The 72,089-nt window shown below is 41.6% G+C and overlaps 1 protein-coding gene and 1 long non-coding RNA gene across 2 annotated transcripts; one reads left to right on the top strand and one right to left on the bottom strand.

The window, feature by feature from the left end:
* Positions 1-22,794: 22,794 nt before the first annotated feature.
* LOC133932872 (uncharacterized) lies at positions 22,795-50,863 on the bottom strand. Its single transcript, XR_009911994.1, has 3 exons — positions 50,608-50,863; positions 33,677-33,780; positions 22,795-22,955 (listed from the first exon to the last, which is right to left on the bottom strand). It is a non-coding gene; the product is annotated as an uncharacterized LOC133932872 (long non-coding RNA).
* Positions 50,819-61,216, top strand: slc35b3 (solute carrier family 35 member B3). The gene is made up of 10 exons (XM_062379748.1): positions 50,819-51,068; positions 52,321-52,557; positions 52,799-52,920; positions 53,438-53,592; positions 55,146-55,253; positions 55,713-55,810; positions 55,950-56,042; positions 56,328-56,439; positions 56,927-56,996; positions 60,196-61,216. The coding sequence occupies exons 2-10, from the start codon at positions 52,342-52,344 to the stop codon at positions 60,344-60,346; spliced, it is 1,125 nt and encodes a 374-aa protein (XP_062235732.1). The 5' UTR covers positions 50,819-51,068; positions 52,321-52,341; the 3' UTR covers positions 60,347-61,216.
* The last annotated feature ends 10,873 nt before the right edge of the window (positions 61,217-72,089 follow it).

Below are 72,089 nucleotides of genomic sequence, written 5' to 3'. Positions count from 1 at the left end.
TCTCCCACTTATGGTGTCCTTGATATGAGCAAATGCTGGGAACTATATCACCATCACATTCAAGTTCGGTGGTACGACACACTGTTTTAAATCGTACCACATACAATCCTGTATGTGTGAGCAGGGCGTAGGAGAAAAAGATTGCAGACAATAAGCAAATCAAAGTCTTCAAAATGCAAAATTCAAGAATTAAAACCAAACTTTCCTACGCAGTTCATAAATGTCCATTGGAAATGCTTAATATCTATTAAAAAATGTTACAACACGACTCTCAGCCTCACTGCTGTTAATTGAGTTTTTCTCCATGCTTGCCTCGACAGAATGTGCGGCAGCAAAACAAATGAAGGCGTCCAGGAGAGGTGTTAGTGCTTATTTGAAATTTCATCAGGAGCACTCCTTCACCTGTCACTGGTTATTGATATATTCATTAGACGGCCCTATTCTCTCCCTCTCTGGTATCAGTTTCTCTTGACAGTAGCACTGTTGACAACATCAGTCAATGAATCACTTTACAATTATGATTGTTGATGGCCCATGACACAAACTTGGAGGGTATGTCATTATATGAACATTAAAGTGATACACAGGGATGCTGGGGTTGGAGGACCCGGGTGCTGCAGCCCTCCCCCCACCGCGCTGATGCCTTCATTTAGAACAAGGGCCTGTCTTGTATGGCTTTATCCCTCACAATGATGTTAATACGTTTCTTTTGGTCACAGTGCAGCACTGGATCAGACAATATTGCTCCGGCTGCATTGATTTGCGTCTGGAGTACATTTGGTAAACAGACACTCCGACTAATTATATCCGTCAAAGACCATTTTTTCAGCCACTGAAATGAGATGATTACGAGACGGCCCAAACGTCATTAGGGTGACTGAGATAATATCAAGATGCAAAAATCGTTATAAAAAAAACACAAGACTAGAATGTAGTTACAAATTAATTTTAACAATGACTATGTAAATGTGCTACACATTTCTCTGCACTCTCTCAGGATCCTGGTTAGTCTTCACACCAGCAGCAAAATAACATACTGAAAAACAGTGCCAGACTGGACCTGGGTATACGTATAAACACTGGTTATAAAAGATTGTATAACAGTCAACAGGAAAGAACATGACGGCAACAAAGCAGTTTGACATTTGGACCCAAATATGACGCCTGGGAGAGAAAAACAGAGTGTGTATGTTTGTTGGGAGAGAAACTCTGCGGCAACAAAATAACTGGAAGAAAAAAGAAACAAGCCACATAGAAATTCAGGTCATAAAACATGAAATGTTCAATAGAGTCACTTCGCTTCAAATCAAGTCAACTAATAAAGGCAGAGGTGCAAAATTATCTGTTGGCACCTCACAACAAAAGGACATTATTCCTTAGTTCATATGCTTCAATTCCTTCCAAGTACTGTCCATTGCTGCAGCACCTCTTTTCAGCCTCTGTCTGAAAATGCATGGATTTAGCCCGTGTCTCTTTGATACAATCGAGTACAATTCTACCACAAACGCCTACAAAATTACAGATTGAAATCAACAGCTTTCTGGCAGAGTCCTGGTATTTATGCAGGAATTATGCAAGTTCTTGATTGTGTTTGTGAAATCCCAGGTCCCTGGAACCTCCCTCCTGCAATTGTTTACTGTTAAAACCAAGTGTGTATTCCTCTATCTTTACCAAATTGTTGTGTGTGTGTGCATTTGTACATATATTTAAAAAATCTCCTCAATCTGTCATTATTCCAGTGGACTAACAGATTCTAAATCTATTTAGTTTTTTAAATCCTGTGCACTAAGCTTAATACTATAAGAAAAGAAGAAAGGTGTCATATCCTATCTTATCCACAAAGAAAAATATGGAAATTAGCTGGCAAAATCTGTTTCCAACTTCCAATGAAAGTACATTTAGAAAATGGTGGATTATCAAATCAGGATGAGAAATTCGGTTCATAAGGGAACTCTCCACATACACGTGTAAACATAATCAGTGCTGTTGTAATATGCACAGGATAAAAAGTTATAATCAACGTGATCTCCCAGTGGGGTCTGTTTATTTTCTCTACGCTATTGCTGCTAGTAAATGTGAACCCCTTCGAGACACACACCCTCATCTCCTTTTCACATCGCTCTCCGTCTCAGCACTGCAACTGCACAAACACACAAATACACACAAATAGCAAAACACATGTGGCGGGCCTTGTTGCCATAGCAGGCTAATGGGTTGTGGTAGCGGCAGATTTGATTGCCCGCCCGGCACTGAAGTGAAGAAGAGGAGACAGGACTAAATGAAACTCCATCCATCTTAATGAAACACAATTATTTTCCACTTATTAATCATTGAAAAATCAATATGTCTCTTCTCGTCCCAGTGTCAGCTGGATTTGTCATTTGGGGCTGAGCTGTTATGTATCATCCTCTGATGCCCGGACAGTCATGAGTTCAGTCACCTGTGTCCTTTAGGAGGGGAAGGGGGGGAGAGGAGTGCCGGAGCTAAAGGAGAGAAAGAAACATAGCAGGAGATGGTAAGAAAAGGACAGATATAGATATTGGCAGTCGGTGGAACAAGGGAGAGGGAAATAATTTGAGAGGGAAATTAAGCAGAAGAGAAAGAGAGCAGGGGAAAAAAAGAGAATAAATGAATGAAACGGAGAGAGGAAAGAGGGATGAAGGGCTGCTCGCTCTGTCTCTTGCCCACTCTCCGAGACAAATGGGAACTCATTAGTGGCTGTTGGTGACTGTGTTTTTTCAAAGATCAATTTACTAAACACATTGTTTAATGGCTCATGATTAAAGTCTACGGCTTCGTATTGAGTGGAAGGAAGAATGGAAGGGTGAAAAATAGAGCTTTTACGGTCGAGGATAATATCTTATATTAAAATCCAATTGATTTAAAGATTTTTTTTAATGTGTTACCAGCCCGGCTGGTGTTCACTTGCCAGGATATTGCATAACTTGTATTATCCAAACTGTGTAGTTGAAAAGCATGATAATATATTTTGTCAACCATATACTGAAAATACTGTTAACATCTACTCCAGTCCTGTCTCCCATTAATCACATATACAGTGGGGCCCACGAAAGTGGTGTTTCACTACTGGACCCAAATTAACTGTACATGCTACTAAAATGTATTGGTAAATACGATTTTGATGGTAACACATTCCAGCTTACGTACAAATTATAAGGAAATAAATGTGATTCAGTAATTAATGTATCAATTAATCTATCATACATATATGAACTCTGGCCTAAGATGGAGATCTGACAAATGGCAACAAAGCAAGAACCAGGTCATCTACACTAAACTGTACTTCACCTTCTCCCCAGCAACACACAACTGTTGCTGGAACCTACTGACATACTAAAGTAGATGGTTGTGCCATCTGATCATAAACATGAGCCCAACTGGACTCAACCTGGTGCTTTCTTGCCCAACCACTCCAGCATCTAACAGCATCAAGGTCACCCAACTCCTTCAATTCCTGACTTCCCCGTATGCACTATGTCCACAACTTTAGGGTTTGGTGAAACCTTTCTGGAGCCCCTTGGCTATGAGCATGGCATGCAGACACCTGATTAGGTTTCACCCAGGGCTCCTTCAATAATTGAGAAAACAAATGGGACCAAAAATCGAAAGATTGAAATCAACTGTGGCAGTGCTGTAACCACAGACTTTCCAATGGGTATGCGGTTGGGTATCTTATGCTCTGACACCATAAGCAAGTCATTATTTCCAGATTTTGAGGGTAAGGGACCATTCCTCAATTATAAGGTGTTCAAAAGGTTTTTCAATGACTGGAATGGGAACCATAAGAGTGAGCTTCATGGTCTGGGAACATTTTCCCATCATTGGGCATGTATTGTATGTTTAAGTGTGGCTAGTCAAATCCTTCTTAAGGACAAAACAAGAACCTGATATGTAGTTATACATCTTAGGGACTACCAAATTGTCCTTGCAACACCTTAAGCACCTTTGCCAGAACTTGATAGGAATGGAAACTTGAAAGACCGGCTTACTCACACAATATTCCCTGCGCAGCAACCGTTTCCTCACCAGCAGCTGATCTTGCAGGAGATAACCTTTTTCGGCATTGATATCTAAGAGCACTCTGTCAAACAGCTCACTTAGCATTAGATCAGTCTATTGCTCTGCTGCTAGGTCACTTTGGAAAACACACAAGTGAGTTATGTATAGAAACAGAGAAGGCCCCTCTCTCACTTGCGATGCTGCTCAGATTGAGGTTCTGCCATCACACAGCACATAGCTGTTGTAACCGCACGGGATGTGAAAACACCAGGGAAACACTGGTCACTTTCATCGGTTGTTCATGTAATGCAAGGAAAGGTAGTTCTCACAAATGATTCAATGTATTTCTAGACTGCATCTAAAAAACATAATTTTTAATAATGTTTTGAATTAGAATTCCAATAGTGTTTCGCCTGTATTTCAGAAATTTCTGCATTTAAAGAAAGATGTTTGCATTTAAATCATACAGCTTCCTTTCCACCTCATCTACAGAGGACAAAATTGCCCCATAACACTGTATCTGATATCTGTAGAATATGGCTCGATAAATAAAATAATAAATAAATAGTAACTACCACCACATCTACTTATACTAAAAATACTTACTGTATGTTATCACTTGTGCATGTAAATGTCTCGGGAAGGATCTCCATCAGTCACAAGTTTCTTTGTAAAGCTCGGAAACATTAAAAAAATGTGTGCATCTCTCTTGTTTTTCTCCTCGGCGGAGGAATGAAATCCATCAATCTGCCATTCATCAATTTTATCGCCCATTCTCTCCTCCTCGGCCACCCCAAAACCCCAAAAGGAAAGCTCTTGGTGCTGTTTTGAAAAATCGTCCTGAGAAAAAATGATTCCAAACAGCTCAACCCTTTGTTTTCCCTCTCAATAAAGCAAGCGACAAGGCCAGCACTTGATGTACGAGCGTTGCGGGCGCCTGGGCATGCAGCGGAGTGCATAAGCAAAGCCATGTTTCATGGCAGGCAGAGTGTTCTTTTCCCTTCTTTACCTTTACCACACCACCCGGATGAGAATATAATGTTCGACTACAACACATAACTGCTTCAGGTCAATACTTGATTTGCTCCAGCATGGTGTGCAGGCCCTGCTCTGGTAGAGTTCTGGGGATACATGAGGTGGTGGGTTGCAGTGGGCTCCTTGGCTGTGTCAGAGGGGTGTCGACTGGACGAGGTTCCCAGTAGCCCCAGATAACATATACCAGCGTGTGTCTGTATGCACGAGATGGTGAAAGCTCTGTTCAGACAAATCTTCTCATGCTGGACACGGAAACATCATTTCAAATATTCAAAGACATATTAAGATTCAAACAAATCCTACCAAACTTGTTTATATCTGCCGGTTCCCAGAGCCTCATCAAACAAGGACCTGAACCTAACTCCATCACAAACAGATACACGTCCATCTGTATGTCACCTATGAGCATATCTGCAATTTCACTATATGGACTATTATTTGGACGCTGCCTGTGTGTCACCCGGGGACAATAATCTGTGAGTGTCAGCAAGCGCCCAAATAATGGATGAGGGTGAGGCCAATCGCTGACTATCCTTAAATATTAATGTTGTTGAACTGCAGTCCATCTCAACCCTGACACAGCAGTGAAAGAAAATCACTTGGCCTTTCAATGAGATAAAACACACTGTAGACATCCACGTCCATATGCCTCTATATATAGATAGATGAATGACACCGTTCCTTGCAATGACACCGCTGCCGACTGACACCTTGCTTCTGAGGATTTACAGTTAAGTTAAAACAAAAAGCCTGGGGCGGAGAGTGGCAGGATCGGGTACATACCATGGGCTTGCAGTGCTTGGAGTCTAACTCGTGACTTTTGTTGCTTGTCATCCCTTTCGTCTTCCGTCTTTATCACTCAAACACTGTCCAGTAAAGCTGTCACGATTCCCGTCCCGGCTCTGTTTATTTTGGCCGTGCCATTCTCCGTCCGCTCACCAGAGGCCCTCAGCTGTTCCCACTGGTCCCTCTATCGTGATATCCACTTGCCCTGCGGTAAACCCGTTACCTTTCCCCATGCCTCTTTATCTTAGCTACTATTTGGCTAAGGTGTCGCTCATGCTCCCAAAGACTTGTTCTTGTTAATTTTCCTCTGACATGTTCCTTTTTACATGTTTGCCTACTTGTCTGCCGGTTTGTCTTTAAACCTTGGTCAATATTATTCCATTGCACCTTCCTGCCAAAGTGTCTCAATTTGGATCCCTGTTCCTGTGCTCCCTTAATGACACCCTGGCCCCCAATGTGCCTTTTACATTATATAATAAAAGACAAAGTATCAAAAGATGCAGTCGGTGCCATGACTGACTATTTCCACCTCAACACTCAAGTAAACAAATGAAAAAATGGATTCAACCAGTCAGGGTTGGAAGAAACCAATCCCCGGGAGATAGGGCATGAGCCATTGTCATAGATCCCAGTAACAGTCATTTAAGCTACTTTAAAGCCATTAGCCAAATAATCTCAAAGACAGACCTTTTAAATATGTAGTTTTGCGGAATAAAGGAGAGTTTGAGGGAGTAATAAGCTACTGGAGTACGACTTTAATTATCCAACGTCAACCTCGGTCCGAAATGCACTTCAATGGGACTGCCAGCCATATTTGGTTCCACTTCTTGTGCTTTCTCTATTTATTTGTTGTATCTATTTAAGGTTCAATAATAAATATATTATACAATTTAGTATTTAGTTCATAATTTGCAATAAATATTTTTTGACAAATGGGCACAAATCCTGCTATCACAATGTAATATATGTTTTAGTATAGTCCAAGAAAAGTTATTTGTTATGCAAGAGGGCATAATGTCTGATATTTGTCATTTTTTATGCGAAATTAATGAGCCTCCTCTGGAAACAAATTTGCCTTCTGGAGGAAAGTATTAATTTGTGGTGTTGGCCTGTAAAGCTGTTTCCTTTTTTTTTTTCATTTGGCTTATTAACAGAGCTCGTCTCAGTGGTCGGCTCGAAGCTTCCTAAACCAAGTGCGGGAGTCTGTTTTTATTGTGGAACAAATCCAGAGCCCCTGGGTCCCCCACACTGACCAGATGAAAGACCTTGCCCAGATGTTTACAGCCTGTGAAAGTGGCAGGGAGCTAGTGTCGGATGTTGGCGCCGCCGCCGACAAACAGAAAACATGGCAGTAAAGCCCCATGCTGTTTATGCAGAGTATAGGAAACAGGAGGGAGCAAAGTGTGTCAGGAGGATTGATGGAATTGTATGGTTTGAAGTAAATGGCTTTAAAGGTGTAAAGGTGCATGTACAGAGCCGTGCTGGGGTGTGTTTCTGCATAATATACACACTTATTATATATGCAATGCAACACTGTAAAATCCGAGCGTAAACGACTTTGATGTATAAATACAAGAGATCTACAGAGAGCGTCTGATCGACACAGTGTGAGCACAGCCTCGGTTGGTTCAGGTCACAGCTCCTGAAGGTATAAACTTGATCCCAGTTCGCCAGATGGCACTCACAGTGGCATCGCCATACTGAGCCCACTGACCTCTGCGACACTGTTGAGAATTAGTGTGTGTGTGTGTGTGTTTAAACCTGCATAAATGAGACAATGTTTGCGTTTCAACGTGAATGTGACACTGCAAAGTCTAGTCTAGTCATGCCAGTCTATGTAAAGCCCAGGCCATCTGGTGCCCTGTGTCGGAGCACTTTTAAACAACTCTCCAAAGTAAAAATAAAAAACTCAGAAGTTTTTATGTAAGAGAACCGACTTTCACTGCCAAGGTCAACTAACCCCAGTGCTGCTTCTACGATGAGGTGCATCTTTATTTATAGACCCTATACTGCATTTTAGCATTTGTGAAGGTTTCCTGGATTAATTCTAAGACAAAAAACAGAAAGGATACCAAAGCATAAACAGTCAAGGAAAAAGTTCACCACAGTATAGAGGGGCAGCTGAGGAAAGGAACAATTTACAATGTGCTTCTGATAACACAAAGTGAACAGCAAGTAGGGAGATACACAAATAAGCTGCTCATTAGCCACCAGGAGAGCTCACTGTAATTAAGGCGAAGAAATGTTTCTGCAGTTTTTTAGACAAGTCTTTTCTCTTTTTCTCTTTTTATAAGATAAGTGTTTTCACTTCATTCAGATTGTGAAGTTACTAGTTTGTATTGTACAGTATCGCTTTTGCAGCTTTCCATTCTGCATTCATATTTTTTTGAGCAACAAAGCTACAGCAGTAAAATAATATTATAAAAAGAAGAAGGACTTTGGTGCAATGAGGCTAAAACCCTGATCATCTGCATATCCGGGATTCTAATGACGCTTTTATTTGATGTTTCTAAGCAAATACTCCCAATAAGACGATAAATATATGCCCTTATTAACCGCATAGATATTGACCTGGTCTTGTGTTTCAATATTTGTGAAAGTTTGGCCTCAGGGCCCCTTTGTTTAAGTGTGAATTATGTAAATGTTACCTCACTGCTGCAAATATTTATTGTGTACACTGGGATGCTAATAAACAAATGAGTAAATATGCTAAAGCAGGGTTTCTGTGATCTGAAACAAAGTCAAATGTGCACCTCTTGCCTCCTTTCCAACAAGCCCCAATTAGGAGGCCTCTCTAAATGAATGTGCAGCGTGTTGCCGGAGCCGCGCCGTCTCGTGACTTAATCTGGATTGAGCAGAGCACCCTTTCATTAGGTTACACGCAGCTGCAATGTGTCTTGTCACTTTGCAGCGGGAGCAACCAATAAAATCCGCTGAATGGAATTAGATTGTCATTGATGCGCCAGTGAGATCGCGAGAACAACAGATCGATGGCCGAATCGCCCGTGTGATATGTAAAGATGCAGATGACGGACAAAATAAACAAAAAGGAATTCAGCATGTCTGAGGATCCGTGCCTATGGTGGATTTTCTCCAGTACACGCATATGTGGAAACACATGCGCACAAACACACACACACACACATTTACACACAAACGGTCTTCTCTCAAACTTTAGCTTGGAGCGATCTCACAACACTGAACAGCAGAGTCAGAGAGAAAGGGGAGGGAGACAGAAGCCAAACCAATTCCAATACAGCACTAATGGGCCACATCATGCCAATACAATAAATAATGGCCCTTTCAGCTCACTCAATAGTGAGTAAATGAAAATTTAACCTTTCATTAAATGTGGTCGTATTATTTCCCCAACTTGCTTCCCAGCTCGATTTCCCTGTGACATTTGTTTTCTTTTTTCGATTGTGTACAAGAACAATTCGCGAATGTTATGACAAAGAGCTGTACACCAGTACAAGTGGTGTGTTTTAATATAACGCTCAGGTTTACTGCTGTCATAGTACATAGGAGGTGTATGGATCCTTTTGTTAGCTTGCTTATTGTCTGAAATTACAGAGAGTGGAAGTGTTAATCAACAATGAGGACAGGTAGTTATAGACGTCACACAAGGGATTTAAAGATGTATTTTTTTACAAAAAGCTACAGCTACTTCCTCTTGCAGTGCAGTTACCCTCTCCTAACTTCCAGTGTATTTCTACAGGATGTGCAGATGCATTGTGGGAGACAGAGAGGAGGCAATAAGTCTCCAGGCGTCCACTGTCTGGTAGGAGCTGAAAAAGCTCTGGGCCTGCTCTCCACTGTGGCCAACCTGCCCTCTTAATTAATTAGTGCTAGCAGGAAGTTCTGGCACACGGGGGAGAGGAGGGCCCCCCAGAGGACTGGACAAGGTGATAATGTCCTAAAGGGGGACACCAAGTCCTGAATGCTTGGTTAGCATGCTTGGTTCGCGAGGGAACAGCTCAAAGGAGTAATCATTGATTGATTTTCCCTGTTCTGCACATATGCATCATGCATTTGCTCAGTAGGCCTCAACAAATCTGTAAGAGTGTCTCAGAGCAGGACTTAGCCATTGAGGACTGAGGATTTTTCATCCCAATAGCTTATTTATGCTGTCTATACCGACAAGAAGAAAGAAGATTCAGATTCAGACACAAAAATGTCCGCCATTGTTGAAATTTCTTCATCATGTCTTATTGTCGTCTTGTTTGAACAACCGGCTACACTGCCCCCACAATTTCTGGTGGTACTGCTTTGTTTTGTTTGTTACGTCTGAATTGTAAGCTTTCGGAAAATGTTAGTTTCTGTGTACGTATCCATTGTTGAGCATTAGTGAGCCTTATGTCCCACTTATGGTTTTAATCTAGACTATACAAACTATGGATCCATTAAAGGAGTGTGGTTTCAGATACAGGCTGATGAAGTATTTGGTCCTGTGCTTCTAGTCCCTTGTGAACCTTTCCTTCGTCTTTCCTGAACCATGTGCCACGAGTGCTTATAAATTATTATTTAAAAAATAAGTTTTTCTTTCCAACAGTGATTTACTGAATTGCCCAGTATCAACATCATGCAGTTTAAGGAAGAGTTTTTCAATCTGAGAGGCATCACAAAAAAAAAAACCTGTAAACTATGCTACTTTTCAGAATCATCATGACCCCCCATGTTCTTATATCGACTCCTTATAACTCCAGAATGTGAATCATAAAGTTTTTTTCAGAATCAAAATATTCCACTAACTCAAAACAAAATATTAGTGGATATTAAGAAAATGTTATTACGGTCAATAAAAAAGGAAAATATTTATAGCCGGGTTATAAGACGATTGGCTCCAGTCTCCCTAACTTCCAGGGCTACTTGGCCAATAAGCTGAAAAACCATTAAGTCCAATAACACAGCGTGATATTTCTTTTTTCCATTATCAAATATCAAAGTAATGCAACCTGATGCATTTTTAAGGTTCTCAAGTTACTCAAGAACGAGGTGAACTATGTGATGTCATTATTTTAATGTAGATAGATATGTAGTGCAGGGGTCTCAATGGAAAAGCTTGCACATGCACTGATATGATTCTGGCCAGTTAAATTAGCTTAATGTCCCTGTTAACTCGTACAACAGATCAGCAACTCTGATATTTATCTCAGTGCAAAAACAACCTGATGTGTCTTCAGTCGATTCGCATGCAAAAAGTCAAACATTCACACAATTTAAGTTATTACTGGAACTATTTACGCAAATTCTCACGACCTGTGTTCTCTAATAGCAGATATGTGGCAGTGCGATTCATTATTGTTTTGTTGGTGTGTAGGTGCGTGTGCGCTTCAATGTGTGTGTGTGCAAAAAACTTCTGTCGGTTGCTCTCTGTGTCTCCAATAATAAGCATGTGCACCTTTTCCGCCCGCGGCCTTCATACACAATTTAGCCAGAAAGCCATAGCTGATCATGATTTAGCTTGTGACACGGCTCGCCCCGAGGCAGGGGGGGACTAATACAGATATCTGACTCCCAGAGCGCGATGCGGGGAAGGAGAGAGAGAAAGTGAGAGGCCTTTTATTGACTAAATGATAAAGAGGTTGGTAATGATAAATAACAGTCATTTTATTGTGGAATTCCCAGAAAAGACACATTCTACACAATATATAAAAGGAGAAATAATAGATGAGGAAGTTGCTTGGCGGGGTCTCGACGCACTCGCTCCCTATAGAGCGGCCCATTGTTAAACTCCTATATTCTTCAGCCAGGGTGGAGGTCATAAATTGGGTTAGAGGACCTGCTGCTATGAATACTACACAGGACTGATGCAGAGTGGCAGCGTTATCCCTGTCCCTGGCACTGGGAGGAGGGCCGAGGCAAGACAGCGCCAGTCTTGCCCATGGGCATCTCCCGCTCTCCCTCTCTCTGTCAGTCTCCCTACTCTGTGAATCTCTCTCCTCTTTCTTCCTCTCCCTTGCTGTCTCTCAACGTGGTCCTCACACTGTTTTCCCAGCCAACTCTCCGGGTCCCGGCCATCACCGAGACAAGATGGCCGACCCTCTGAGGACATGTAAAATCTTGTGTGGTGCAGCATGAATGACATTACACGAAGGATACAAGCCTGTTTGGTTACGGGTTATGGCATTTTAATAAATACGATAAAAGGTGTTTCAGAAACAAGTTCTCAGACAGATGCCACTGTGGGTTGATCATCACATGAGACCGTTTCCTTCCATTTTGTTTCACTTCGTCTTTTCATATCAGAGTGAATGCATCATATTTATAGAATTAAACCAGTTGTCCACAGTCTGATCCAGCTCTGCTATATAGTAGTAAGTTTGCAGCTCTGTTGGTGTGAGCGACTGGTGGCAGCTTGTGTGTGTGTGTGGTGTGTGGTGTGTGTGTGTGTGTGTGTGTGTGTGTGTGTGTGTGTGTGTGTGTGTGTGTGTGTGTGTGTGTGTGTGTGTGTGTGTGTGTGTGTGTGTGTGTTTGCCTCAGGATACCTCCGCAGCTCTGCAGTTCTTGAATACTGAGTGGAAAGTGGCCCAGAAATGAGCAGTCAAATCCAATTAAATTACTCAAATTAAATTGTACAATGGTTATGGAATACCTGATCAAATTACTCACATTCAGGGGATTTCGACAGCAACCAATTAGTTCAAAGTATAAAGTTCACACGCTCAAATTAACACCAGGAGAGGACAGGGCCTTTATTTGAGGGAAATGATACATCATAATTACATCACGTTTGGAAAAATTGCGAATTAGAGAGCCTGCATTTAATAAGAAAAAGGAAACGGTTAATAGGTCCCGATAAAACAAATCTAGCCCCCGTCAATGGCGCAATGTGGCTTTGGTTGGCTAAATTAAAGAGGAGGAGTTATTATTGTTTCAAAGGAGCTTAAGGGCCAATTGTTGCTCGGAGGGAAACACATGGAGCTCCCAGTCAGAAACAACAGCAAAAACCAACACAATAAAAAGAGATAAATAAAAAGTGTCAGAGCACACGGTGGTTAACTCTCCTCCTCTGGTAATTGAAATATGTTGAACAGGCCGGTCCGACAGTTAACACGATTTCGGTTTGAAGTAGGTCTTTCTCATTAGATTGGCCAAAATAGACACTTTGTCATTGGCTCAATAGTGATGGGATTCTTTAGAAAAACTCTTGGCTTAATTGTGCGGGGGGACTTCCTGACCTTTTTACATTTTAAATTTAGCTTCTCAAGGTGCCTTTCCAAGGTGAAACACGTGAGTAATGAGATATAAAATCAGCCCGTTAATTGACTTTAAGCAAATTCAGCTCCACGAGACCAACGTATACATTTCCTTCGTTTAAAAGTGAACCATTTTAGCTAATAAAGTTATTAATCTTGCCCATACAGTAATTATCGCCGTAATTATGCTGTAATTGCACATACATCAAGGCCACCTCATAAAGCGGTGAAGGCCTGAGCCTATTCTGATGCTTATCTCCACATCATGTAAAGAGATTGGTCTTACTCACGAAAACTGAAGAAATCAGCATTGTTAAATGTAAAAAAATAAATGATCATAAATCCAAATTTTTGGGATTAAATATTAGAGCCATAGCTATATTTAGCCATATCAGTTCCAAAAAATAGACTTCAGAGTTAGTACACTAAGATGCACTGAGGCTTGACCTTTCCACGGATGCAGCCAGCTTGACCCCGACACCCCAGCCTGGGCCTCGTTCTGTTTTTCCTCCCTCACTGTCTTGCCGGATATGCTTGGACGGCACACGAGCCACAGACGTACCATAAACTGCGTAACATGATAATGCTGCTTTAATTACCCCTTGGTCAGCCCACTTACAAACCTATTGCCGCAGCAGTCAATATCCCCAAAGATCCATTCATGCCTCGGCTGATGGTTAACTTGGGAGCCTTTGCTGAGTGCTTTAGCCTAATTGATATCCTTATTTAGCAATGAGCCAGTGGGAGTCGGAGGGGAGTTAAATGGAGCAGTTTACCAGGCAGCGAGCAGGCTAAGCCCCATCCCTGACACCACCGCCATGGCTCCCGGCAGCCGGGACAGTGATTTATACCGGTTAATTTACCATTCCATATTGATTAATGACACTTTTTTTGTTTTCAATAATGATCGCTTTCGCCATTTGTCCTTTTCCTTTTTCCTTTTTTTTTCCAATAATCAGAAACTGTAGCAGGTTTAGTCACAGATTTATAACATATTTCTTCTCCCAGGCTATGATCACTAGGGTTAGAGAAGAGGTGGAGAATTTGGAGCAGTTAGACTTTCACAGACTACACACACAGAGACCCACATTTATATATGCAAACATGATCTGAACAAAAAGATCTCTCAATTGTCTATGATTTATTTATCACACGATAAAATACTTAAGACGTAGCTCCAAACGCTGTTAGCAGAGTTGCAGCATGTCATGCCTTCACTTTCGCCGGGGCTAAAACAACAAGCACAGCCCAAAAGATAGCCCATATGAGAACAATGCATATCTAACAGGTCAAACAAAGCTATCAGGAGCAACGGGAAAATCGGATTCTTCTTTTAAACTGGGTTTGTAGGTCTCTTCCTCGCGTCTGTCTCCCCAGATGTGTCTCCCTTAACAGCTCAAAGTAATTAGCAGCGACCACATGCCAAAGGTAGGGTGGCTTCCGTACACAGAACAGCAGACGAGCAGAAACGTTCGAGACAATGAGACGCACTGTGGGGGCTTGTGGAGAGCTGGGAGCGACGAGGTAGGCGAGAGGACTCCCCCGGCTCCCCCTGCGAAGGTTGATTCACTGAGACGAGCTAGTCTGGGGATAAGGGAAACCCACTGTAAGTGATGAGGGCTTAATTATCAATTTTAAGAAGCAATCCACTTTCTTTCACCCAAACTCAAATTTGTCTCTTTTGCGGTTGGAAATCAGCGTATTGTAATTTAGAAATATTAATTATCAGAGTATATCTGCAACGACAACCCTCTGTTGACTGATGCCTCCGAAAGTCCTCCAGGGCGACCCATTAGTCACGTTGCTGAGCACAGAGCTCAGCCACAAAATGGCCTCCGATCTCGGACGAGCGCCGTCAGCCCATTCTTTATGCTGTCAGGATGAAGAAGAGCATAAAAACGCAGAGTCAATAAAGTCATAGAAAATGGTTTATATCGAAACACGGCGCACCGGATGACGGATCGAGTGTCCAGGTCCGGTTGTGATGCACTCGCTGCTCGGCCGGGTAGAAAGGAGAGAGAGGAACCATAAAACACTGAGGCGTTGCAGGACTTGTTCTCCGGTGGCTCATGTTCCTGAGGTTTAAAGGTATCGCATTGTGTTTTGCTGTTCTACGCTGAATAAGGGCTGGTGTAATGATTATCTTTAAGGCCTTTTTAATCTTTGGTGTGATACTTGCCTGGAATGTTATTTTGTTTTGACTTGATTACAGTCATCTGTGCACAAATGACATCCAGGGAGAATGATGAAATATGGGCAAGTCCATACAGTCTTCCATCCATTACCTATAGCGCTTATACTTTGAGGCCTGTGGGAGGGGGGAGGGTTATAAATCCCAGTTAACATTGGATGAGAGGCCCATATACAGTCTTGCCATAGTTCAAACACGCCAGTAACTTGGGACTGTATTTCCTCTGTCTGCAGCACTGTCCTTTTTTTGAGCTATGTAGTCAATATCGACTCAGACAAAGATGGCGAGATGAGAAAAAGGGAATGACTGAGATTAAAAATGAAAGAGGGTGCCACTTTTTTGTCCGGATAGTTGTTTTAGCCCGCAGCACCTGACTGTGACTCTCCTCCGACTGAAACACTGCGTCAGTATTTGATCAAACTTCGAAAACCTAAGCGCACTTTTACGCTCCCGAGAGCTCTCCATGAGTTAAAAAGGTCTTCCAAATGAATGTCTGCACTGAGGTAAAAGTTGTGCTATAGCCTGAGAACATAGAGGTTTGCATACATCGGCGGGGGGGGGGGGGGGGGGGGGAATACTCTCTTACCGCAATAAAAAACGGGCATTTCTGCTGAGTCCAAACATGACAGGAATTTTTACTGCTTCTAATGAGCTTGAGAGAAATTTAATTTCCACCTCAGAAGGTTTGAAACCGGAGCTGTAATCTGTTTCGACGCTTCCACCTGATGCCGTGAACCGATAACACAGGACTGGGTTTGGCCTGTGCTGTTCCCTCACACAGCGCGTGGACAGTATTCAACCTCTCACACTAATGCATGCAAACACTCTTTGTCAGGCTGCACCTCGGATTTGACATTAACACACAGAAACATTCCTGACTTGAGTGAACCACCAACTAGACGTGAATGTTTTTTGCGCATGCAGGAGAGAGAGAGAGAGAGAGAGAGAGAGAGGAGAGACAGAGCTGCAGTTTTGGACAGACCAAGTTAAGATCAGTGCTCGGGGCTAGGCAGGTTGCTATGCACTGAAATGCTAATAAGCTTCCTGGCTCTCGGTGCAGGTCGTCTAGCCTGTGCCGACTCGTCTTGACACTTCACACACACGCTGTCTTCCACCAGTTTTAATCATTTTGATAGGCCTCCCTGGGATGCCATCCATTTAATTTGAAAGGGTTGAGCCACCCAAACATTTGCACCGTCTTTAAAACAGGGGGTCTGCCTCGACATGCCTGCATGCATTGTGACTCAACAAGGTGAACAAGCGGCGGAGAGGAACGCTGTTTGGGTTTAGGAGGATAATATAAGGCCAACGCGTGTTGTTACTCCTGGGAAAGATGAGTAAGTGATGCTGTGGTGGGTAAATAAAAGAGAAAACTTACAGAAGCATTCAGTACAGGTGTGGAGGTAAAGACAGGGAGAGAGAGAAATAAAGAACATTTACTTTTTTTGTACCAACCATCACATTTGTTGAAAACTGAGATTTATCGTATTAAACTCGTGATATAAAATATTAAAATACGAGGCAAAAATGATTCTGACATCTGCCGCAAACCAAGATGGAGCACACACAATATGGGTGAAATATAATAAAGGCAGCATAATGTACCGGTTAAGCTTCCAAATCAGTTTGTACAATCATTCTTGTTTTTGAGAAAGCGTCCGTGGCTGCGTATTCCCTGACCGAGTTTCACAACCACTGTCCCACTTTATATATCTTATAATTCTCTCTGAGAAATCTCAGAGCCCGCAGCCAACACAGTGCGGTCCGAAATGAACCCTTTGCCATGTTGTATGATTCATAGGGAGGAAATAACATATTTTATTGGAGTCTGGGAGATTTATTTACTGGCACTGCGCTGGATGTGTAAAGGACACGAATCACCGGGGGATTTCACCATCCAATTTGCCAGTGTACTCTTCTATAAACATCAGTCAGGAGAAATGGGACAAATTCTACAGAAAAAAATAATCATAAACAAACCGTTACATTGCATTTTGGTAATTGTCAGGAGACGCTCTTGAGGATGACTATCCACTTAGAGTCAAAGGCAGAAAAGCCCAAAAGGCAAGTGGGGATGTCTGTGTGTTAGATGATATTACCGTGACTCTCAAGATAAAGATATCATACATTATTGGTTTAGACTGGCAAAGAGAGAGGGAGGGAGAGACCAGCGCAAACAGAGAGCGTGGGCGAGAGACAGACACATGTAGGCAGAGGAGGGAGAATGTAGAATTATATATATTGCCTCTTAGCAAAGGAAGCATAGTTCCGAGTCTCTTGATCTAGACAGCCGGAGCTCGCCGTGAAAACCACGTTCAACGAGCCTCGTTTCCGACTGACCCGGCTCTCTCCTTGCACCCTGTCCACGGTGAACCATCATTTCATCCATTAGTAAATAAGACGCGGGATCATTCGTGATTTAAAAAAAAAAAAACACGGCTGCAATCACGGTCACGAACCGGCATGTAACCACAAGCTAGAGAAGAGGCATTGACATAATTATTAATTAGTCGACATTACTGAATGGAAAAAGTCTGTCTTTGGTTTCCTCCCTAGAGCTTAATCGAACACAGCCAAGATGAAGCTAAGCTAAACAATACCAGGCAGTTAATCTCCACTGCCATACAGTTCAAGATACTGATAATGTCCACGGGTCTTGAGTGAGCGAGCGGGGCCCATGTTTTTTAGATTTACTTGTTTGCTGTTGTTTGCAGTCTTTAAGTGGTCCTTTATTAAAGCCAGTCATCTTCCATAGAGCCCTAATGCATTTACCTATTCCGATGCTAATGATAGCAAAGGAACACATTATTCAGCATTAGTTTCATTTCCCTTTGAGCCCCAAATGGCGACAAACTGTCTTGTAACCATTAGTGCCTTAACTTGGGCAAGGCACGCCACCCGCACGCAGACCCTCGGACAATGTGGCGCAAAGGGGAAAGAAAGGAACTATTTGGACTTATCAGGAGTGAAAGTGCAACAAAAGGCATCAGATTTATCACTTAAATATAAACAGAGGAAAGAATGAGAAGACGGCAAAATGCAAGAAGTTTGAACCTGCAGCTTCTCTGCTTGTAGCTGACAAGAAAGGAAGCTTCCATGATTGTTTGCATGTGTGTATCAGAATTAATCCAAAAAGAATATGAAGTAATGCCGGCGTGTGAGCGTCAGTATGCCGCCTGTCTCGGGACATGATGTTCCCTCACGTGAATGTGATTTTTTTGTTCCTTCATATGTCGGGACGGTTTATGTGGTGCGACTGTGTGTGAATGGGGGCGGACGATTCTCCGCTTACCTGCTGTGTGGGTGAAGCCAGACAGTCAGAGTGAAACGGGCCATATTACTGTTCTTACCCTGCCATCTGCTGGCTCACATCATTCTAGACCCTGCATCCATCCCTCTGTCATATACCCCCCTCTCTCTCACTCTCTCTCTCTCACACACAGGCACCCACAGCTCTCCTTTCCCGTTTTTCTTTTTGTTTTCCTCCATCCCTCCCTCTGTTTTCCTTCCTCTGCTTTTTTTCTAAGTTTATCTTTGTCTCTTCCCTTCTCCCCTGGTTTCATTACTCTGTGCTCAGGAGCACCACCATGCCCTCCATGTACACTTCACAAAGCAGGGGGAGAGCAGAGGTGGAGGGAGCTGAAGGGGAGCGGCAGACGATTGTTATCAAAAAATAAGCGTGGAGTTTGAAAGGGATTTTAATTGAGGCATTCGTTATATTTGAAAAGGTGAAGTCCCGAGGGCACGGAGGAAGAGGAGCGGCGACCCTATTCATACCCTCAGACATTCATAAAGAATGGCATCTTTTGACTTTCCTTTTTAAAACCGTGCAACCTTAAATGGCCTAAATATAAAGGAGGGAAGGCAGATACGGTAATTCCCTGCACCTTGGGGGGTGCCACCAGAGTGCGGGACAGTGGGATATAGCTGAGGACTCCAATTAACAATGAGAGAGGGTCCAGCCACCCAAATAAGAGGGAGAAAATGTCCACTCTACAAACCCCCGGAGGGGACGTTGAACTCTCATCTTTTTTTCCACAACACCCCCCACCCCCCCATCGTCTGCCGACTTCATTTTTTAGCTTTTTTACCAGTTTTTCTTTTACACTCGCTCACTGTCACCGTCTCTCTCCCTCATTCTGTCTCCGTTGGGTAATTATATCATTAACAATGCCAGGGCCCGATGCTCGTCCCGCTAATACCAGTTGTCCAGTTTGTATTTCTCCGGCTTAACGGGGGAGGAAGTCCACAGAGTGCACATTTGTTGTTGTTTGGTAAGGTCAGCGCTTGGTGAGCCCGACTTCCACTGCAGCAGACGTCCCCTGATGTTGTCTTTTGCTATATTTTGACTGTCTGACCACTGAGTTAAACTTAGACTGTGAGTTTATTGTAAAGTTGAACAACGGCTTGCGGCAACACGCAGTGGGTTCGGAGAGTGTGTTTTTTTTTCCCTCCGTGTGTTGTCTCTCCAGATTCGTCCCGCTTGCAGATGTGTGCCCTTTGTGAGCGAGATGTTGCCCACATCTGCAGTTTCCGCGCTGACAACACTGATCCCCCTGTAGCATAGAACTTCCTCATCCTGTCATCCGATGTCTTATGCAGTTTCGCTGTGACTAAGTGACGAACCTGTGTTATTAGTGAAATGTTTTATCCTTATGCTTTGAGAAATACCTGCAGGCGCAGAACTGTGTAAGCATCCTTGATGATTTATGCAGTGCAACTGTAGCCGAGGCGGAATCCTCGATGATGAAGTTATAAAAGTTTGTTGGAAGAACCTAAAGAAGCGGTTTGTCATCAGCCTTCAATTTTTCAGTGTCAGATAATCGACGGGATCACGGAGCATCTGTGAAAACTCGTTAAATAAAAGTAAAAAGTTAGTGACAGATAATTATTGACTACATACGGTTCTTTGTTCTTTAGTCCGTTCTTGATGGGTAAATTAGGATAATAATCCAGCAGTGAGGAGAAATTGATGCCAGCTACATGAAACAGCTTGAATGCTCAATAATTGTTCGGCTTAGAAACTTATTTTTCTGCTCGCTAACCCCTCGCAATTAATGCGCGTGTGTGTGTGTGTGTGTGTGTGTGTGTGTGTGTGTGTGTGTGTGTGTGTGTGTGTGTGTTGTTGCCAGTAATCTTCTGCAAGATTGTTTAGCCTCAGAAATGTTACCTGACATTCCAGGTCGGATGCGATGGGGCATGTTTCGGCGTCATGGCTGAGGTCTGACTGGCTAAGTGGTGCAGCGTCAAACAGAAGGTGAATTAAATAATGACAGCCAGATTATAAGATCTGCAGAGGATAAGTATTGTGCACATGCATGTATGAAAAAGCAGGGCATCCAGCCGCACACACGCTACTGACAAGTTTATGTACACCCGGACAAAGACGCACACACATGCTTTTGATCTTACAAAAGCCTTGATAATAACAATGCAGATAATAATCACAGTTCAGCAGTAATAACTCATAAAAACAGCCTCAGTTATTCACTGAGCTGCATTCCAGATAAAATACAACTGCAGTCACATTTAATTTGGACTTTTAAAAAATCTGGCTGGCTAAATCTGACATGCCCAGGTACAGAAGAGGGGGATGTGGTTTAAAAATGCATTTACGGTGCGGGTTATAAATTAATGTGATTTCATTTGCTCACCCTTCACTTTGGTTTGTGTTACCTGGATGCAGAAAAAAAAAAACATTCTGTACAGTTCAATTGGAAACAACTGTGCTGTAGTCCAAAAGAACACACACTTCATGCATGTCTCACTATAATGTGTCTGTATCTAGTATCATGCATATGCACAGATTTGCAACATTTGTACAAGCAGCAAGGCACAAACAGAGTTCTGCACTATGCAGCTACAAAAAATACCAATGTCAACTTTGGTCACATTTAATTTGTACTTTCACAATGAGACAAAAAATCTAAGGCTTGCTGGCTTAATCAGACATTCACTAGTAATGAGGCGGGGGATATGGTTTAAAATGTATTCAGTGTCTAAAAAAGGTGGAGGTTATTAGTTATAATTAAATGAGATAAGTTTTATTTGATCACCGTTTAGTTTGGTTTTTGTGTCACCTGAACACAGAACAACATTCTGTAAAGTCCAACTGGAACGCAGTCGAACACAAGCACACAGACACACTTCATGCACTCTATCATCATGCGTGACCATAGATTTGTTACCTCTGTAAAAGCAGCAATGCACAAACCGATATCTGCACAATGCATTTACCCCCCCCCCAAAAAAAACATAAAAGTCATGACTGTGTGCGTGCAGAGACGTGAATGCACTCATCCAAACAGAAGTTGAGCAAACCTCAAACCTTCCAAAGCTGCAGCAGGACGACTGCAGAGTTACACTAAGCCATTCTAAAGCTTTTTTCTTATACTTATATTCTTTTTGTTACTCGTTTAAACAACAATTTGTTCCGCACGCCATTAATCAAATTAGATGTTTGTAATATTTTACACTCGTCTAAAAAGCACGCCACAGCGGCTCGCGTGGTCGCGCTCATTTGCAGCAAGAACACATTTCTAATATCTGAGAGCATGTTCTGAGCAAGTGACCAAGTTGAGGTGTGATCTGTTATTTAGACAGGTTGGATGCACTTCCTCACAGCCTGAAATTTCCCCCGGGGCCCTCTTCCATTTCTCACTGTCATGGATTTGAATCTTTCTACCACTGAACTCTTACAATTACTGAACATTCATCACCTGCCTACCTTCTCTGCTACCTAGATACTGTGTGGAGAGCAGAGATACGGGGCGGACTCGTGCAGTCGGGGAATACCAAGTATCCGCTGCCGTTAACACAGTAATGAATTCTTGGGGACGTCTTTTTTTTTTTTTTTCTTGTTTTGCCATCTTCATGCGCATGTTTTTGCACCTGATTAAAGTTTCTGAGAGATCCCATTCCTTAAAAACATACACTAATACATTTGATGATACTTTTTTTACCGTGTGCACATTGTTCACAGGCTAATGCAATACATTTGTTTTCACTCACTGATTCACGACTCCTCTCAGCGAACTGTAAATCCTCTACAATAATGCAAAATGATCTTTGGCAGTATGTATATCTCCGCGGCTCTCATCTCATGAATAACAGGCCTTCTCTGCGAGGTGAGAGGATTTGCACCCCCGCGGCTTTTCCCGGTGATACCCTCCAGTCCCTCGTGTTACTCACGCTCATTTGTAGGAGTCTCTTAACACTAACCCGGGAACATAAATATATTATAATCTCATCGCCCGTCCATATATACAGGTGTCACACCGCCTGGCAAGTTGATTTCCAGGAGGGCAGCCGTTTTTCCTGTGGCAGCGACCGAAGTCACAGGCATTATTATTATCAGACAAAATGTATTCATGATAGCAGAGGTCCGAGCTTCCCCCGGGCGTTGTTATATAACGCCAGGCCTCTTTATCAAATTCAACAGTTTATTGGAAACAACTTGTACACATGATTTAAGCATGGGGGCGATAAGGAAAGGCTCGGCGTAGCCTCCAAGCACACCTCCACACGCACACATTATGAACACCAAAAAACAAATGCCACACACTCACAACCACACTGACGCTGAAACAAACACTTTTTTTCCTTATTTTCAGTTACTATCACACATCGTCCTCTGGCTCCTGCAGCAGCTCTCCTCTCCCCATCATATCTGATGCAAACTTCTCATGGATGAGCCAGTGGTTTTTTCCGAGGAGGTCTTGTTTCTGAAGAGCGGCACAACAGGAATAAAACGCGACTTGACAAATGGACTTTGTGCCCAGCAGCCAGATTTAAGTGATAATATACCAAAGCCACCCTCTTATTTAATTTATGTGTACATCTATCCACACGAGTGGATCAGCAAGCAGAAGCGTGTTTAGCAAAATGTAACTCTTATCTATCATTTTTATTCAATTTGTAAATTTTCTAACCATGAATTATATAAAAATAGACATTAGATATAACATTTCCAATAAATTTCTATCTAAATGTTTGTTTGTTTTTATTTAAGGTTTCCTCAAATTCTTTCTTAATGCTTTATATATTTGAATTGTTTTTCATGCTTGTTTTTTATGTATATCTTCGGTAAGAGCTTTGAGCTGCCTTGTGTTAGAAAGCTTGAAAACCAACTTCCCTTATATCCACATATAAAACCTGAAAATAATCAACTACGAGAAAATACAAGGCTGAGTCACTTGTTAAATATTTACTATATTATCTGCAATTTGATATGCAGTATTTTTTATTATGATATGTATTGACATTTTGATGTAACGTTGGCACCATCTTCAATCTCCTCACATGGCACCAAATGCAGTTTTTTCATAATTTTTGTAATAAATCTAGAGCCGTGGTTAAAATATCCTCCTTTCATTTGAATTGTTCCGGTATTTGCTGTTTGACTTTCCAGCGACCAACTGAATACAACACATCAACTGCACTGTCACAATATCCTACAATAACAAATCCTCTTCCCTCTGTAAGATCTCCTGTGGGGACGGTAAATAGAAACCATCAGTTGGCCGGCTAATGATTTAAAGGGATGGTCAGAGGTCGTACGTTGGCTATTAATGATCCCTTTTAACAGAAAGCACGCACGAGATCCGGCCAATCGGAGGGAGGCAAGGAGTCACCTGGGGCCTCCAAAAGAAGATGTGTCTGGTTAAGGTTAGGCTGAGGAAGAGCAGAGGCTGAGGGAGCTGCTCTGATGTCTGTGTGTGCAAGTGTGTGCATGTGTGTGCATGTGTGTGTGCGCAAACAGGGAACAGGTCAGTCAGCTGCCTATCAAAGTATGTGAACGCGTGCAGAGGCATGTTTAAAAACTGTGTTCACAGTTCACACGTTTGATCTATTCATTTCCACATCTTAAACATGTCAATGCCTCTATTGTCTTTGCACAATAATACGTGTCTAATAGATAAATAACACAAACAATTAATGGAGTAAATCATATGGTATTAAAACAGATGAGTATGTTTACTACAGTTATATTGCACGTTATAATATTGCACAGTTTGGATAATTTTGGCTAAATTCTCTAAGGGCTCTGTATATGTATCATATTTTTTATTTTGTGTATTATAAGGATTTTCAGAATTATTTTCATATTAATAAAAAAGAGGTAGCCTCTAAATAACTTGCAGCATGTTGTGTTTTACATTCCAATATGCTGTTGTTTTTTTGAGTTATTATGAGTTATTACAGTATATGCAGCTTTTCACCTATGTATGTTTATTTAAATATGTCCTATACAAAGATGAACTAAAGCAAAATCCCCAAAAAATGTTGTGGTATTTGAGGCTGAACATTTGTTTACTTCATCTGACACTTTCGGATTTGGAAGCACTCGCCGAGTGTAAAAACGTGAAAACAAAACCAAAAACTGTGGAGCTCCAGATTTACCAATCACCATCGCCTCTGGATAAAACAGTTAACATTCTGCCCTGCTCATATTGTTGGCATAAAATGCCACGTTCAGAAAACTGGTTACAAATGTTGCCGGCGTGCCACAGCTTAAAGGTTTCTCACCATGTTCTGCACTTGCGGAGCTTTTAGAATAAACATTTATTAATCCTTTCAGCCGGTTCCGCCCTCGACAGGAACTTTCTGTGTGACGGAGGTTATCTGCACAACAAGGAATAAGCTTTAAGCATGACTGACCCGAGACCTCTTCAAAATGAAATCTTTGTCTGTACGCCCTTTGTCTGTTTTATAAACTATTTAAAAATTCTTCCACTGCTCGTATTCTATCTCTATTGCGGCTGACTGAGGCCTCCATCAGTCCTGTGGAAGTTAATTACGGGAGCCAAGCTGTTGAGGGGTTCAGGAGAAGCTTTTTTCGCCTGAATACTGGATATACACCAAGTCTGGCAACGCCACTGAGTATTGTCTGCTGTGATAAAATATGGACAGAAGTGCTGCTAGGCAAATCGTTTATCAGCCAGGTTTAGTATGCACATGTTAAAATGAAAGACTGTGCTATCTGCATAGGTTGTGGGAGCTTAGTTTAGTGAAGCCAACACCGTTTGTTGTGTGTAAATGGCGTGCTGGCTGTCGCCCCTGTGGGACGTGATCAATCACACATTGCCTGCCTCGCTCTCTCAGCTACGAGCAAATCCATTCACAATATTCACATCAACGATTCAGTCGCACCTTAACTGCCTGCTTTGTACTGCCTGTGCCTTTGTTTTGGCAACTCTGTTAGAATATTAAAAAACCTGATTTTCATCTGGTTTCTTCCAAATTTTCACTCATCTCCAAACTCTTCACAGCGCACTGTGCGAGACCACTTAGCATCTCAGCGCTGAAGGTGTGTTATGATAGTTAAATCCAACATATTCCTTCAAACGCCAGCGAGCCATTATACGAGCCGTGAGCTGGCATGTTTGCTCTGTCGCAAAGTGGCCTCTAAAATAACTCTGCTCACTCGGTTTAGTCTCCCCGCTCCCAATTTGCCCTAATGAGCCAGTTCAAGCTGTCAGCCGCCGAGAGAAAGGAGCTCTCACGACTGTCAGTCCGTGGTGAGCGGAGGAGGACGCGGGGGGGGTGAGCGGATAGATGGAAGGAGGGGAGGAACAGAGCAAGGTTTAGGGAGGTGGAGAAAGGTCAGGCACAGATTACACTGGCAGTCACCGGAGCTCCGGGCAGAAGAAAGAAGAGAAAGCATGAGAAGGAGGAGAAATCCTTCTGCTGACGGCTGGTGTTAACAAGATAATCTTCCTATGAACTATTTTGATAATCTTTTTGAATAACCTGCAAAACAAAACAATTTCAAAAAGATGTCATACATTTACCTATAAATGTAGATTTCTGTACAAATGTCAACTATTTTTAAATCTTCAAGGGGAAGCTGGGAAGGAGTTTTAAATCTACATATCACTTTAAATTCACTTTGACATATCTTAATGACTTAATCACTGACCGAAACAATGTCATTCTCATAAAAAGTAAAAATTCCCAGTGTTTTTGTCAAATTACTGGGGGGACCATTAGCACATGGCTATTAACAAGTAATCACAAGAGGTGTAATAATGAAGAATGCCCTTGCAGAGGGCAAGGTAGACACCGGTGTCCAGCCCTCGTCTTCAGAGGAAAATATGGAGGGAACTTAGGTGTTTGATGATGCGTTTAATTCACACAGGAATACATTAATATGATAGTCAGTGGAGCGGCAAAGCCCTCAAGTAAGGTTCTCTCATTAGGATGTTTCTCTATTTCTTTTTTTAATTATTCACCCAAAAAAAAACGAGGAGCCACATGACAGATGTATTGGCTGTGTCAAGACGGGATGATTTGAATTTGAATTGTGCATAAAATCGTTTAATTACGAGGCCTCATTTGTGTGTGTGAACACAATGTTTGCCTCTAATGAGAATTGGCTGTGAAGTGCGAGTCAACTCACGAGGTGTTTAATGTAATATTTATTTTTTCTCAAGGATCTGCTCCACTCAATAAACACAAGTCCTCCTGAGCACAAACAGCGTTCTGGTAATGTAATACAGTGTGTGGTGGACTAGACACAGTCCACCACACCCCTTCGGTTTCTCCCACTTCAAAAGGCATACCACTTCAAGTGTGCGATGCCCCATGTGGGCCTCAGAGCTGGTGCGAGTCATCCCCGGTTCCTCCTGATGAGCCATTATCTCACTTTGCCGTAGTCACAAATGGTCGGCGAGGCTTCTGTCACGCCAATGAGGAAAAACACCTGAACTCGCACACTGGAGTATTGTCTCCTGGTCTCCTGCTCGGACAGAACGCAGGAGCCGGCCGCGTGACGGAATTATTCATGACACCGCTACTTTAAATCTCAAGAGTCAAAGCCGATGAGAACATCTACTATGAAGCTGGTTTTGAAGACGCTTGTGATGTTTGTCTTTAAACACTGATAAATACTGAGATGTGGTACAAGCAATCAAATTAATATCATGTATCGTTTAATGTCTAAAAACAACTAGACCCAAGTTATATATATATTGTTGATTCTGTACTTGTTGATTTGGGTCGACTTTGAATTGCATCATACCTGCTTGACCCGTTGCTCTGCTATAATTTTTGGGGCTAACAACATATGATGAAGGAAAAACACTCTACTAGCTAGTTAGCCAGTTAGCAGTTCCATTCCTACCGCGGTTTGTTAGCTCCACAACTATTACTTAGCATTTGCTTCGTAACTTGAGTACAAATTCTATACGTAGCCTATATCGTGAACATGATTTCAACCTGAGTCACATCAGGTAGATTTTCATCGGCAATGGTGGTGCCCTCCCACAACTCCCATGATCCTATGTTGCTTCAGGACGACTTTTTATTATTGTTTTGATTGAGACACCCTTACCTGTGAAAAAAATGACATATTGCACATTGAAATCTCCATCTTCCCTTCTTGTTATAAGGCCTCAGTTTACTAATTACAATCAGTGCCTGTTTTTTGAGCACAGGGTCTTTTCAAGGATCCTTGTTATTGTGTCTTCATAACTTTGCTTCACACAGTTAGGGCTCCACCGCTTTGACTCTTTTTTTTCTTTTTTGAGCACCGACCTACTGGAAAAGGGCAGGCACATCATCGCCGGCAATTAATCACGCCTAAATGCGTACCCTCACAGAGTGATCTTTTAAGGAATGATGATTAATGAAACTGTCAAATACCTCTCCTTAATGTGGGACGTTGCGAAAACACCCGGTCGCTGCTGCAATCACGCTTTACACACTCGATGACGGCCTATAGATCTTGCAAGTCACCGCGTTGTGCATTTTTCGCGTGTCTGAAGGCAGCTGCAGCGTGGCGGTGGAAGGGATTCCTGAGAACCGGCGCACATCAAAATACAGGTGCAAGGTCGGGAGGATAAGTGGCGCACCTCGTGGGCATGCGGGGCGACGTACGAGATGGTTGTGTGTCAGTGATGGTTGAGTCAATTAATTTTTTGAACTTGGCAAGAGATCAATCGTTCCAGTAAGGTGATCCCATTTCCAACTGGCGGCATATTGAGACAATAACCTATGACAGTATTAATCACTAGCACAACAGCAGGCTAATTCCCACATGTAATTAGTCTACATTTTAATTCATTGAAAACTAGCACTTTTTGTAACTTGCTTAATTATGTACTAACACTTAATTATAGCCGCGTCCCCCTCCCCCGGTTTGTTTCCAGTGCCACAGATGGAAAAACATATTTATTTTGGGGAGGAAGAGATAAAATAAAAAACTCCACCTGGGAGAGGAGCGGGAGGTCTCCGCTGAGTTGGGCTGCGTCTGGTAGGAATTTACTGGATTAGCTCAGTCACAAAATGTGAGATGAACCACACTGTCAGTCACCCTCGGGGCAGAGCGCGAGAGGAAGAGCTGTCAATCAGAGCGGGTCTTCAATAGTTCCATTCACATCGCTTCATGGAATCAGTCTCCCGCTGTCTGCTCTTTGACATTTAACGCACTGGGGCCACAAGGATGGAGAGGGGGGGGGGGGGGGGGGGAAACATCCTCAGATCCTCCCTCTCTCTCTCTCTTTTCCCTTCCCTCCGTCTTTCTGTCCTCAGTCTTTCGCAGAGGCAGACAGGAGTGTTTAAAGTAATGACGCCGTTCAGTGGGAGACAGTGCCATAGTTGAGGGTGATAATTCCAGAGTTAACAAAAAAGTTGTGGCACCTCTTCACTGCGTGCAATAAAAACTAAATCGATGGGACTAACTCGTGGATAAATCGGGTTATAATATCCTGTTGCAGGGTAGTAAACATGTGACATCCCCGAGCAGCACCTCCTTTGGCCTCCTGCCTTTCTTGAGGGGCCTTAAGAAATTGACATCAAGCTGCATCAATAAAATAAAATGTACGAGCTACAACTCCATTCCCTCCATCTAAGACCAGACTCAATGAAAAGAAAAGCAAAAACTGTGAATCTGCCGAACAGATAACACCTTCCTCTGCGGGATGACAAATCCTGCTGCAGTTTTGTTGTCGTTGTGGTGGGGGTGGGGGGGGGGGGGGGGGTATGTGTTTTCTCTCTCTCCTTGTTTGTATTCCGGGGCGGCCGCCTGGCTCCGAGTGAGGTATACAGAGTCATTGCTCTTTTGGCTCCAGCCCTGACATCTCGTGCCCTCGAGTGCGGACTCCTTAGCCACGATCTGATCAGCATCTTTATAGTTTATCAGCCTTGGGGTTCAATTTTGGCTTGGATGCTTTTACAAATGAACGCAATCACTGGTGAGCCCTCGCATCCTGATTGCATTGAGAGAAGCGGGCGGAGGAAAGTTTAGTGGATTACCGTGCCACTTGAGGATGGAGCACAAACACATTGAGGCAGCCACAGAGGGGGTCGCCGGTGCCGCCCCCCCCCCTCGCCCCTCCTCCTGCCTGGGCTATTGGCACTCGCTGCTTGTACTCCGTCTTATTTTACTAAAATAATATAATTGTCTCCCATCTTATTGCTTGTAAAGCCATCTTCTGTCTCCAGGCGGTGTGTGTGATCAATGTACTATCTAACAGAATCAATTCTACCAGGAATACCTTGTGTTTGTGAAATGATCCCAGGCAGCTGCAGCGAAACGACTGGGCAGGAAGTGGGAATCCGTGCTACAAGGATTAGTTTAGTGACTTGGGCCCTCCAGTTCACACTGAATAGTACGTCCCCCCCATCCATTACTCATATTGTACAGTAAGAGTGTTTGTGTACTTGCACTTCTATCTTTGTGAGGACCAGTGAGTTAAAGACCTTGGAGGATTAGGATAGGCAGTCCTTACAAATACGAAAGGGTTGTAATAGTTAGAAATAGGTTTAACTTGGACTAGGGGTTTTGAAGACTTATTTTAGACTATATAAGATCTGTGTCAAATACGACAGAAAATTAGGGAATATCAGAGTCCCAGAACTACTAATACCTCTTTATACACTATAAGTAGGGGTACACACAGGTTTATTAAATGCAGGTTAACCCTTAAAAGGCGATTTGATCCTCTCCCATTGCCAGTAGAGGAGTTTGCTTGTTTTTACTCCACTGCGTTATGTTTGACAACACAAATTTTGCCAAATTAGCATGTTCACCCGGTGTCTCGTTTCCATCTCTGCCGTTCGAAGCAGGAGCCGGTTAAAACCTGTATCTACAGCAGAGATATTTGACGCGGGAGTGAATGGCGATTGTATCCATTCCCGTTGCAGACCAAAACCAGATGTTAGTGGGTGTGAGCGGATTTTTTGACAAGTGCTAAAGGGGCTTTACGCTTCTCCATAATGGAAGATAAGTTAAAGTAGTCTAGCGGAGAAAAAGTCTCTTTACACTATGTAATCTCACAAACTACAGGCAAGCTACAGACAAGCTGAGTGTACTGCAATAATCAGTCATCAGTTCCACGTTGATCTTGTTTAAAGAACTAAAACACTTTGAAAGCTCAAAAGAATAAGCATTACGGGGGCGTAAGTAAGACTATAGTATATTTAAGACCTAGCCTGTAATATTTCAAAATATTTAAGACATTTAGAGGCCAACAAGAAAATAAGTACAACTTAATTTACTGGGAGTAACATATACATATTGTCAATATGTGGACAAGCCCAACTATATATATATATATATATATATATATATGTATGTGCATGTGTTTGGTATAAATAAACATATCTTAATCTTATCTTAATCTATCTTAAAAAACTGCATGATTCAGGGCAGTCAAACTTCGATGAATGACTGATTGAAAATCCTGATAGATTTTTCCCAATGTGCACACATCCTCTAATTCTACAAATAAACAATTATATCAAGAGTGAATTATAAGAGATCTCTGGGGCGGACTCAGGTGAATAATATGCGGGGGGAGTTGGTTCAAGCCAAAGAAAAACCATTTGGCAGGTCAGGCTGTAAGTGGTTGTGCAAGGAAACAACTGTGGCAGGGCCAGTTAGGTTTTGTCATGTCTTGTGTTTTTATACAGTGTCACAAAACATTCACACAAAACGCCTGAGAAGAGAGCGTGACTGACGTTTTGAGCATATTGTTTTAATCTGGTGTAAACTACTGGCTTGGCAGGCCTTTAGCAAAAGCAGTACGGGGCTTAATAAGCATAGAGATCTTTCCGAGAGGTACCATGACATATTGAATTACTTATACGCGTTGTGGGGAAAAAAAAAATAAAAGAAATGTTATGTTAATTCCGGTATGCCTTTGCAATTGTCATTCAGCTGTTTAGTCCGGTGCTTTAATTCGATTTAGGGGGAAACAGCGATGCCAAATTGTGTCTTTTGATAACGTCGCTGGAATGATTGAGTTGTGTTATTGCATTTGTGACTTGAGTTCAGTCTGCTGCTGCTGAGCAGTTTCAGCCTTTACCTGAGAACAGCTGAACCAGCAAGAGAAGTCAGGTCCAAAATCCTTTCATTTCCGTTGTGAACCACGTCATGTTCTATATTAGGTGGATAAAGGATGTATGTGGCTTCATGTCTGTGCACCTTAGATCTGGCTGGAAATTTCAGCCCTCCCCACTTTTCTTTTTTACTTCCCTTCTCCTACCTCCGCTCTGTTTACTTTCCTACAGTCTCATCTTTTATGGGCCTTGTTTTGTCTCTCTCTCTCTCTCTCTCTCTCTCTCTTTATCTCTTCTCTCCCTCCCTCGTCTCGCTCTCCCTCCTGTCCTGCCAGACTCAGCTGTGCCGGGCCTCAGACCATTCTTTTGGGTAGCACAGGAAGTGAAACTGTAACACAGAGTTCACTGGTAATTGGCCACGGTCACGCTAACCAAACAGGAAGAAATCTGCAACTGATTAGAAGTCTTCCTCCTGCAATAATAGTACACCCCCCCACCTCCCCCCCCCCCGCCGCCCCACGCTTACACCCAGCCCCCACAAAATTAATTATATTTGGGGGTCTATTCCCACTATTGGTTTTCCTGTTTTCGAGCTACATTATGAAAAGACAAATCCCAAAACAACAAGGCCTAGCTTGAGTTTTTTTTTTTCAATTACAGGGGGGACAGGCTAAGTCATAAAGGACTGCGGAAGCTCGGTCGGAATCCATCTGTACATCGCCTCATCCGGACAGGGAGCTACTGGCAGGTCAGATCAGTCAGCGAGACACACACACACACAAAACACCTAATTGGCATCGCACCCCCGGTAAAATAGTCACTCAATATTCGCATTGTGACTCGGTGAAAGTACATTTTCACAGCTGTTTTAGGATTTGTAAGCGGTAGAGAAACAATGCAATGACAAAAACAATGTTATATTATATAACACAAATCAAATAGTTACGTAATAAAATAATTATTTTCTATCACATTTCATTATGTAATAATACATATCTCAACATTTGCAATAACTCAAAAACATTAAAATCTCCAAAAGGTGTAAGTTTTTAAAAATATATTGGAAATGTTGAGTAGTAAGTGTGCAGCCGTTTCTCTCGAACCATAGAGCGAGTGTGAGCCCAGCCCACCTGAAATGGTTGTGATGTTGCATTTTGAAGAAGTGCATTGCTTTATGTGACATGTTTATTTCACCCAAGCAGTTATGAAGCACACAGGAGCAGTGGGACGCTGTTAAACTACTGCAGCATTCAGCGACTTTCCATCTCATCTTCGTGCAGAAAGAGACACAGAAATTCAAGGCTTGCTTTTAAAATAAATGAATGCTTAACAATGTTTTTGAGGTCCCATATTTAAATTTGTACGCTTACTTACATTACTCCTACTTCCCTGGTCTTGGAACTAATCTGTTTGCTTTGGAAATGGGGCGCTGTGTTTCATGGGAAGGGAAGAGAGAGATAATAGAGAGACAGAGACAAAATTTCCAGGTTCGCTTCGACTGGAAATGTGCTGAAAACAGATTCTTAGAATCCTTTGCGTTCATGGTGTTGGTTATAGGGGATTACACAAACCACTTAAGTGCAAACAATGAGCTGCTTTTATTCAACAAACAAAAACTCCTTCATGCTGGACACAGTCTCCACACTCCAGAGGTTAATCACATCAAGTCAATAATGTCAGGCACCAACAGCACACAGGGCATTAGAGAAATATATGTAACTTAAATTTGGTAATCGAAAAATCATTTGATTTAGGGAAAGAACTATATATTTTCACACCTTTTAAATTAAATTAAATAAAAAATATTTATAGAAATTATTGAAATTAACAAGAAAGTTAAATTGGTGAATAATTTAATTTAAAATTTAAATATTTTGCTTGAACTTTGAATGGCTTTTTTACTTTTTATATCGCACACAGTGTCTTAACATGATAAAACATCCATTTAGGAAAAAACTGTTTCTTTTCTGTAAAACTAACGCCAGTCTCAAGTGTGTCTAGAGCTCAGTCACATAAATCACACATGTGGTATGAAGCTACTTTCGCAGCAACATTCAAACCAGTTTTTCTGAGCTTCCTGCTCTCTGCCCCAGCAAATCCTTATCTGCAGCAAACTCTCCTTTTTTTTTTATCTTAAACAGCATAGACAATCATCACTTACCAATTCCCTTCTTTAGCTAAACAGACATTCCAGCGTGTGTTGTCTGTCACTGGGGTTGAAAATTGGGGAATGGGCTGGAAATTGGAACCATCGAGGATGCCGTCCTGGAAAAAAGAGGAAATCAAAGTTAAATGAGATCATGCATGCCAAGAGAATGTTTAACCAAAGGGCAAAAAGGAAGCTGGAGATAACAGAGAAGAGAAAACCGCTTAATGTTGTGTTACTGCAGTCTGTTTGGAGTCGTGCATGTGTGTGTGTGTTTGAAGGAAAGAGGGGGTGTGTTCCTTGTCAATACACATTAAGCTGTCATTTTATACATCTGTAAAAGTATAGGTGTGTAACGTCATGTGTGTATTTTTAGGTAAATACACCGCAAGCTTTCTGTGTTTGGTGATTTATGAGATCAAGACTAGCATGTGCACAGATGCAATAAAAAATTGTTTTCTAGGAGCCACGCAGGAATGTGAACACGTTGTATTTACCATTTTTAGCGTGCGGGTGTGCCAGTGTGAAAAGAGACGACAACAGGCACTGCAAAAAGTTCATCCCGTAATACAAATGGAAAATGTTTGAAGTGGTGCAGCACACAATTCACTCTGAGCCTGCGATTGTGCTGAGCTCCAGTGAGTCAGATTTCCCACAACAAGATCACTTCAAACGACTGGAATCCTGCCCCATCCACAGCAGTGGTGCTGAGATGACAGACAGACACATGCTTTTGTTTTAACAAAGGACGTTAGAGCATGGGGAGGGGGGGGGGGCAGTGGGAACAATGAGGATGCAAATCTTTACTCTTTTCTTTACACTGTTTTCGGATTTTTCATGAGACACTGAGAAACTAAACGGAGGGTTCAGAGGTCAGGTGATATGCGTGCAATATTTGTGTTAACGCAATCCTGTGGCTGGGCATAAACTGCATAAAGTTCTTATTTGACAACAAAGTATAACAGCCACCAAAGAGGGGAAAGAACTGAGATTAACAGAGAAAACGACATATTATTACAAGATAAGTGACAGGTTGTAATATTATGAGAGAAAAAGTTGTAATACTGCGACAGTGTTCAAATATGATAAAAGACAATGTCCTTTTATATCAAGAAGATGTAATATTACAAGCCATATTACAAGAGAAGGTAATAATATTAAAAGAATAACGTTTATTATGTTGAAAGAAAATGTAATAATATTTCAAAAACCATGTCGTAATAATATGAGAAAGAAATTATGATTTGCGAGAATAAACTCCTATGAGAGAAAACAACACTTTCAGAATAGTTCATAATATAACAAGAATACATTGTAATATTACAAAAGAGAAAATCATAACGTTCAAAGGATAATGTCATATTAACCAAGAAAGTCATATTACCTGGAAATAATATTTGTTTATTAATTTACATATTATTAATATATTGCTGTTATAAGAAGTTTCAAATATAAAGAAACAAAACAAGTTCAGTAAAATCTTAGGAAAAGTGTTTGCAGAAAATCCTCTTTTACGTGACGCTGGCCTTTCAGCCGACGTGTCATCTTTGCAGTGATGGAATCAGTGAGACAGACGAGCTGGAATGGAGCATGTCTGAATTATGTTTATTCAATTTAACTGGGTATTTATCCTGCGAGGTATTGTAGCCAGCATATGCTGAAGCGTGAGCTAGGAAGTGGGGCGATCACGAGAGAGCGACGACAGGCGCTGAGTTTCCAGCTCATGATGTTAAGGTCTGGGGGGGGGGGGGGGAAGACACATGCAGTGGGCCAACACATGTCAAGTTCAGAAGACGAGTGCTTCCAAGGAATGGAGGTAAAGAAAGACAGAGATCTCGTTCACATGCACCTTCGAGCAACATGTGTAAAAGATCTAAATTTGTATTGGAAACGCTTCATATAATTACAGCATCTGTGGACTGATGTTGTCCATAAACCTTTAAATCTCCCCTGAATAGGAATGTTTATAAAATCAGAGACGCGATCAAGTTCCCCAAAAAAAACATGAAGTTGTCAATTTTACACAGGGTGATGTCATGTGAACAGAATACCTGTGGGTGTTGGCCATCTTTTCACTGAATCATTTGGCGCGGCGCGTTATTTCTTAATTCTCACAGCCATGAAACACTTCAGAAAGAATATCAAGCCACGAGCGATATTTTCTGCAAGCAGAAACTAGTTCAAAGACATTCGTCAAACACCCGCTGCACCGCCCCCACCACCCCGACCCCACCCCCACGCCCCAAATCCTCAACTTACTGTCCTGGCATCCAGTCAATTTCCAATTTGCAATGACTTTTACATGATTTTCTTTTTCTTTTTTTTTTTACTTGACTTTGTAGCAGCACTCCAGCCCCCGGGGGCCCGTGGGTCATATAATCACTATGTGCAGAGAACGATAAGCATGTTTTAAAGTGAAAATTATCTTTAATTGTGGTGTATGTTTGCAATGAGAGTATGAAAATCACAGATATCTCAATTAGGAGACTTTTGCATGAGTTAAACAACAAACAAATCATACACAGATTTGTTGTGATTCACAGTGACATATGAAGTGCTTAACTTCAGGTGCACATTTAAACATAATTTATCTATATCGGTATTGTTTAACATTAAATATTGCACATGACCTGCTCTCAAAATAATGTCTGTTACTTGTTTCTCCCTTATTAAAGGTATGTATATTTCTAATAACCCAATAATTATACATGATAAACATGTTAGACGCCTTTTCTTTCCTGGACCACACTGGATTGCAAACTGCTGCACATTTGACCTATTTAAACACTCACACCCTACAGTCCCTGACTGGGACATCAGCGCCAATTAGTCATGTAATCAAATATATATCTATAATCAGCCCAAATTACATATGAAAAAATATGAAATTAGATTATGTAACATTGTCAATTATTGCATAACTAGAATTTGAGTATGTCTCTACTATGAAAATATTAAAATAATAAAACTTGATAACCAGATTAAGTGAAGTGAGGTGTGTCTCATTAAGGGTTTCTCAAACAAACGTTCCACTCTCTGGTGGGAAAAAAAGGGAAATAGTGTTGAGATGAAGGTTCTCTGTTTCAATTTCCTTAGTTTAAGGTAAAAGCTTTGATTTTTTTAGTGTGATGGCAGATTTTATATTTAGTTATGTTTCATGCAAGGAATGACTGTTATAGATGGGAATGTTATTCTGATATGTATTTCTGTGTGTTTAAGACTGAAAACATGTGGGGTCAGCTTGGAAGACTCAGATGTGTATTCGTTGGAGATTCCTTTGTGCCTCTGATGAAACAAAAGGTCTTAACAGCAGGGTCCATCCTACTGTCTGCGATAGAGTGCAAAGGTGTTACAGTCAGAGACAGGGGTCTCTGGGAAAACAGGTTTTAACACTTGGAGTCTAAGCAGATGCCTGACGTTGATGTGTAGTGAGACCTTCGAAGGGGTCCTTCATTCAGATTGGAGGTGACCAAATCTAAGCCTGAAGACAACACGCAGAGAGCTGATTGGATAAACATTCTACCTCTTTGAAAGGAGGGACTTATTTAGTATAAATCAAATGTGATTCCATTGTTCTGTGCCATTGACCCCAGTCTGACTAAGTGACAGGGTGCTCTGGTCCCTAGCTGCAGCTAGGTAGAATTGTATGAACCAGAATTGATAATTGTCTTTGCTGTGAAATGTAATAAAATGTGCCATTACATTAGTTTTACAAAAGTATACAGATAAGAGTAATCGTTTAATCCAGTGTATTGAAAAATCAGTACTTCAGTCTCTGACTACATTCAAGAGTAATCTGATCCAAATGTGCACAGGAGTTAGCTGCACGGCGAAAGAATGTGTTATCAGCCTGTCTAAGACTTCCGCAGCTCACCTGCTTGTGTGTAAAGCTTAGTAATTTCCTCAAAAGAAACTTTGCACAAACACAGAACTAATATCCAAGTGGTGTGTAGTGTGTGTGCGTGTGAGAGTGTGAGGAGGGATCACTTGGGGAAAAAGGGCTGATAACAAACATTAACCCTTAAATGTAATTATTTAATCACAAAGCACAGATAAGACATCCGGTAGCCATTATTACCTGAGAAAATATTATGACAAATGTTCTTAATACAAGGTTCTTTTTCCTTCATTATTCGTGGCACTAAAAATATAATGTTTTCTGATGGAAATGGTGCGTGCATCTGGCCGCCTCACTGACAACCGCATGGAAAACAGTGCTATGGAAAACAGTGCTATGATGAATGTGTTAGAGTAAGTCACAGTTAATCTAAAGTGGATTACATGTTGTTTTGGATATACCTTCCTGATGTACTATCGGGAGCAGAATTGCTTTAGTTTCAAAAATTCAGTGGCGAAAAAGCGAGCGAGGGAGAGGCTTTAAAATACTGTCTCTGAGAAATGCAAAATTTATGAATGCCCCCGAACATCTCAGCTTGATTTATGTGAAATAATAATACACTATTTAATGCTTAAACATAGCTCAGAGCGATCCCTGGCTATCAAGATGTACAATAGAGTAATGGGGCTGGAAGACAAATCACCTTGTGGACTTGTGATGCTTATTTAAAAGGTGCTCAGGCAGATATATTAAACTATATGTAATTGTACACTAACTCTGTGCTGTAGGCAGAGGCTGCAAACACAGGAGGAGGCTGGTCATAATGCAGATGGAGTGGTGTAATCAATTTGACTCAAGTATCAGCATCCACAGCAGAGAGGAGGAGGAGAACTGTGTTGTCATCTTATTTAGGATTGTGCCTTTATTCCTACGTCCCACTTATTCTTCGGGAAAGTGTTAAACTTACTTGCTTAAAGAAGTTTAAAAAAAAAAATCACTGAGACCAGTGAAGAAAAGCTGCCAAATATGCCTGAAGTTGCAATAAATAGTTAATGAACTGGAAATAATAGGATACAAACTGGTCGTTGGTTCTCAGCAGCTGCAGACGGCCTTGTGTGTGTGTGTGTTTAACGTAGGAGCAGGTGTGTCGGCTTTGAAGAAGAGGACCAGGTTCAAACAGAACTAGTGGTCACGCCAAACAATGATTTATAATTCTCTGATTGCCTCGTTTAATTAAAGTAAATGGCAGCGCCGGAGCTAAGCCAAACTGTCCCGATCTGATGGATCGGGCCCCGTTTTTTCCCACCAAAGCCGATCGGGTAAATAAACAAGGTAATTACAATGGTAAATGAAGCATCTGCGAGCGAGCAATGTGGTTTGTGTGCGGCTCACCCAGGATGTACCGACCAAGTGAACAACAGGCGTTCCCTCGACTTTCTCCTATCATCTTCACTCTGCCTCGAACAGGCCGGCCCTGCCAAGAAAAACAAGGTCCTGTATAGACACCTACTAGGTGCACGCACTCACAGTCACACATTCAGTGACACACCGACCGCAAATCTCTCCTCCCACCGCCATCCCAGTGCATTCATGTACAATTATAGCTACGGTGATCCACAGGTGTTGAATTCTTCTGGCAAGCCATAAAACATCATATGCATGATTTGTGCAGTCAGCCAGGCCTGTAATTTCATTCTCCCCTTTCTTTCATTTTCCCTTCCTGGGCCACACAATTCATTTCCCTGCTTTATGAGAGTGCAGACACCCAGAGAGACTTTCAGGAGGATTACATGCCCCGCGTGCCATGGGGGGTCCGCGGAGCCAACACGCCAACCTAAAGAGCCTTGTCGAACCTGGGTGAAAAGCTATTTGAATTGAGATTTTGAATATTTCAACCGCTCGAGTTATGCCTAATTTATCCTCCTAGACATTTCCAAACACCCTTGAGTTAAACTATCGACCCGCACACGCTGCGTAAGGTGCTTCCGATATTTATTTTTTCCATTAAATATTTTTTTGGCCCACGTCTGCAGGCCGCTGTCAAAAGGGGAGCCACTGATTTAAGATCGGGAAACATCCCCTCACAGTCCTGCGAGTGTCTGGCAAAATAAATCAAGCATAGCTCACATGGCTCGTGTATTTAAGGCGATATTCATATACACAGTTGGGCCTGATGTCACAGCACGTGGGTTGGTCTCTTGGCAGAGAGCGGTGATGTCCTCCAGGGGAAACTAAACAAACTCTGTCTGCCTCTTTCACAGTGTTGCCTAAATGTGATCACACACACACACATACACACTTCCTGAGTTATATTTTAACACACCTTCAGTATAAACACAGAGGAAAACTATTTGAGTTAAATCATATTAAGTCATACTCTTATTCAAGATACACACAGGTGTATACATACACGATGTTAATATATGTAAGTAACTTCTTCTCATGGAGTGTGTGTATAAGGAGTCATGAATGTGACAAGCTCAATGGGATGAAAGATCCCCCCCCCCCACAGCTTGAATCAACAAATAAATAATATGCAAACGCAAACCGCAGCATTAGTCCCGGTGAGTGATTGACATTTCATATCTGTGATAATACTCCGAAATAATTAAAAACAGAAATCTTGAAAAGGTAATAGCTTCTCAAATCCATTAAGTAGTTAAAGGTTATGAGGGGAAAAAAAAAACAGGATTATTGCTCACAGCAAAACTCCTAATTAAATGACACTACGTAATTTGTTTCTCAATCCCTTTCTCTTCATAAACACAGCGCAGGTTAAATGAATGGGCAATGAAACATGTGTGTCATTTACAGTCACTGAGGAGACTAGAAACAATCTTTTTTTTTTCTTCTCCTCCCTGTATTTTCTGTCCATAAGTATTAGAGCAAAAGGCACGAATGGTAGATTGGATAAGGAGGTGCACGGTTCCTGGTCAATTGTTTGTTTAATTACTTTTTCTTTCTTTTTCTTCTAGGCACAATTGCAAAGAGGGATGCTTCCCCCTCCTGGCTGCTCGCAAGAAAGCCACAGACTCTCTGGTCGCCTGCCCTCAGTTAGTCGGTCCAGTGTGTGTGTGTATGTGTATGTGTAGTTGTGTGTGTGTGTGTGTGTGTATGTGTGCAAGCATTTCAATAAAGATACTGGACATAAACGAAACACAAGGGGGACTACTCTAATTATTAAAAAATTGAAATTAATGCACAAGAGTTAGTGTTTTTTTGCATTTCGACAAAAAATCGAAATTTCTCAATTTATATTTCTCAAACTGCTGCGTACAAGGGGATGTGAATGGAGGCTGTTATATAGTGCACCTATGTATAGTGAAAGCACTGAGAAGACACAAAATGACAAATAAAGCATCAATTCACCAAATTCTCATCATTGAACATTGTATATTGGGAGGGAAAGGCATAAAAAGTGGAAGCACCAAATGGTTATAAATACTATAATCTGATGAATGTTTTCATCACAAACTGGCAGAGTTCAAGATGTCTGATCAACCGAAAAAGTGAATGGTATTAAGTTTAAACTATAGAAGACCATAAAGGAAAACTAATTTGCTGGAGCAATTGAGATGTTGCTCTTTTCTCTTAAAAATGATCGAAAAAAAGACTTATTTTGTTAAATCAATTAAATAACTAACGATTTCAGCTCCAATAAACCTGGGATTTAATCCACTTTCAATTTGTAACGTAACAGAGGAAATGGACTGTCGTGCATTTTATAATGCAAAAATCTGTGTACAAAGTTTCCTTCTCAAATTGTTGGTACTTTGAGCTCCTGGTTAATGTTTACCAATTATAAATTGATTCTCCTCTGACCATAAAGTCATATCCTGTCTCCTTAATCGCTGCCTGGATTATGTCCAAACATTTGATTTGAATGAATGGCGCTTATTTTAGATGGTTGAGTCAGATGGCTGCATTACAAAGCATATAACTGGTTTGCTTAAGGTGAGGGGATTTTGGATTTTTGTTAAATGTTGATTAAAAACACGTTGTGTCTGAAGTCCCTATGAACTTTCACTGATTCAGACCAGACCGATATTTGAATTACTTGAGCAAATTGCAGGTTCAACAGAAGCATACAAATGTATTAATGTTGCCATAACTACTACTTAAAATTCTTCTGCAATAGGTGATTTCACCAATTGACCTGAACTTGTATCTTAGGAGCATACACTCATCCTCGGCTACAACGTTCCTCCCCAGTCCAAACTGTTGTTGTTTGTGGTTCCTCCCAAAGCAGGGTCATCCCCCTCAGTCTTCAAAAGTCTCTTGAAGACCCATTTCTTCCGAAAGCACCTCCTCTTCTAACACCTCCAACACTTATATGCTAGAGAAAGAGATGTTCCCATACCAGCATCAGAAATACATCAGATACTGCGTTGCATAGTACACAAATCTACAGTATGTGCGGATTCAATACCACATCTTTAAAGTATATTTTTTCCACCCAGATCAAACTGCCATTTTCTTTTCCCAGAAATCACTTCTTCTTCCTTGCTGCTTCGAAACAGCAGTTGCACTGTTCTGCCACTGGCAAGTACAGCTTTTCGAGCAGCAAAGAAGAATTGATTTCCTGAAGTGTTGCGTTAGACAGAGCTTGCTACAATGTGAAAAAATGTTCACCCTGGTGAGTCCTGGCGATATGTACCATATGCAAGACTTTGTGAAGGGTGGGGCTAGCGTTGCCTTTTAGAACACAATTTGTATGAGGAAGGGAAAATGGTATGAGAACATCTCTAGTGGTGAACAAATACGTCATCTGTGACAGAACCTTCAAACAAATCTTTTGTTACATTTAGAGAAAACATATTTACTTTTGGAGTTTCGTTCTACAGATGTGTGTTGTCTAGGAGACAGCGTTTTAAATAGAGAAGCTAATGTGTTTGACCCACCGTGCACCTCTTGCCCTCTGACGACAGAAAACAGATGAAGGGAATTTCTAATGTCCACAGCCACCGTGAACCAGTCGGGCGGCTCTGCTCTCTGGTCATAGTGGAGAAAAGTGGGGAGTGAGGTGGGGTTGCGGGTGGAGGTGGGTTTTGGGGAGGGGAGCTTGAAAAGAGAGCAAGCCTAGCAGATCAAAGAAAATGACATGGGAGAGGATATGAGTGCTTTGAGAAGTAATATAGCCGAGATAGCATCTGTTTTCCGAACCATTGCAGGAGGCTTGAGACAAGCCCAGGGAAAAGACAACGCAGAGCGGGGTTCACTTTAGCCGCGTATGAGGCCGAACACAAATGGGTTATTAAGGAGTACTCAATGTAATAACTGGCTGACATTAAAGCTTCTCTTTTTTGGATTAACCACAGCTGGGGATAGGTCCCTTATTTTGATACTGATGGTGGACAAACAATTTAAAAGGTTCATCGCTCTTCACATTATTCACAAGGTGTTTGTGTTTGTACGTGTGGATGTGTATTTTCTTTTTTGGGAAAAAAGATAGAGAAGAAAAAATTGAAATGCCAACCCAACACTGTACAACAAGAAAAACAAGTTGTGAGACAAAAAAGATATTAAAATAAGGGCATGGTCATTTCCTGAGTAGTAATTACTCTGCAAGCAAAATTCAAACTAGGTTTAAACATACAATATGTAACTTACACCACTAGGGCCCTCTCAATCAAATACAATCACAAAAGATCTAGTTTAATGATATCCTGAAGTCGCATCGGATCATGCAAGTTGTTTACCACCATCGGCAAACGTATACGTACGTACGTATAAAAGTTGTTAGATTATTAGGGCCCGAGCACTGACCGATGGAGGCCCTATTGAAATTGTAAGGCTTATTATTAGAATTTTCAATGGGAATCGCCAAATGGCTCAATGGTGCCCCCGAGACCCCCGGAACATGTTCACATTGACCGATCTTCACAAATCAATACACAGGTGTATCATGACCAGACAAACCAAAAAGTCTATGGTGCAATTGGAAAAACGCAACAAGAAGCCTGCTATTTTGCATTTAGTGGCCATTTTGGCTAATTCCATATTTTTACTTTGAGAAGTTAGATTGATTCTCGCCACAAGGTGTGACCGTGGCGTGGCGTCAAAGTTTGATTACACGCCATTAAAACATGATGTTCTGGACCATGAATCCTTTGATGCTGAGCCATAAACAAAAAGCTCCACTCCTTCAGTGTCAGTGTTAAAAGATCAAAGAAATATTTAGGTCTTGTTATTATTATTATTTAGGTGACCGTGGTGTGGCTTCAAAGTTTAATTACACGCCATTAAAACAAGAAGTTCTGTATCGCGGACATACACGGAATATGAATAGCCAAATGAGACGATGTTGTCATAACTCCACTTTGCATTGTCCTATCACCACCAACTGTCTCATGATCAGAGTCCAAGCTTGAACAGCTCTGTGTCAATATTCATTTATTTTTTTCAGGCAAAACGCATGCAACGCTTCAAAAGACATGTGCTAGGGCCCGCCCAGTGCTGCTTTGCAGTCCTACAAATTTTTGAAATTGTATTTATATTTATTTTTTGATGATGTTTTGAAATCAAATTGTTAATCCCTCCATTAACATTGACAGTCCTCACAGCAGGTGAAGAAGGTAAAGTCAGCTCTGTTGCTCGGGGACGTTGGCGCCGCTGACTTCTTCGGCCTCCTTCACAACCACACAATTTTGCGGACTCCGTACCAAAATGAAGCATTCTGTGGTTTCTCTGTCTTCTCAGGCAGCCCCATATCCTTGGGTTGGGGATCAGGGAGAACATTGGAAAGAACCTCTTCCTCAGTGAGGTCAGTTCTGGAAACATTAGGTTTATATCTTTGGAAGACCTCATCAGAAGTAACCCTGAACTTCTCCAGATGTTTTATATTCTTTTCCTCCCGGAGCTCGCAGTTAAACTTCTTCTGTTTGGTTGCATGACTTTGGCAGACCTAGTGATAAGAAGCTTTCTTCTCCTTCTCCTCCTGGAGCTCGTTGTTGAACTTCTCCTGGTTGCTTGTTTGACTTTGGCAGACCTTGTGATAAGAAGCTCTGAGCTTCTCCAGCTCTTCTTGAAGAACATTATTCTTCCTCTTCTCCTCCTTGAACACGGTGTTTAACCTCTTCTGGTTGTATGCATGTATTTGGGAGACCTCGTTATAAGAAGCTTCGAGTTTCTCCGCCTCTTTTTGGAAATAGTTCTTCTTCTTCTTCTCCTGCGTGAGCTCGGCTTTGAGCTTGCTATAAGAAGTTTTGAGCTTCTGCGGCTCTTTTTGGAGAATGTTCTTTTTCATCTTATCCTCCTGGAGATCGCTGTTTAACTCCTCCTGGTTTTTTATAGGACTTTGGCAGACCTCGTGATGAGAAGCTTTGAGATTTTTCAGCTCCTTTTGGAGAACGTTCTTCTTCTTCTTTTCCTCCTGGAGCTTGGTGTTTAACTTCTCCTTGTTGTTTGCATGTCTTTGACAGACCTTGTGAAGTGAAGCTTCAAGCTTCTCCAGTTCTTCTTGGTAATCGTTCTTCTTCTTCTTCTCCTTCTGGAGCTCGTTTATCAACTTCTCCTGGTTGGTTATATGACTTTGGCAGACCTCGTGATAAGAAGCTTTGAGCTTCTCCAGCTCATTTTGGAGAATGTTATTTTTGATCTTCTCCTCCTGGAGAACGCTGTTGAACTCCTCCTGGCTGGTTATATGACTTTGGCAGACCTTGTGATGAGTTGCTTTGAGCTTCTCCAGCTCATTTTGGAGAATGTTATTTTTCATCTTCTCCTGCTTGAGAACGCTGTTGAACTCCTCCTGGCTGGTTATATGACTTTGGCAGACCTCGTGATGAGAAGTTTTGAGCTTATCCAGCTCTTCTTGAAGAACGTTCTTCTTCATCTCCTCCTGTAGCTCAGTGTTGAAGTTCTTCTTGTTTGTTGTGTGACTTTTGCAGACAATGTGATAAGAAGCTTTGAGATCCTCCAACTCTTCTTGGAGATGGTGCTTTTTAGTCTTCTCCCCCTGGAACTCTGTGTTGTACTTCTCCTGGTTGATGATGTATGCCACCTTCAGCTCCTCGTAATCTTTCTGAAGATCTTTTATCTTCTTCCTCTTGATGTTGTTGTTTATCTGAGAGGCGATCTTTGTGGCGCTGAGTGCCTCTGCATTGCTGTACTTTTGTAAATGCTCCAGCTCTTGTTTGGTTTTCTTTCCTCTGATAATGAACATTTCCTTCAGCTTTTTCTGTCGAGACAGCTCTTGTTTGTGCTCCTCCAACTCTTTACTCAGCTGGATCCTCCCGTGGTACTCTATACTAAGGTTGGCCTTCTCCTTGGCCAGCAGGTCGTTGAGGTAGCTTATTTGCTGAGACATAGAAAAATAGTTCTGCAGTATCGTTGCTGAGTCTTGACAAGTCCCCACACTTTGGTGAAAAAAACCTTCCATCACTGGTTTAACCTATTAGTTTAAAATAGAGAGAGTTAGAATTATTCTTGACAGATTTCTGCGTCAGTAGAAGTTTTCTCTGGATCACAGTGGGATGTCACCTCCTGAAATCAATATCACATTATTGTTTTTATGGATAGGTATATACCCTTCCTCTTATAGTTTCTATAAAGGACCTATCAATGGAACCTTTAGGAACAAGGAGCATGAGCATTTGATATATAGAACATTGAACGTGTCTTTAATCTTTAACATTAAACATGTTTGAGATCTTAAAGTCCTTTTCTTAAAATTCATTTTTGGGGCTTTTTATAACCTTTATTTATTTTTAAAGGACAGAGGCTTAGTTGTGAAAGGGGGACAGAGAGAGTGGGGGAGGACATGAATAAATGGCTGCCGGTTGGAGTCTAACGGGAGTCTTTCCTCTTTGGGGCAGCAACTCTACCAAGTGGCTAAACGCCACCCCAAACAGTTCTCTTCTTCCGGAACATTCCATTAATTCCTTGATTCGTTTTTTTTTACATGTTTCCTTTCAATAGTCATATTTCATCACAAAATGCAAAAATCTATATTAATAAAAGTGGATTTCAGCAGTCCCCTAAATATATTATAATTCAACTCAAGACCCATGAAACATTTTCACTGAAATCAGTGAAAATGTAAAATTAATCTTTCGTCTCACATTGTTTAAAACATGTTCATATATATATTTGCTAATATATTGATATTGGATTTTTTACTTCCCACTATCAACATTGGCATCTGCACAACAAGTCCACATAGGGCGGGCTCTCAGGTTTTAGTTTTTGCGGACAGGACAGAGCAGGTCAATGAGTTGGTTCGGGTCCTAACCTAAACCTAAATCTAACCCTAACCTTAAAACCAAAAAAATATATAGACATGCCCACGTTTATCATAATGATGAATCTAACCCGGGGCAAACGAAATCCCTTGAAATTTCCACAGTGGAGGAGGCAGAGCGAGATTTGAGGCAGTGTCATATCTCGTTTTTTCAAATAATGTTTTCTCTATTCTTTTGACAATAATTCAATGACAGAAAAACCTGTTAATGATATGAATTTCTTTAACTTATCATCTAGAGTAGCAGGGCTTCGTCTGATTGGCCAAATATATTGAAACGCAGAATGTGAATGCGTGGCCCATCGAACACCATTTATCTCTTTTGCCGCATACATAAACTAGGGCTACGTTGTAGCATTAACGGGGCTGAGCCCAGTTAATTTCAAGCCTGTTGCAGTCAGTGAAGAGAGAGTGATCGATGACCAAGCGCACGTCTCCGTTTGCATGCGTTTTGCACTCTGCAGCAAGGATAAACGCTTCACTTCCTGTAGCCAGCAGGTGGCGCTGTGGTTTTAAGTCATGATGTCTTTATAGATGTAATCAGGTCGCGAGTCTTGTCTTTCATGTCTAGTTTGGACTTGACTGGACCAAATATGTCTGAGATACAGAAGCTTGTGTTTTGATGGCGTGTTATCAAACTTTGATGCCAGGCCACGGTCACAGCGTGAAATCAAATTATATCTACCCAGTCAGTTTATATCTCCATCTTGTTACATAATAATTCCTTAATGAAGAGGGGAGATAATTTCTTTCATCATACCTGACAGCACCTTGGTAAAAACATTATCCTACTTTATTTACATTTAGCATTAAAAAAAAATTTTTGTATTATTATTTGCTTATAAATTTACTTGTATATTCATGAAAAGAATTATGATTTACACAATTAGTTTATGAGTAATTACAGTCATTTTAAAAGAATTTAGAATCTGAGGCCCAAACTCTGTGCTGGACACTGAAGTGGATTGTAATTTCTAGGTTTCATATACTATGTATATCATAGGTCATGCTCCCATATGAGCCTCCTGAAGATTGAATAATGTCCTTCCTGATGCGTGCTGCGAGAGGCCATATTGGATCCAGATTTCTCTTGTTCTAAAGTAATTTTGTTCCCCCTTCATTCCTCCCTCTCCCTGTTTTATTCCTCTCTGTCTCTCTCAGCCCTTCTCTCCGCCCGGCTTTATTTATTGCGGGTCCAGTGGTGTGGTACAAAGCAATTACCCGCGCATATGTACCTTTTTGAATAATCAATAAATAATTATTTTATTATTTAATAGGATCGTATGGGGAGAGGAAATGGGTTTTATTACATAAATCCATCACACGTGATGAATGGGTACACTTGTAAAGCTGGACGGGGGAGAAGAGAGAGCGGCTGGACAGGCCTGCACCTGCGCTCGACTCCTGTGCATTGCTGAGCACTTTCTCCATTCAGGGCTGTAAATATGACATTTTTTGTCTCTTTGGGACTGTCAATTGGAGTGCATGGGGAATGGGGAGAGGGGACTGTAAATTCACAGAGATTAATTAACCTTTTACATTTGCGATTCAGCCCTGCATCTTTTTTCTGTATGCGGTGACCCCTGTGAGCAGAGGGGTGAGGGACCTGGCCACAGACGGCCCAGGGAGTGCAGACGTCTCATTCCCAATGAGTTATTAACAGAATTTTTTGAATAGATGGAAAAATTGTAGCCTGGCCATTTAGTGTCATAAAAGCCGGGTTGGTGAGGCAGCAGGGGCCTCCCAGGGACAGGAGGCAATACCATTACAATCAAATCTGAGATGGAAGAGGGATTGAGCTGTCCATTCTGAATTTTTATATTGTCGTAGGGCCAGGGAGGAAATAATGCCATCCTGGAGTGTATTAACCTCTGGCTGGGGACAGAGGACAGGGAGAAAGAGAGAGAGGGAGGAAGAGGAAGGAAGCAGGCGGAGGGAGGAATTTAAGATTGGATGGCGGGGAGAAAGGAAAGCTTGGAGAGGGAGGAGGGGGCGAAAAGAGTTTCATGCGTTATATACCAGGGAAGCCAAAGAGGGAGAAGCAGGAATATGAGACGGCTGAGTGACATAGGCAGAACAGAGAAAGTAGAGTAAGGAATAATCTAATAAGGGGAGGAAAGAAGTGAGGGAAATGGAGGGGTGGAAAGCTCATATTGACATGAAAGCAGACCGGAAGGATGAAGGGAATAATGGGAAAATAGAGAAAGTGGAAGAAGAAGAAATTCTACATGTAATGCAGGGATAGTCTACGATATAAGCAATAACATGAGTGATGCCCCTCCATGCCCTGCACTATACATGCTGCTAACAATATAAAAATGATACCTAGAGAAGATAATGACAATGCTACCTTTTTTCAATGTTTCATTTCTTCATTACTCGCTATCATGGCTTACACTGGCTGTCCTCACACCAAGATTAACATTAGTGGAAGAAGTATTCAGAAACTACTTTAACTAAAACAATACCACAGTATAAAATTACTTCAAAAGAAAGGATTAAAATAAAGAAGACGAGAAGTGAAGATATATTTTCAGCAGAAAATACTTCTGCGATAATTTATCATCACTTCTTTGAAAAATATGAATCTAAAAAGTTACTTAAAACTGATTAATTCCCTACATGGAAATGGTTAATACCTCAACATTTTACTGCAATACTTGAGTAAATTTACTTGATTACATTCTACAAATGGAGATCTTGTGTATGCACATGCTTCTCGGAAGTCCCCTTTGAAGTCGCTATTCTGAAAAACCATAGTGTTTAGAGCGTTTAAACATTACATTACATTACATTTCATTTAAGGGACGCTTTCATCCAAAGCGACTTACAATAAGTGCATTCAAACCCGAGGGTACATACCAAGGACGACAAGAATCAAGAAAGTACAATTTCTTCAAAATAAAGCAAAACTACAAAGTGCTATAAGTAAGTGCCATTTAAGTGCTACTAAAGTGTTAGTTTCAAAAGTTGTTAGTTGTTTTTTTTTTTGTTTGTTTTTTTTTTATTCAAGGTAAAGTCGGAAGAGGTAAACAACACCTTGACACCTCTTTCTAGTATTTCCACAATAACATAGAGTGAAGAAAAGGGATCAGGTATGTGACATGCAGCTAGATAATGAAAAATGAACATTAATCATAAAAACAGCGAAAAGGTTTGGTGCCAGGCTCTTGTGAGAGATGAACGTGTAGTTTGCCAGTTCACATTGAAAAAGCTACTGTTTAGTGACAACTGTTAAATTACCTAAATTGCTGATTTGTGAAGTGATGACTTCAGCAACTCCTGTACCAAATCTTTCACCACTTTTTCCGACTTGAGATAGCCTTCACATGAATGTACAGTGTTGGAAAAGTACTTAGAAACTTACGTAAAAGCAATACCAGTGTAAATATACAAATAATTAAGATAAAGTTAAAAAGTAGACTAGCTATTTTATTTATTATTATTATCATTTTATCAGTTGAAAAATCATTTTTCAGATTATTCTGACATCACATGAACACACAAATGAGGTGTGAAGTAAAACAGGATTTTCTGCAGTGGGGAAATTCAAGAGAATGAAAAAGGCCATTGAAAACCCTTTTAAAAAGAAAAATATATAATATATAATATACATCTTTCACTGCAGAAGGACTTATTATTTGTAAAAAAAAAAAACATACATGAGTAAAGTGCAATGGCTAACAATAGGAAACCATTTCTTTGAAAGCAAACAATTAGAAACAACTGAGAAGCAATTAAAAAATCACGAGGCAATCGAACAGATACAGAAATAAGATAACATGTTACAGATGAGAAAAGAGCAAAATGTGATTGATGAACTTGTGGTGTTGTGAACACGTGACGGTGTCAGGGGACACTTCAACTCACCGTGTGAACTCAAGATGGAGGAAAACAAGCAGCCCGCGCTCTTTAGCATCAACTAGCATCGCCTCCATCACTTTAACTGTCTTTGCCTGACACCATCTTCTCCTCAGCTGCAGACTCATGCCACCTCACCAGCGTGTCCGTCCATTAACCTGTAGCTAGTGTGTGGCCCGGCGGACCAATAGCATCTCAGGTCAGAGGTCGCATTGGGGCGGAAGTTGTTGGCTGTTTGTGCGACTGCAGCGGGTGCCGGGGCAGCTTCCTGCAAGCTAACCGAGGCTAGCACCTCCCCCCTTCTCTCTCTGTGTGTTTGTGCGTGTGTGTGTGATGTTTACCGTGTGTCACTGAGAAGAAAAAAAGGTTTGGAAAACACGAAAGATGAAGCCGGAGGGTCCAGGAAACTTAATGTCGCCTCTGAAGAAGAGGATAAGCTAACGTTGAGAAACCCGGAAGTGGTGTTGCAGGTAGCGAGCTCTCTGTCCTAGCCTTGTTGTTTGGAGTGAGAAATTAAAGTCGATACCAGTCATCGTATCATTCGCCTGACATCGATTACTGGCTCGCCGCTTGTTTTAGGGGGTTAATATATGCTAGCTTGTCTATGTAAGCTAAGGAGTTAGCAAGCGGCTGCTCCATGTAGCTTAGCTCAACGTTATGTTCCTTCTCAAAACATGCTACTCGTGCTAAATGCTCACACGGGTTAATAAAAAGCTGCAAATCGGTGGGTGATTAGTTTAAAGTGATGCAGTGGCTCCGGATGTTAAACTAACATGACGTGTGTGAATCTGGACTAATGATGACCACACACTCGTTTCCCTCACGTTTGTATTGAGATCCAGAGCTAATGACACGACATGCTTGCAACACACCACTTCAACACACAGGACAGCACAGACTGATCTGACAGAGAAGATCTCCAGCTGGATTTCACAATGACAGTCAATGATTTCCAGGCATGTAGGGGAAACATGACATCTGCTCTGTCCCATGTGTCAAGATGCAGGTACAAGCACGTGGAATGTGCATCTCTAAAGTTCTCAATGTCTGCACTGAAGAAACTATTTACCAGATATTTTCACTAGTCCCTCTTTGTGGATTATGATTTAAAGTACTGAGATGGTTTGCATATAACATGGTGGAGGGAAGCTGCTGGGGAAGCGTCCATCAAATTCTCTCTGTATCAATCTTGACAAAACTTAAAATGCAAAACCAAACTGCTGCCAATGATGGGTTGTTTCACACGCAGTCTCTCTTAAACCAATTGTTAGGCCATTTTCCACATAGTGCATGGCATAACTCACTCAGCTGCCACTTTAACACAATGCTACTCGGACACAGGTTAATGTCAATGAGGAGCAACAGGGCCCGCTTTGACAAAAGCCTTGAACTATCGCTAACCCAGCTATTTACCTTCAGTCAGTGCGTCATGTTAATGAGATGTCCTAGTCTGTTATTGTATGATGTGTGTTGTTTGCAAAGTGTTGCTCTGTTAGTTTTTTTTGCATAGGAAGTGCCTGGTGGGGTGACAGGTTTTACCTTTTCAGATACTGTGATGATGGATATATTTTGAACCCTTTGATCAGATGATAAAACATTTTTTGGGGTCAAAGTTTGTTCCATCAGCCTAGTATATTTAGCTTCTGAGCACTGTTGTATCTTAAGATCCAAGCTGTGATGTCTAAGATGGTTGTTGTAAAATATCTCTCCATGTTCCCACAGGTCCCAGCAGCTTTGAACACAATGAGTGCCAAATATGGCATCGTGAGCTACAACAGTTCACGGAAGCACATTTCCATTTCCGTCCCCCCCTCAACAGAAGTGATGTCACCCCACATAAAGTCTGTGGAGGAGCTGAGGGTTCTGGGAATCAACCTGAGCAACTTCAGCACTGCTACACAGTTTTTGATTTGTGTGGCTGGAGTTTTCCTCTTTTACCTCATCTACGGCTACCTGCAGGTAACAAATAACTTCAACACAAAACAAACTGAGAGATACTAGATATACCATACTAGAGCGAGTGTCCTTGCACATTAACACACAACCAAAAATTTGATAAAATATCTTGGATTAATCCGTTAGAGCTTGTTACAGTTAAGGGAAAGTGCTGGAATGAAGGTTGTGTGTGTGTGTGTGTTTTTGCATGGACAGAATTTCACAAGATAGAAGCATGTTATTCTTTATCTGTCCCTCCCTCCAGGAGCTGATATTTTCTGTGGAAGGATTCAAGCCTTTTGGTTGGTACCTCACTCTGATCCAGTTTGGCTTCTACTCCATGTTTGGATTAGTGGAGCTTCAGCTCACTCAAGATAAACGCAGAAGGTACAGGCAACAAAAGAACCTGTTCTTTTACTTATTCACCTCGATCACTGTCACTCGTATGTAACGTTGTTTATCCTGTCGGTGCGGCTGCGGCTCAGGATTTAGTCGTCAGGTCTGCATGTTAAAGGGTCAGACTAAGGATTATTTCTGCATGATCAATCATAAACAAAATTTAACAGCCTGCCTAATTAATACAACAAGGCGTTTTATTCTGCCTTTTTCATAACAGCATGCATGTTTCTAATGCTAGTGCTAGCAGCCACGAAACAAACATTTATGATTCATTGTTCATTTGATAATCTAAACAAAGAATATGTTTTCTGTTTGCTGCCTTTCTAACATGAGTCGTCCTATTATGATAATAAAAAACGGATCCAATCTTAACATAACGCTAAAATTACGACCACTTAGCAACTCTGCACGTCCAATGTCTTTTTGCTACTTTAAATGTACTGAAGCAACACTGAAGCTAAAGATGGAAACCTTCTCAACCACTTCCTATTTCCCCGTCTTCCAGGATACCAGGGAAGACCTATATGATCATAGCATTTCTGACAGTGGGAACGATGGGCCTGTCCAATACTTCTCTGGGCTACTTGAACTACCCCACACAGGTCATCTTCAAGTGCTGTAAACTCATCCCCGTCATGATTGGAGGAGTGTTCATTCAAGGTAAGGGGATTCTACTACATATTTATTTGAATACATAGATATTTATTTATTTTTACACGGAACTTGTATGCACATCCTCATACATGTATGAACTTGTGCTTGTACTTCAACAATTCTACTTTCTGGAATATCTCGTAGAACAAGATATATTTATATTATATCAGTTTTTAAAGACAATTCTTAGATTCAGATGAAAACATTATTCTGAATGTCATAATCCATTTCTGTCCATAAATCACTGTACATCATATATACTGGATATATAAAGGAAAATTGTTTCTCATAATCCAAGTTCTTTAAAAGAAGGTAAACGTATTTTCTTTTAATCGAAAGAATAACAGAAAATTAAGATTGCATCATTAGTTAATACGCTGATGTTTTAGTTTTTTGTCCTTTTTTGTGACTGCTGGTTGAGCTGACCAGAGAGTTGACAGAGTTGAGTTTTGGAGAAGGCTAATCTTACACCTCATTTCAGCCACTTCACGTGGTTTCTTTGAAGCGATGACCACCTTTCAACTCTCGGTACCTTCTTGTTATGCACGACTGTTGTTTTCGTCTGTCAGAGGCCGGTCGGCGGTACTCTCTGTTTCTCCCTGCTCTTGGTTCCGCCTGTCCTTTCATCCTCACGCTGGGCTTCTCAAGGTTCTGTGTCCTCAACGTCAGACATGTTTTCAGCATTTTTCTTTTTTGCCTTTTTCCGTTTCTTTCAAGATGGTTAGATGTGAAGTCCGTGGTCCCTCAAGGGCTCAAGTGGAAAACAGAATTTGTTCACTTAGAATGCAAAGAGGAAAGAGAGTGGGGAGAGAGGGATGGATGGATGGAGGTACGGTTGTAGGTTTGCATCTGATGTGAAGCCCTTCAAAGGCGAGTCAGGGAATCAAAGCCGACCATGGGCAACCTGATGCTGCGTCCCTGTGTCAACCTCAAGGCATCCATCAGTCAGCTTTTTTTTGTTTTTTGAAAGACTCCTTCATCCTGTTGTTTTTTTCCCCCTCACTTCTTTTACACCGCTTTTTTCTGCATTGTTACACGCACAATCACTGAAACTTGGAGTTTTGGAAAGTGCCCATTTCTAAAACTTCGGAAAGCTATATTTTACCTGACTCGATGTTAACTTATACAAAAAAATACAATGGACTCAAATAAGAGTCGCGCTTGTCAAATTAGGTCTAAAATGCTAATTCTAAAGTCTCCTGTTGTTAAATAACCTTGGTAAACCTGTAAGCCATTAAATAATAACAATACTGCCAATAATATATTTATAACAATTGTATTTGTTACAAACGAAAATTGTGCATGTGTAGAGAAAAAGAAGTGCGTTTGTTAACATCAGCCAGCACCTTGTGTGACACTGTAGCTGCAGGTATGAAATCTGACTCACCTGAATCTGATTTGAAAATGATTATAAAAACCCACACACATTTTTTTTTTTTACATATCCCCCTTTTTTTCAGCAAAAACAAATCTTTTCTACATACAAAGATGTTGGGATTTTGGGAATCAGTTTTTTCCTGATTTCACAGTTGTCATATAAAGATTTGTCTCTCTTCCAGGTAAACGCTATAATCTGGCTGATGTGTCTGCTGCCGTGTGCATGAGTCTTGGACTCATCTGGTTTACACTAGCCGACAGCAAAGTGGCCCCAAGCTTCAACGTCACAGGTAACATCTCCCAGATCCAACAGGAGATTCCACTGGTTTCACATTAACGCTATAATACTATCACAAGTGACAAAGAAAGACCCACATCACCCTGCTGTATTCTCAGGGTTAGATTACATGTGGCTGGGCTGTTACAACAAAACTAAGACGTAACTGTGCAAATAGAAACTGGAGGGAGCTGCTGCTACAAGACAGTTTGTTTCATCAGAACAAAAACTAAAGTCTCTTATGTCTTGTCTGTCAATATAAATAATATTAAGTCTTGTGGAGATTGCAAATAGAAATAGGTTATACTATATATTTAGGTTTCTTATTATTTGTATTCAAATCCAAGCAATATATGCAGTATATAAGTGTAAGTGTTAAACTGCTTTAACTTCTTTTGCCAGCCCAGCCCACCTCAGATACCCTTTGTAGTTTATCCTTTCTTAATTTCTATGTGTGCACGTTGTTATACAGGTGTTCTCCTCATTTCCCTGGCACTGTGTGCAGACGCCGCCATAGGAAACGTGCAGGAGAAAGCCATGAAACTCCACAACGGCTCCAACTCTGAAATGGTACCCTGTGCATACAGTATACATGTTTAGTAGATGTATGCACCCAAACATTTGAGATGAATGCAGAATAAGGAGCTCAACTTAACTGTTGTAAACCTGTGTGATGTCCCTCACTGAACACATGGTATCGTGTTGACAGGTGCTGTATTCGTACTCCATCGGTTTTGTCTACATACTGACAGGCCTGCTCTGTGTGGGTGGGCTGGGCACAGCAGTGGCATTCTGCTCAGAGGTGAATATAGCCGCGGATAAAACGAGTATGTACCCTTGGTACTTTGTGGAGCTGCAGACAGACTGTGTTATCGCAGATGTCAATTATGTGTCTGTGTTTCTTTCAGTTGATGGACTGGAGCTTGTCTCTTTGCTGAAATCTTATACAATATGATTATAATAGAACGAAATGTTTTACTTTTCTTGTGTAGTTGCTTTTTAAATTAGGGTTTATTATATAGAATATTTTATTCTGCATCAGGTGTGTTCATTGTACTTTATTTACTTTTGTTTACCTCCCTCCCAGCATCCTGTGGTGACGTATGGTTACGCATTCTTCTTCTCTCTCACGGGTTATTTTGGCATCTCATTCGTGCTGGCCTTGATCAAGCTGTTTGGTGCCCTGGTTGCAGTCACAGGTCAGAGGAACAACGACGTGTGATCGTTCTTTTCTTTTGTTTGCCACAGGGACAAAAAGTCATTATAAATCAGTGCCATTGTTTAAGTAAAAAACTGGTATAGTTCACATACAAAGACAATCATCTGCAATAAAACAATGCACACCATTTTACAATAATGGTAGTATTTTAAAGATCGAGTGTAGGATTTAAATCTTAAATCCATTTTAACACAAACAGGTTACATTGACCACATTGAAAATACTCCACAGGTTCCTTAGCCATATTTCCTTGGTGAAATTCAAATGAATTTGTGTTGAGCAGATGGACTCTGCATGTTTGGATGATAAAATTGTAATTAATGAACAGAATTAACTATTTCACAGTTACACACGTCTCTCATCACCCAGAAAGTTACCTCTGTGGAGTTTGTGTTTCCCATTTGTAATGTAGTAGAAACATTATTAACTGGCACTGACGGTTACACAAATGTTTTCCTCCTTTGCAGTGACCACTGGAAGAAAGGCCATGACGATCGTGCTTTCCTTCATGTTCTTCACAAAACCTTTCACTTTTCAGTAAGTACTGACACCTTTTGACTTGAATCTGTTTTCTCCTTGTTAAAAGTGAGTGTACAGTATGACTGCTGACCTCTTCTTGGACAAATACAACTTTGTTTGGCATCCCTGCCCCTGGTTTTTATGTCCTTAGTCCATTTAGAGACCTTGACTACTCCGCTGCTCTTTCTTCTTGTCCTTCACCGTCTCGCTCACAACCTAAAGTCCTCTGCTCTGTCAAAAGGGTCTCGTTTTTCCCTGTACCTCTCCTGCTCTTTTTCTCCATCATGACTTTAATCATGCATATTCACAAGATACAACAAACTTTCGGTTGTTCTAATGGCCACCTTCATTCTCCCTCTAGCTTCTGTTTGCCTTCCAGTGAACTCTCAGTCCCTTCCATGACTGCAGTTTACATTTTAACCAACAGATTTATTTTCAGTTCATGTATTATCGGCCAATTACTGGTTTGGCAAAACACAAAATTTTGTATGTTTACCTCCGCCACTGCTCAACCAAAACAGAATTTTCTATCCTCCAGTAGTTATTGGTAACTTTCCCCAGGTTGCTGAAATGGTGGACAAGTGCAATGGAAATATAATTTACCAACTTGATTGAAGCTGAGATATGAATATCTTTCATCTGAAGTCTGATTTGCATAAATCTAAAAGAATGCGATGGTTATCTCCATATGAGGAATCAGCTCAATCCTAACCTGTTTTATACTGAAATATTTGGGTCCAATAGTTTTTTTTTATGCCGTCAAACACACTTAAAACTTGAGTCTTTTTTCTTGCATCAAGTCAAGGCACTGGACACCAAAGTGTCAGGAACCTCGATGTCTTACCAGTGTTGCATCTTGCGCGATACAAAAAAAAAATCCCTGCTGTTGCACATTGTTCCCAAGATGTAAAAAGAACAATAAGGGCACTAACGCTCATGGCTATTTATGTGCCAACTGCCAGAAGTTTGATGCGCATCATAACGTCGTGCCTGAAAAGGTGCAGTGTCATCTCTGCCGATTGGAGCCAGACTCGATAAACACCTGGTTGTACTACGCAGTCATTTGACCTGGAAGTGAACGCAAATGGTACCCAGTCCCACTGCAGACAAAAGCTACATGTCAGTGGGTTTTCTGACCAGCAGAAAAGGGGCTTTAGAAAAAAGGAGGATATCTCAGACCATTTAGGATTTGGATGAGTTGAGTTAATCAACTGAGTGAGTTTGACAGAATCACAGAAAGATTTAAAAGCATCAGATACTGGCTCAGCCAATTCCAGTTAAGATCACTATCTGAAAAGTATTAGACTAAAAAAAAGATGTCATTCTTTTTCTTAGTCTATCCATCATTTGAAATAGAGTGAGGCCCATAAGTCACAGGCGGTACAGTCTCTTTGCAATTTCCACTTTCACTGCCAAAAATTCCGTTGCTTGCAAATTGATTCCGACAAAGCTACCCTGACATGATATTTTGGTTTCACATAACAAGCAATACCACCATCGGCACCAGAAACATGTCGATTGAGATATGTGTAATTTGAGATATCTGTAAAATAGTTTTGACAGAATAAGATAAATATGTTCACAAGGAGACATTACATTTCGACTAGTCAGAGTTTGATTTACTGATATCTAATCATCAATAGTAGTAATTCCTTTTTCACTTGTTCGAACATTACAGATATCTATACTGTCCAGTGATTGAAAAAGGATCTGGATCTCATACCCTGATTTGCATATACTTTTGGGATATGTCATCCTAATTTGCATGTATTTTTTCAACATGTCAAAATGTAATTTTGAATTTCTAACAAACCATTTCAGGAAATGTCACCCTAATTTACATCTACTTTTTGAACACGTTTCCTAATTTGCATATTATTTTCTGCACGTCAACATTCTATTTTTAACATGTCAACAGACCATTTTCAATGCCTGCCCTTAACTTGCATGTATTTTATTATGTTCAACTTATCTTTAGAAAAACATACATTTCATTTTTAATCCAGAATTTGCATATTTTATATACAACCTTAAATAGCACATTATTTCATTTGGTTATTTAAGATATCTACAATTATAGGTTGAGTAGAGGCAGTTTCTTTTTATATCCAAAACTCATCAGATATAAGATAACTTACATGTTGCCTCTAGAATTAATATAAGTATCAGTAGTTACTGTTGAATTTTAGATATTTTCTAAATATCTGAAAAGCAATTTTAAATACATTCCTATTAGTTAAGAATTTAAAGGCTACATATCAGTAATTTAATCCTGACTAGTCAGAGTTGAATATTTTAATTAGATGGTCCAGGACAGAAATTAAAAAAATACAGCATTCACTCTGAATTTTTATGTATTTAAACACTACAGTAAAAACAAACCACACTAACGTTAATGTGGACTGACATGCTGCCATCTTGAATTGTCACAGACATCAGTTATATGGTGAAAACATCCGTCTCTGTACAGCTCGCTAAGCCAAAAGGCTGTGATTAGAATATGGGTTAAATCAAAAGATGCAAACATTGTGTTTTTACGCCGTCATAGAAGTAGCCAGATTGTAATTGAGTCTTTGCAACAGCAGTACTGTCAGGAAGTCTTGGGCATGCCGGGGGGGGGGGGGGGGAACTTAGAAGAAGTTGTGACTTTCCACATTAAAGGGAAATCCAGCCCAAAACTAAATCAACATCAACTGTCCTTACAAGGTGCTGAGCGACCACAAACCACCACAGCAGCTGCATTCCTTCTTCAGTAGTCATGTTATTGGACTGATGCAACACAGTTTTATTTTCCCTCATGGTGCATTTTGATTATCACACTGGAGAGCAAGAACACATCCATTTTGAATCTCTTTTATACTCATCAAACCAGTCAACGACTTTAAAGGCCCATGCAGAAGCTTCTGCATTTAACTTACTTCACTCATGTAGATATTCCTGTAGATGAGTGAAGCCATTTTCAAGAATGTATATTCCTTCACTAATGTAGCCGTGCATGTGCACAAGAACAGGAACCACTTTTAACAACATTGGTAGATAGCATAATAATTAGTCAACAACGCCAATTCTTAAAAGGGTATCTTTAAAACATCTAATAGGAAACAGATTATTTTCATGATCCTCCTGTTGAAACCTACTTTATACTGCATGTGCAATTATTACGTTACCATTATCCCAACCTTTGAAATATCTAATCTATCCATCATCCCCTCTGCAGGTACATCTGGGGCGGCCTTCTGGTGCTGTTCGGCATCTTCCTGAACGTTTACAGTAAAAACAGAGATAAAATGAAGCTGCCCTCCATCAAGGACCTCAAGAGCTGGCTGCTCACTGGAAAGAAAGTTCAATTTCTTTCACAAAATGTATAGGAGGCGCCCACAGGCATCGTGGAAGTCGTGCACAGGCAGACTATACGTCTGTTCAGACGTAGAGTTGCCCTCCCCTGTATCAGGGGGATATGCTGAGCCCTGTGCCTGAGCCTCATCACCACCAACACTGAGCCACGGATGGGTAGACAGGGTTTGACGACCAATCAGCCTCAGCAATGGATGACTTGATATAATTATGATGGTAGATGGAGTGTCTGTATCCTGTCTGTGGAAGTACACCACTGGTGTAGAACTGTCTGAAACGACTCTTATCTGCAGCAGATTGAAGGAACTGTAACTGTCAAAGGGGATCAATGGCTGACGGGCTCTTAGAAAGCGAAGCCTCAGAGCCCCGCGGAAAACATTCCCAACGACACGGAGGACAACACCAACAACTTGAAGACTCTCCAAAGGGAAGCCCGCGCCTTAGCACACCAAACCGCACAGTTTTGCACTGGAAATGACGTGTGCACTAAAAGCCTTGGGAAAAAAACGAGCATTTGGAAGGAAAGAGTCTGAAGAGACGTGTTGATGTGTCGTGTCTGAAATGAATGTTCGATCCTCATCCTTAAAGAAAACACACCGACAAAGACTTGTTTGTCTCCGCACAAGCCAGAACTATGAAAGAAAATTGATTAAGATGATATTTGTCTTTATGAAAGTGGCGTTTTTCAGAGTGGATTTGTGACTTTTAGATGACTAACAGAAATCATGAAAAATATTTGTTGTGTCATCATATGGGGACATTAAGGGGAATGTGATCAAACTGTACATCAACAACATCAACTACCATTATATGTTAATTACATTTTTGGGTGAAATACTACGGCCCCTTTTTACAATAAAACAGATTGAGATATTCATTCATCACTCATTCGTGTGTGTATATTAATTTACTATTGTTGTGGGGACTTGAATCTATTTACATCATTCTTATGGGGACAAAAAGTGTTCATCATTAAACTTCAAGGTGAAGACATCTCTCTCGCTCTCTCTCTCTCCAACCAACCCTTATTCTTTCCCCTTGCACCACTTGGGAGAAGAGTTGAAATGTTGCCAAACTCTGTGTGTTTATCCATTCAGAGGCCTTGGGCCTGTTTGATTAGGAGTCCAGGAAAAAAAAAAAACAATAGTTCTACTAGACAGAAAATAAACAAGTCTTCACTCTTCCAGGGCTGTTCTACGCATTTGGATCTAAGCAGTATTGTGACTGTGTGTGTGTGTGTGTGTCATTCACATGGGTTAGGGTTAGGCCTGGCTGCACTGTCTCTAAATGGTGATGAAGCGCACACCTGCTTCCTTAGCAAAAAAAACCCCTAAGTTTTATATTTTTCTATGTTCTGTTCCCTCATGAGTGTTTCTAAAAGGAACACATTGACTTTATTGTGTAGTGAGCAGGGGATTGCACCCTCAGTGCCCATGCAGTGCTGTCATTTGACTGATAACACCTGTGCACTTTGCACCTGCTTTCAATGGGGAAGATACAATCCAGTGTATTCGTGCTACTTTCACTGTTTTTAATGCACTTAGTTCTGTTCAACATTTGGGCTGTTTTAATGTGCAGCATTAGATATGATGACAGTACGTTGTAATAGAGCTCAACAGATTGGTGCTGGAAGTAAAAATCGTATTCAATATCGTAATAGAGATTTTCATTATCAACCATCCAAGGTAGACCACCACACCTGCTACAAGGCTGAGAAACAATGTTGTCCTCCTCTAGAAGCCACAAATCCAAATGAGAACAAATGCATTCTAAGAAAAACAAGATTAATTTGCAGTGTGAGGTCTTGAACCCTTGCCTTTCTTTTCTATTTCCCAATATCAGTTCTGCTCAAAATCCAATGTTTTGGATCATATCGTAGCTTGTGGGTCTGGTTCCAGGTTTAAAACTCTTGAAGAGCAATGTGAAATTTACCTCCGGATCCAGAGTCGTTATAAAAGTGGACAGTCGTAACAGCTCCATTTTGACATTCTGTAGTTTACACTGTTGGTTTAATCAACATATGTTTTTATGGTAAATGCGTTAGCACAGAGTCATACGATAAAGGGCGTACCATTTTTACATTAAATAGGAATTAGTATTCTGAGGTGCAAGGTCGCCGATTGATGAAAACTGCTGCCTATTGACCTTGGAGTCTTGGAGTCTTCCCTGCTGAAGTGCCCCGGAGCAAGAACCCAGTGCTTCTGTACCATCTGCTGACCCTGCAGGTTGACATTCAATGGTAAGAAGGGAGTTTTCCCCACACACTGTTTGGGTTTTATTCCATCGACTTTCTCCGATACCGAAAAAACCCGATCACGGGAAGGTTGACGTGGCCTGTGAATACGCTGGGAATGTTCGAGAAGTCTTTTGTCCTTGATGATCTCGCTGTGTCGGTGCCATGGCACGGTGTGAAGTGACAGAGACGTGCCAGCTCAGCGGGCGGCGGCTGTGTGTGGCGCTCCCTGTGATCCTAATAGAGGCCCAGATATGACTGTCTCTCTTCTAGGCAGGAAACCTAATGCTGGGCCAATTAGTAATTTGGTATTTCATAAAATCTGGCAGCTTGTGTGTGATGACAAACTGACATAGATCCGCTTTCCTTCAGGGAACCTTTGGCAGTACAGCAGCACACACACACACACACACATACATACACACACAAACTGGCGACTGTTAAGTTTTCCTTGCACAGATTGGAAGCGTGTAACTCAATTGAAAACAGAAGAGAAGGTTTGGATGCTTCTCGTTTGGCTGCAGATTCACTTTTCACACTCGCACAAAATGGGGGAAAGGATTTGACACAAGATTTTATTATTAATATTACACAGTGTTTATATGATTGATGACAAATGAGACAGTTCATTAGAGGCTGAGAGGTCACGCTCCCCCGTTAAAACAGTTGTTTGTCATTATAAACACCTTTTGATGTGCGGTTAATAGCGCCGCCTCATCGCTGTGGGAACGACTCCTCTCCTCCAGCTCCCTAAAAGGTCATTATGGGATGGGAAAGCCCAGTTGACCTCGAGGCAGAGTACATCATTTGTCTTTTAGCACCACCTAACAAAGCAGGCTGACCCCTGTTAGAACACCAAACCACACAGGCATTTACCGTCCACTGAGGTCAGCTGTTTTCTTATTGTTCCAGAAAAACATTTTTATATCATAAATCGCTCTAGGTGTGGAATTTGTGTCAATAAATGTATATAAAGTTCATCATCATCCAATCAGCTGAAGGATTGCTTTAAAATATGCAAAAGTTATATAATGTGGTCCGACCTCATAGAGCTACAGTGCGGAGGACTGGCAGCCCATTCATTATGGGTGCAGTCTGTTCTTCAGGAGTGATACGCAGACACACACACACACACACACACACACACACACACACACAGTGGCTGAATATTGTCTTTTATAATCTTTCCTTGCCAATAGTTAGATCAGATACCATTGTCACGTCTATGGGATAAATAAGACAGTTCAGCCCATAGTCCGTAAACAGAGATGTACAACACCACTGCTACCCAAAAGTAGCCAAAGCTTCTCGATTGCCCCCTTGGCCTATAACTCCCATCCTCTAGGTTATCAGGTTGGACATGTAAAAACCAAAAACTAAAAAATACAGTCATTATTGATGCTACAGGTGAAATGTCATGATTGGCACCTGACACAGACTTGTGATGGGTCGAGCGTGTTTATCAGTGGGAGCTTTCTACCGCGGCTCCATGCCTCCAGTGGCTACTGGGCAGATGTATCTGGCAGTTTATTTGGGTTTTGTTGTGTCGCTTCTCAACTGCCGTGGCAGAAGTTGAGGAGAGTTCAACTTTTCATTCGGCAAAGGAGGCACCAGCCAATCAAATCCTGTTTAAACAAATGCTCGCGCACAGCCGCTACCCAATCACTCTATATTCTCTTGTGTGGTCAGCTGGTTGGTTTATTTCCCATATAATTCTCTTTAGCATCGTATTGATAGTAGCATGGCGCGTTAGCATGAAAGCCGGCCATGTTGTATGTCCCAAGCATGAAACTAATTGTTGTCTTTATGATGACTACTGTTCTTTCTTCTTCGCTTATATCCATTGCCTTTATTTCATTCTTTCCTGCAGTCCATCTCTCCTCATTTCCTTTCCTTTCCTTCCTTCCTTCCCTCCGTGCACCCTTCACATCAGCCCCACTCCCCACCTCCTCCTCCTCCTCCTCCTGCTACCTCAGACTCATTACACCCAGCCACCCATACCCCAGCCTCTGCGAGGAGCTCTCCTCATATAATATGATGGCCATCTGCTAGGCTGAGCCGCGCTTCCCAAAAAGCCCCGGGGCTAGATGTTTATCTATCGTCCCCCCCCCTCGCAAAGTCCTTTAAGGATGCAAAACATATCAGCGATCATCGCCATTACAATTAGCACAGGTGCTGTTGAGCTGTAAAGTGATCAGGAGAAATGGGAGGAAACATAATTGAAGTGGATTAGAGCGGAGAGGTGGGAGGGAGGAAAAAAAAATGAAATAGAAATTCTGGAAGGTTGGACAGCGGCCCTTCGCTACGCTGCTGTTTGAAATTCACTGTGCTGTGATTAAAACTGGTGCAGAGCTCCGGTGGAAGTCCTGGCAAGGAGTTAAGCGTGTTTTTTCTTTGCAGCTGTTTAGTATTTTCTGCTTCAGTGAGTTCGGTTGTATCTGTCTGAAATAGGGAGTTGGAGTTTGTGCATTGTATGACCAGGATCAGGGCTTTGTGTACATGTGCATGTACGTTTCACCTTTTGTATTTCATCCTTGTGCATTTCACCTCGGAGCTTGTGCAGCAGCATTTCTGTTTGTAAATTGCACGTGTGTTATTATAAAGAGTGTGACATGACAACCTAAACCTTATTGTATTTTGCAGCAAACATTTGTGCACATGCAATGCAAATTCATGTAGACAGTGAACAGACACCGTCTCCCACACCGCTTTGGCAGCTGCAGCAGGGCCAGAATATGCCGCAGTAGTCACTCATGAGAAGAGAAATTCTTAATAATAAATATCTAGCCAATAATGAATGTGCTGCCGGCTGCACTTGTCTTGGGGGCATAATATCTAATTTCCTCCCAATGTTTCATATCTACCTACTCCTGCGTGTCGACACAGTCCATCATTACACCCCAAATGCAGGTTCCTATCACTTTTATTTATTTTTCAAATCAATATATAAATCAAAGCCCCGGACAGATGAGATCCAATAAATTACAGATTGCCGGACAAATGCAGAATGTTCACCGTGTAGCGTGAGGTGGGAGATTCCCATGGGTGCTGCCTGGCCTGCGCCGCGTGCTCTGGGAAAATCTACTAAATGTCACAATAAATCACGGCTAACTTGAATATTACTCAGAGCTGTTTTTAATACCAAAGGAAAAAACTCAGCCGAGGCCTTATCTGAATAAGTTTTCTTGTGATCATATTGTATTTAGTTTTATTTTAGTTTTATTGCCAATTTAGCATCTGCGGTGGAATCTTCCGGTAGTGAGAGATCCCATTCTGCATCCCTCATCACCAGGCTCAATTGAAGGGGGATCCGGAATGGAGCAGCAGAGCTACAACCCTCCGTGCAGCAGCCACAGTATGTGAGTCACCCCCCTCCTATTTCATGCTCAGCCACATGGAAAAACTAGGAGGGTTGGAGGATGAATGGGGGAAAAACAGGGGCAAGAGGACGGAGAGCCAGGTGAAACAGAGCATAGAGACCAGGGGAGGGGACTCTGTGGCCTCGCAAACCTGCGGCTGCCACGTTAAATCCTCAGTGTGGACTCAGGCAGGAGCAGGGGGATAACCAGTCAGCTCGGGCACAGGCCCATAACATGAAGGGTGGGCTCAGAGGGCACACACACACACACACTCTCAGAGCTGTACCTGAGCGCGGCAGTCATCGCTATCAGCGGGGAATATGCTACCATCAGTCCCCATAACATCAGGGCACACCTTGGCGCTGACATCACATGACATGCATATGTGCGGAGGCAGCGTGAGGCGATAGCGGGCCGGGCAGAAGCAGGGGTTTGAGGGAGATTCCCAGTGACAATGGTCCGGTGGGGGGAGAGGAAAGGGAAACAGCAGGCCACCTCGGCTACACGGTGGGAACACGAGGAGAGGAGACCGAAGAAAAGAAATGTCAGGTTGCTGCATGTTAAAGAGTGGAAAATAGGAATCTGTCTGAGTAATGGAAAACAATAAATAGTCACACATTGTAAGTAGTTTTTGTTTCAGCCATGTTGCTAATATTGTCAATCTGGGATACATGACTGCCCCATACTTAGAATTTAGACATTATATAATGTATTCATCATATATGGCCCATTAGAAACTCAATTAAAGCTGCACATAATGATGCATTTCAATCAAGATCAATTTGATGAAGCTGCTTATTTTCTCTTTTAATCAGTTTTGTGAAATGTCAGGAAATAATGAAATATGACCATGAAAACCCCAGCTGAAATATTTAAGATGTAATAGATATTAGATATTTAACTCTTACTATCACCTGAGACAAAGTTAAGCAGCGAATTCCCACCACTGAGAAGCTGCAGCCTTCTTTAACTTCTTAAACATCATTTTTTTGGGGGGGGTTAAACGACTAATTTTAATGAACGCCCTTCACAGCTACAGACTATAGGCAGTATGTATATTTGTGCGGATGGAATTGGTTTCTCTGTCTCCAGAGCATCTGAAATGGAAACGCTGCTCAGCTCCGAGCAGAAAACTGTCTCCTGACATTGTGTGTGAGTTTTTTCCTCTCTTGTCTCTGAAATCTGCAGATCTTGCGGGATCGGACTCTCACAAGGTTGGGTGTCCCTGCCTTTGGTGGAGATTTGAGCAGAATTATTGGAGTCGACACTTTGCATTAAAAATCGTAAAATTCTTCCCACAGTCAGAAGAAGTGGAAGTGTGATGTTCACGGACACTCTATTCATCCCATCAGTCTCAGAAATCATCTTAAAGAATTTGACCATGTTTTCTCTTTGACTCAGTATTGGGTGTTTGCACAAATACATTTAAGAACTGCTGAAGACCTGTAGAGATGAGAGAACTGTGACCACTGTGTATAATTGCTTTCCGTCCAGCCTATAGTGAACACTGAGAAGGAAACAACAAGTCTTTAACAACAGGAATATAAACATAGAGCTAATAGGGGAATGGGTCACAAAAGAGTACATTTCCAGATTAGTTTATTTTTTACACTTTCTTGAACAATATGGATTTCTTAGAGATGAATTCATGGAATTTAATATTATAAGGGAATTGTTGGGCCTTGGTGGAGGTGCGCTCTCTGATCTACCTTTGAGTTAAAAAAATTTTAACTATCTTTCATATCAAATAGTTAATTCAATAATTGTTATCCCCTGATGTGTTCTAGTGGTTAATCAAACCATAAAACTTTGATTATCCAGATGTTAAAGTGCAACAAAATATTGCTCCTTTATTTTACATTTCATTACAAGTTCTGACTCGTATTCCAAAACAGTTACTCAGAAAAGGGCAAAACAAAGTGTCCAAGCCAGAATACCAACCCCCCCGACAGTTTGACGTTTCAGAAACAATTACATACAGTATGTTTAAACGCTGCGCTGGGAAACAAGACCTCATTCCAAAACAATAGCAAAGCAGAAGGCAGTTGCTCTTATATGGTGAACATAGAGAATAAATAATCCAGTTGTCTGCGGTGCCCAACGCAAAGCAATTTAACGCATCAGTGGCAGCCACCTATTAATTTCCTGTGGAAGGAGCGAGGGGAGAGCCTGGGAGCAGTGATTGGAGGGACGAGGCCGCCGCCGCATCATGCATCACTTTTGTAGCCAAACAAAGACACACATGCAAATACATGTAACGCACACACTCGCACACATCATAGTAATCATGCCTTCTTTTTTTTTTCACAATGTCAGTGGCTGCGTGGGAGAGACGTGACACTATGGGCCTAATGATAGTGAATTAATAAGGAAACCCTACAGATAGAGGGGCCCATATGTGACTCTTGTCCTCAGGGTGTGGCATCAATAATGGGTCCCCGAGACCGGCCTCACCTCGCCTATGCATTTGCTGGATGTAAGTCCACTTTAATAAGCTGACCCCCCTCCCCTGCTTCCCAAATTGCTAAAGAGGGCCCAACAGCACCGATGTCTTTGGCACTGATCCAGACAACAACACCACTATCGCCATGAGGGAGGAAGCGGCTGAGGAACTATAAATCCACGGGTGTTTGGACACAGGACAACATCCATCCCAGTGAATACTGTGGTGGCAACAAGCATGCAGGAGCAGCCAGGAGAAGAAAAAAACACATTGCATGTTTGATTGTAGATATATCACTGCTGAACTTTCGGAGGTTAAGAGGTGGAAATCCTGTTTGACCCATTAAACTGTATATAAAGATGACGACATTGTGTCAACTTCTAAAATATCCAGGATTTAAGCCACGCTATCTTGCGCAATTGGAGCAAGAGTTTGCGTAATAGTGATCGTGAGGCGGAGCCACGGTAGCGAGGTCAAACCAAACTTACTGTAAAAATTTGCATTTAAAGATCATTGTGATAGGATGTACCTAAAATTTGAGAAAAACACTTTCACAAAGAAATTATAACACATTTTTTATTTTTGTTCCAAATCCCACTTATATGGAGGAGGCTGAATTTGTGAGCTATTCTGCGGCCAGCCACCAGGAGGCGATCAAGATACTGTGGCTTCCCTTTATGGGAGCAATCGTGTCATCCATCTTTATATTCAGTCTAGTGTCATAACTTCCCTCTTATGATCTTTAAATATTTTGCTCAGGAACAAGTTTACCAGCAACCAATTTCCTTAACTTGGTAGAAACCCAACTCCCCCTCGCTGCCACTCTGCTCGCTATTCATTTGACCTGTCTCCTTCAATCAGTGTGTTTTGTCTGAAGCATGGTATTCCATTATCGCCAATGCCCATCATTACTTTCCTCTTATTACAGTCTGGGGGACATTCAAGATAGTTCAGAAGAGCTGTGGATGAGGGACAAACACACCGAGTCCTCTCTTTTTTCCATCCAAAAAAGAAATGTCTTTCTTTGGGGGGGGGGAGAAAAAAAAAATGTGCCCCACAGATATAATGTCTGTGTTTTCCTACAATTAATTAATGGGTCCCCAGCTAGTTAGCAGTAGGCAGCACTTGTTTCACCGTGACGAGTGGGAGAGGGCGAAAGGGGTTGGAGCCTGGCTCGCCTCGGTAGCTGCAGGCTCTTAGTTGTGAGCAACTGGATTTGGACTATTTTTAACAAAATCTTTTTATGGATAGATAAATCTGATTTTATGCACGAAGAGTCTCCTGGGTTTCAATTAACTGGGGGTCATGCTGTAGATCTATCACACACACACACACACACACACACACACACACACACACACACACACAAAAAGAAAGAGGGAAGAGGAGAGAGAAAGGAGAGGGGCAGAAGATGAAGAAGAAAGAGAGGGGAAGAGGAAAGCCTCTAATTAATGCAGTCTGATTAAACATTTGTGAAATGCATTATCTGCCCTGTTTGGATTTTTTTTTTTTTCATTTATGTTGGTTTATTTATTTCCTGAAGAGCTGCAACTGCCTAATTGATTGCTGTTTGTTTGTTTCCTGGGACAATGGGAATAATTAATGCAAAAAAATCAGCTTCCTTTTTCACAGCAATTGGTCTTTCCACCAATCGACGAGTGAAAGAAAAATTTGTAATTGCGATGCTTTGTTCCGAGTCCTCTGGGAGCCTCTTGAAAACACTTGCCTTGAAGTTCAAAGATGCAGTGGCGTAGGAGGAGGAGGAGGAGGAGGAGGAGGAGGACGGAGGCGGTAAAGAGCAAGGGGGGGGGGGGGGGGTCCACGTTTCTACAGGTGACTTCGGAAACTAATTTGATTTGTAAAACATGCATGGCGAACGGCTCTGCGCTGCACGGCGGAGGTAGATTCCGGATCCTGATGCGCAGCTTTAATCACGGGCCACGAGGCATGGCGAGTCGCTACACCTGAGGAGATAAGAGTCGACCGTAAAGAGTGTCAAGCGTGCGGGGCGAAGAGACAGAGCGAGAAAAGGAGAGCGAGTGGGGGGGGGGGAGAAAAATCCATAATAGATTAAACAGCGCTTGGTCAAAAAACGCACAGCGTGATGTGTGCGTCCATCACCTCCGCACTCCCCCGTCTCACTGAGATGCATATTTCATTCCCAGCCAGCCCAGCTCGCTCATTGTTAAAGTACCCACAGGGCATTTCTTAAGGGTTTGTGGATGCTTACATGGACACACACACACACACACACACACACACACACACAAACATGCACACCAGTTCCTCCCCCATCGCCGCCATGACATTTGTCTCCCCATTCAATTCTCAGCATGTGCAGCGATAGCAAAGTGTATTATGTCCATCTGTTTTTTTTTCTCTCTCTCTCTGCTTTGTGCGAGAATGATTCAGTTCATCAGAGCACGGAAACACGCTCATATACTTTTGGCTGAAACGCGCACACACACTCAAAAAATGACAGACCAGTACAGTTCCATTTAATTGTACAAACCATGAATTGTCAGTGCAAATAGACACATTTGTGCTGATTATGCAGTCCTTTTTTAAAGCTGTGTCAGTGACTGATAAGTCTTTAATTACCTTTCATTATCTGGGTGCACTCCAGCATGGTGCAAGAAAGATCCCAGTTAGAGCCTGGTCCGTCAGGGGTAGTTATATGTGATGTTTGCATGTTCTCCCAGTGTCTGTATGTGGGTTTCCTCCATGAGCTCCGTTATCCTCCCACAGTCCAAAGACATGCAGATTTGGGTTAGATCCATGGGATCTCTTAATTGACATGAGGTGTGAATGTGAGTGTGAATGGTCGTTTGTCTCTGTGTGCCTTGTGATACTCTGGCGACCTGTGCAGGTTGTAGCCAAACTCTCACACAATGTCAGCTGGGATTGGCTCCAGCACCCTCCTTGGATGGATGGATGGATGGATGGATGGATAGATGGACTGGTAGGGGTGGTTGTGTAATGTGGGTAACCTAAACTCCTACCAATTTATTTCCTGTTCTCCCAAAATTGAATCAACAGGACATTTACTATAAGTAAGCATGGACATCATGTGACTGAAATCACATGACTTCATGAGGGTGATGTTACCAGAAGGGTTGGGGCAAGTGTCTATCAGAAGCTCCCCCGTTGAGTTTGACGACAAGATCGCTGACATAGGACTGACTAGATTAATGTGTCGGATATCCATCTGTCATAAATAAGATAATGTTATATTTTGTATCTATATATATTTGTGATGAATTCAAGCAACAAAATATGCATCAAATCTGTTTTATTTTTCAAATTCTTTTAAGTTTTCCGACTTTATCAAAGGTATGATTGATAATGTGAGACAGCGTGCGTTGGGTAATCATGGACAGTCAAAAAGTGGTGCAAGGAGACGATTTGAAAGTAAATCAAAAACCTTTTGACATGGAAGAGGGACTTGTCAAAGACCTGTCAACAAAAACTTTGCTTCTCCGAGCCAGTTCTAGAGAATAGCCTGTATATAAAGATGGCCGATGCGTCTTTCTCCCATTAACCAGAAAAGATCTGTGCAGTAGCAGCAGCAAAGTCCTGCTCAAAGTTATAAAGAAGGAGCAGGACACCAGCACTCACCTATAGAGCAAATGATTCAAAACATGGAGCAAATCATGAATCTGTCTCAGCTGTCAATCGTGAAACCTACCTGAAGGACAAACAGCGGTGTGATAAGAACTGAC

This window comes from Platichthys flesus, chromosome 21, assembly GCF_949316205.1.
Source record: "Platichthys flesus chromosome 21, fPlaFle2.1, whole genome shotgun sequence".
NCBI classification, from domain to species: Eukaryota; Metazoa; Chordata; class Actinopteri; order Pleuronectiformes; family Pleuronectidae; genus Platichthys; species Platichthys flesus.
The sequence above is the reverse complement of the archived record's forward strand: the minus strand, read 5'-3'. Positions and strand labels throughout refer to the sequence as shown.

Bases quoted from the DNA above. Each gene is read 5' to 3' on its own strand.
- slc35b3 (XM_062379748.1), top strand. From the start codon at position 52,342: ATGAGTGCCAAATATGGCATCGTGAGCTACAACAGTTCACGGAAGCAC. The intron at 52,558-52,798 runs GTAACAAATAAC...CCCTCCCTCCAG, and splicing joins TCATCTACGGCTACCTGCAG to GAGCTGATATTTTCTGTGGA. The intron at 56,440-56,926 runs GTCAGAGGAACA...CCTCCTTTGCAG, and splicing joins TGCCCTGGTTGCAGTCACAG to TGACCACTGGAAGAAAGGCC.